At 40.3% G+C, this 72,089-nt stretch overlaps 1 protein-coding gene across 1 annotated transcript; it reads left to right on the forward strand.

Moving 5' to 3' along the window:
- The first annotated feature begins 28,937 nt into the window (after positions 1 to 28,937).
- On the forward strand, positions 28,938 to 41,076 carry LOC122046920 (probable beta-1,4-xylosyltransferase IRX14). The gene is made up of 3 exons (XM_042607878.1): positions 28,938 to 29,794; positions 29,868 to 30,398; positions 40,491 to 41,076. Exons 1-3 carry the CDS (start codon positions 29,022 to 29,024, stop codon positions 40,681 to 40,683), a joined length of 1,497 nt encoding a protein of 498 aa, XP_042463812.1. The 5' UTR covers positions 28,938 to 29,021; the 3' UTR covers positions 40,684 to 41,076.
- The last annotated feature ends 31,013 nt before the right edge of the window (positions 41,077 to 72,089 follow it).

A 72,089-nucleotide genomic window follows, 5' to 3' on the forward strand; every position in this document is an offset into this window, starting at 1 on the left:
GAAACTCTCTTTTTCACAACAAAAAAATACTTAGCTAAGTAAGTGATTTGAAAAATACTTAAGCAAATACTTAATTTTTGTAGATAATTTATTTTCCATTTTCTAAAAATAAATTGAATTTTTGGAAAAAAAATATTTTTTGAAAAATAACTTAGCTCGACTCCCTTCGCTCCCCCTTGATTAATGCTTAAAAAATTTTGAGGATCCTAGAGTCCAAGCATGTATTTAAAAAAAGGTTATTTTATATTTTCCTAATTTTCTATCTCACTTATTCTAGGTTATCAAGCATTTTCAGCTTATGAGTGAATGTGAGATGGAGTTGTCAATATTGAAATTGAGATATAGGTTTGAATTTCAAAATTTAAAATATAAATAAACATTTCATATTTTGAAACTTCAAATATATATTAAAAAGTAATAATCTTCCATATTAAATTAATTTGATATAATTAAGATTTTGAATATCTAAGAATTAATAATTTGAAATTTGATTATGATTTGAGAATAAATTATCATTTAGAAATAATTAAAATTTTGAAAATCTAATAATTAAATGATTAGGATTTTTGAATTCCAATATGATTTTGAAATTAATTAGGATTTAAATTTTGAAAATTGAATATGATTTGAAAATTAATTATTATTTGAAACTTAAGATTAAGATCTTGAAAATAAAATTTTAATAATTAATAATTTGAAATTTAAATTATGAATTGAAATTTCCTATTACGATTTTGAAAATAAAAATTATTTTAAAATTAATTATAAAAATTAAGTAAGGTTTCAAAATTAATTATGATTTGAAACTTAAGATTTTGACAATAATGATTTTGAAATTAATCATAATTTAAAAATAATTTAATTATGATTTAAAATTAATTAGGATTTTAAAAATTAATTATGAAATTAATTATGATTTTTAAAATAATTATAAAATTAATTATAGAATTAAATAGATTTTTTTTAAAAAAAATTAATTATGATTTAGAATTGAATAACTATTTTAACCCTATTTCCATTTCACCTTTTTTCTAAGTTATCAATTAGGGAACCTTGTATGTTGTTGTGAGATGGTTAACTTTAATTTAAATTTTGCCTAAGGATTAATTTACATTTGAGTTAGACTTAGATTTTTCAATTGGTCAATTAAATTAAATACACATTTCAAATATTGGCTCCTAGACTATGGCGAGACACTAGGCCTTCTTAGGTATGAGATCATCCACCACTTCTAAACAGAGTCTTTCAAAGAAATTATATATTTAATTTTCCTTTTGAAAACTCCTAGGACTAACCAGTCAAGTGTAAATTATGCCTGAGTCCTTAATTTAGCCTAATCTAAGCATTTATATAAAAACAAGAAAAAAAAATCATCAAGCAATTCTATTTATTTATAAAGATAGTTTTTCTATTGGCTCCCCCTGGATCATAGCTTCGATATGGTCTATCAAGGAAATGTATCTAATCCTTGATGACCCAATAATAACCTAGTCCAACTTGATTAACCAAGTTAAACTTAGGTACCAATGCTTGGACTATGTTTCTATTTGATCTATTTACAATTGACAGATATGATTTAAATTTATGTTTACGCTTAAATCCAAATCCGAATTTATTGTAAACGACTCTTTGTTTTCCAAGAATCAGATTAAGATTTTTGGAACCCAACATGAATCGTTCCAACGTGCCCTTAAGTTCTTTAACTTGAGTTTTCATATTGGAATTTTCTTCCTCAAGTTGTTGGACTTGAGTTGAACTTCCAATTTGAACAGACTCAGTCAAAGGACTCGAGTTAGTCGCTTCCTTAAGGGTTGTTACCTCCTTTTGAAGTGACTTGACCCAGACGTTAGATTTAGCTAATTTCTTTAACAAATAAGAAACTAAATTTTCTAAATTAGTACCAGAAATAAGAGAGCTTACAGTGGGATTAGGTCCTTCGGAAACGGATACGAATCCGTGGCTTCACTTGGACTCGATTTCTGATTCGCTCTCAGTTTCGGACTCGAACTCGGACTCGGTTTCAACAATATTCGCTTGTACTGGTAGAGCGAGGAAACTTGCTTGTTCTTCTTCATCGGAGTTCAGTTCTTTTTCTGACTCCGGTTCGGTTCTACGTCTTGCTTTTGGTTTGCGCGCTCTGCTTGTACCTACAATCAAAGTTGTACCCTTCTCGGTCGTAGTAGTATTAGTCTGCTCATTTAACTCAAATAATTCGTCTATTAAATCACGCATACTTACTTTCGTATCAGAAGTACCTTCGTGTAGCTTAATTAGCTTCTCCCATAACTCTTTCGCGCTTGAAAATGGGTCGACTCGATTCAGCTCCTCCTTGGTTAGGCCGCATTGAAGAGTATACGTCGCTTTGACATTGACCTCGACCTTCCTTATAAGGTTTGCATCCCAGTTCTCGCACGATATTGGCTTCCCGGTGCCATCAGTTGGGAGTTCCAAGCCGATTTTGACGATCATCCAGACTTCAAAGTGTGTTTGAAGGTACGACTCCATTCGACCCTTCCAGTAGTCGAAGTCCTCTCCGATGAAGAGCTGAGGTCGAGCTGTACTGTAGCCTTCTTAAAGAGCCATAAAAACTTGCACAATGAAAAACAAAAAAACTTATCCCAAGACTTGATCCTGGATTAGTAGTGTGGGAAACAAGAAAACTAATACGCGATCTCGAGTGGTGTTGCACCAACTTCAAGAATAAAAAATTGATTACGAAAAACTGGATCAGAAGACGGCAAGAATATCGATTCTGATTGACTCCGAAAAACTAAAAATTATCACGAAAAATATACTTGATTGGTAGTTTCACCAAATTGAAGCGACCTCGCTCTGATACCAATTGTTGGATCGAGATGCGCTAGAGGGGGGTGAATAGCACTCGCGGCTTTCACTTTTCGTATTCGGAAAACTTAATGAGTAGGTGCAGCGGAAATTAAAACAAACATAGAAAGACTCAAGTATTTTTACTTAGTTCGGAGCCTTGGACGACTCCTACTCCAAGGCCCACGCTCGTTGAGCGTTTACTTTGGGCAACAACTATAATCGCACAAAATTACAAGTATGAAATACAAATAAAATAATAATTATATTATACCGATAACAAAAATAATAAATTTGAAGCTCCTAGTAGTCGAAGTGTTGCTACAGCTGTTCTGGATCGTCTCTTTAGCAGCATACAGAAGAAGGATCGTTTGGAATGTCTTGATACAAGCTACTGGTTGAGACTGCCTTATAAAAGCTGTTGAGGGCGCCTTCAAGCCCCTTGAGGGCGCCTCCAATCTCCGAGTCAGCCGCGCGTGGATAAGACCTAACTTCTTCGCCGCTTATCCTCTTGAAGGCGCCTCCATACTCCTTGAGGGCGCCTTCAAGGCTATCCGAGATGTCTCGAGCCTCCATGAGGGTGCCTCCAGCTCCGCTGCGCAGACTCCTCAGCCTTGTACCCAAGGCACCTCCAAGCTTCATGGAGGGCGCCTTGGGTGCTGTTCATCCGAGGCAAACCTTGTTCTTTTGTCCCTGCAAGATATGTTAGTCCACAACATAACAACATATCTTGCAAAACAAAGTTAGCACATAATGATAACATAAAAATACAAGTCTGACAATCACTGGATTGTCTGGTTGTGACTTCGGATTTCCAACCGGAAACCCTAGGTCGAACCGACGTCTACTGTTCCCTCAGCGGGGAACGCGTCCTCACTTACTCCACTCAGGAGAAGTTATCCTTTGTCAGTTCGATCCTCCAGACTGACTGGACTTTTGCTCGGCGCTCGAGTCTTCCGATCTTCATGTTGGACGCCCGCTCCACGACCCATCCAGATTTCCACCTGGTTCACGACATCGGGATTTCCACCTAGGGTTACTGTCCCTTAGGACTTTTGCCCGAAGCTTCTACCCGTCAAGACTTCTCGCCTAGGATTACCACCCCCTAGGATCTAAGATTACCACCCCCTAGAGTTTTCGCCCTGCCTAACCGCAGCTAGGACTTTTGCTTAAGATACCTTATGACTTTCCTGCAAAGCTTATTCACACATGTTAGATAACAACACGGCTTAATTTTGAACCCTTTGACATAATCAAAACACAGGTTCGATCGTCAGATGCTTCCCGTACCAGCATTAGTAAATTCTATTTGTCGATGACTTGATGGGATCCTAATTATGTGAACACTACACAAATAGTCTTAGTAAAATTCAACAGCCTCTTCAGCAATATAACATTCACCTATACACCCTTCAGATTGATTGTGATTTTGCACACAACATTTCAAAATCTTTATGTATCTTTTAAATGGGTATTGATGGATCAAAAAGAATCGATAGAGAGGGGGGGAGTGAATATCGCTTGTTAAAAAAAATTATATCGTAAAAATAGTAAGAGTACAACGGAAAATAATAAGACTCATTTAGTTACTTGGTTCAGAGTCTATGTCAACTCCTATTCCAAGACCCGCGATCCTTGATCGCACTAAAGGATAATCCATTATAACTTTTCTTTCCGAAACCTTTGAAAAACATAATTCGTACAAATGAGAAGATAGTACCACACTATTATCTTTTAAAAAGCAAAGCAATGCAAGCTTAACTAAAAATTATACCGACAATAGGTAGAAGATGAAGCTGTAACGACCACCCTCTTTACTACTCCTCTAAGGGTGACCGCTACTGAATCTACTATCTACACATAACTGGTACTACCTACTTTAACACTAGAAATGCTTTAATCTATTTGTTTAAAACATATCACATATCAACTAAAACTTTAAACTACTCTGATGTATTTTTTTTTTTTCTTTCTTACTTATTTAAACATGCAAATAAGTGTAACACAAGCAAGTGTAACATATAGGCAATGAAGCTTAAGTATCTCTACTGTTTGCTACTTCCTTTATTAACTTGCATTCATGAAATCCTACCTAACATCCCTTATTACAGAATGTAGTTATTCATTCTACAACCAAACCGTAATTAAGAGAAAGTGAAATAAACTACTACTCATTCATTTCCTAACAAGCCGAATCACATGCTTTTCTTTCATACACCAAAACTCCTACTGCCCATGCATTTCTAACAAACCGATCAGTATATATTTCCCCTACCATTAAACAGTTACTTCTACAAAATATAAAACACTAGCATGCAAAATAGTTTCCAAGTGAATAACTCCAAGCTAGCAGTAACAAAAAATTAGCATGTACATAGGGATACTGAGTATCTAGCAAACCGAACTTCCCATGCCAATTTTCCCCATAGAGTAAAGCTCATATAACATACCAGCAAACATATAAAATTTCTGAGTATTAACAATCCGAATTTAACCCAGCAGATTTAACATTCCAGCAGTGATAAGAAAAATACTGAGTATATAAATTTACCATCTTATTGATTCTAACACATAAATGAAGCAATTTAAACACATCTTAGCATTTCAAAACAATTTCCTTTTTGCAGAAATTAAAGAAACCAGCAGGTATAACATTCAGCAAGAATCCCAAACTTCCATAATAGCCACCACACACACACCATCAACGTCTCCTTGTCGCCTTCTTCTATACCACTTTAGCCTTTCCTTTATTTTTATCTATATCTGCAGTAGGAGAAAAGTAGTATCTATAAGCTAAAAGCTTAGTAAGTGCTTTCTACTCACAAAACTCGATAAGGAATGCATAAGCATAAAAGAAAGCAGAGAATACATGCTCCACATGAAAAATAGCAAATAAAACTACATCATGCATCTCTAAAGGAAACAACAATTTAACTTGCTAGAATTTGCAACTTAGATAAAGGAACTTGTTCTATTTGTTTCCAAATTAATACTTTTATACTTTAAAATAATATTCAACTTTACTTGGGCCCGGCATTGTACCACTTTGCGCGCCTTTCTTAATGAGAATTGAGGTAGCTAATCCCAAAACCATTAAGACACTTCTAGACCTTATGTCTAGGGGCAACTTGGAGCCCATCCCTTGGACCTTGTGTCCGGTACATGCCCTTTAAAAGTAAAATACTTTTCTTTATATCCTTCTTTAAATACTTCTTCTAATAAAATGTCTTGGCATTTATTTAAGCACTTAGTGTGCTTTGATTCTAAATTCTGAAATTTAGGATCAGATTGTGACTTAGTATGGCTTTACTTGTACTTCTCTCGTTTATTCAGCATACAAGAGATTCTAAACTATATGGCACTGATATAAAAATATTAACCAGTACATATTCAAACAAAACTCCACAATAATTTAAAAAAAAAGAACAACTATATCACTGAAATGTAACAGGATATGTTCAAACCGAATTCAACAGAATTCCACAGCCACTAAAAGAAGAATACATGGTCATAAGGAACAACTTTTAATCAGCTCACGGCAGTAACAGTTTTCCCCACAACAAGTTGTAAAAACTACCCCATTTTGAATCTTCACAGACCCTTAATCATACTGTAACTTGAAGGAAAAATCTAACTACTTAATCATGCTTGAAATGTAAGGTAATCCATCTAATTAGCATGCTGTGGTAATCAAGGAAAACCCCAAAAAACTTCTGCCCGTGCACTAAAAAACATCAACAGATTTAAACCAAAAACCTAAACCAATTTGCTAGATCAAGGTCAAAATCCGAAACCACATACTATGATAAAAGGCTACTGTTGTTCATCTTACAACAAAACACAAAAATAAAACCCGAGAGCTACTCCTACCACAGGTGAGAAGCACTTACATCGGGTTCTTGGACTTACAACCGAAGAGAAGTGCCCTAGGGTTTCGGTAGAGCTTCGTTTTCTCCCGTTTCCTTGTGTTCCCCGAGCTCCCCTTGCCGGAATAGTCACCCACGGGTGGAAACCGGCCGGAAAACACCTCGCCGGCGTCGAGAGGAGGAAACCCTAGCCTTGGCTACGGTTTCGCCCGAGAGGAGAAGACGGCGTCGCGTGCGTGAGGAGAAAAGGAGAGATTAGGTTTTAGGTTTCGGGAAGGAAATTAATCTCCTTAAATAACCTGGGTTATTTCGGTTCCATCTATTACTTAAATATATTTGTTCCCACACTTAGTTAACAAAACGAGCTCAGCTCGGTTGGTTGGGTCGAATACTGCTTGGGCCGAGAGACTGGGTTCGAACCCTAGCTCTTGAATTTTTTTTTTTATTATTTTAAACTTTCTCCACTCGGTAAAAATACCAAACGGGCTCCAAAAATTGCATAAAAATACTCTAAAAATTCCTAAAAATCTCTAGAATATTTCAAAAGCATTTTTAAATATTTTTAAAGATATTCAGAACTCAAAATAGGGAAAATTGGGTCGTTACAGAAGCTCTATTGACATTTCTTGATGGAGCAACTTGCTTGTGATGATAAAGCGTAGAACAGTAGAAGCATGAGCAGAGGATTGTACAGAAGAAGTTATTATCAACATTGATCTTAAGGTCCAATTATAAGACATCTTCAGTCGATCGAAAAATGGTTCGGTCTACTGATACTTTCGGTCGACTAATCACCCTATCGATCTACTGATCATTCAACTTTCCTTTTTCGTCGAGATCCGATCGTTACGTAATTAAGAACATTAATTGATCAGTCGACCTATCCCTACAGTGTCCAACTTTTGTCGAGATCAAATCTATCACTGTGCTTTCCATATCTGGTTTAGTCGACAGATCCATAGGTTTGGTTGATCGATCCACCTTCCTGCTAAATCTATTCTGCTCGATCTAAACTCTGTGTTATGTCATCCTGGTTCGGTCGACCAATCCCTAGGTTCAGTCGACCAATCCTTCTGGTTTCTACAAAATAGAGTTAGTTTGACAGTATAAAAATAATATCCCTACAACACAAAGTTAGCACAGTAGTATAGTGATGCATGAGCAAGAAAAGATGGTAAGACTTGTTTTAATCTCAACCTGGAAACCTCCTGGTTTCTTCAATTGGATCAACGACCTAGGGTTTATCCCTTCTTGGGACACGACCTCCCCATCGCTCCACTCCAATTTCTTACCTTAACTTATCTACCAAATATTTGGTCCTCCAGACTTATTTGGACTTTCTCTGCTCAGAGTCTAATCATCTGATCCACTAAGACTTTTCCTGTAATACTAAATTAGCCAACAGTAATAATAGTAATGTAAAATACTATGGTAAAACTAAACTTAGATTTATCCAAATCCGTTTGTTCGGACGACTGCACGCAGCCGACCGAAAACTATCCAATCAACTTTGCTTAGAGTTCACTCCTCCAAGACTTCCCATTACCTAAGATTACCTTCCTCTAGAAATTTCTCCATCTGGTTTCACTCACTAGAACCTAGAGTTATCTCCCTTTAAGGTTTTACCTGGCTTCACTCACCAGGACTCAGCATCGGATCAGCCCATCAGGGGTTCAATATTGAGTCTACCAGACTTACAGAATTTTTCTACCTGACTTCCACAATATGCCAAGATTTTCCTTTCCTAGCTGCAATTAGGATTAATCACTCTGTAGAATTCTCCTTGTTTAGCTGTGACTAGGACTTCCCTTGATCAAACTCCATTAAATATATTTGTCGGATATTAAAACCTTGAAGGTCGATTGCACCAACAGGTACATGTATGATGTATCTATACCAAACCAGTCCACACAATTTCACCTCTCACATAAGATGAATAGTTATATGAATCATTATATCAAAAAATGAAGAGGAAAATACTTTTCAAGTAAACACAATATCATTACAATCTCTCTTTGCATATCATATAATGTTGAAACATCTATCACTTTATATCATAACACATTGAAGAAGAAACGCAAACGAATGATAGTGTATCTGACATGTTTGGGTAAGACACCATAGATGACTACTGGAAGTAATTGTTGCATTAAAGTTTGGTAATCGTGTGACTTAATGCCAACAAGTTTCAAGTCCTTCAGCAACATAAAGTTTTTAACATTGGATGAGTAACATGATGGAAGTTGTATTCTAAATAAAGAATTCAAAATCTTTCTTTTCTCATCCTAACTAAGTGTATAAAGGCTGCTGGTAAAAATATTCTCTTCTCCCACATCCTTAGTGTCAAATCTACCCTCACATTCATTTCCAAAAAGTCTAATCTCGCTGTTACTCCATCCTTTATTTTTCCTAGAAAGTCAAGTAACGTACCGATGAGACTTTCACAAACATTCTTTTCAATGTGCATCACACCAAGAATATGTCGAATGTATAGATGTTTCCAATACGGAGCATAAAGAATATTGATTTCTTTTTCCAGCATGATTTTACATCATCCTTCTTCGATTGAATCTTCCCATTCATTTTTCCTCAATGACAATTAATTCTTTCAACTCTTTCTAAAACTTCATCGCCACTTAATGATTTTGGTGCAAGGTTAAACTCTTGGTTCCCATTAAATGTCTTCCTTTGCCTTCGATAAGGATGAGTTATAGGTAGAAACCTTTTATGACATGTATATGATATTTTCTTACTATTCTTCAACCTTGTTCAATAGGTTTCTTCACCACAAATAGGACATGCATGATATCCTTTCACAATATATCCTTACATATTCTCATATACATGAAACTCATTGATCGTCCATAAAAAGATAGCTCTAAGCAAGAAAGCTTCTTGTCGATATGCATCATATTAAGTCATCAATTAGAGGTGCTAAGTAAATATCAATATCATTTCCTGATTGTTTAGGATCAGAAATCAACAATATAAGTATCATAAACTTTCACTTCATGCATAATCATGGAGGAATAGTATAAGTGATCATTAAAACTGACCAACAATTATATGCAGAACTTATCAAACCATGGGGATTCATCCCGTCAGTTGATATAGTCAATCTAAGATTTCTTGTCTCAGTAGCAAAATCTAACCACTTGCGATCAACTAATTTCCAAGATGATGCATCAACTGGATGATGTAAGTATTCATAACAAAGTCTTTTATCAGTATGTCAAAGTCAACTCTTTAGATATCTCTTTATTCTGAAACATTTTGTGAAATCTCATAATAGGGGGGAAGTATCACAAAACAGAAATTCCTTCATTTATAGTATTTTTTTGGCCCAACTTCCACCTTGACATCCTGCAAATAGGGAAATTGGTAAAATCCTCATAATCCTTCCGGTATAAGATTCAATCATTAGGACAATCATGAATTTTTACATAATCCATCCCTAATGCACATAATATTTTCTTTGCATCATGCAAAGATAAAGATAATTCATTATCATCTGGTAGCATTTCTCCTAACAAACTGAGTATGTTAATGAAATTTTTATCACTACAATTATATTTAACCTTCAAGTTGAATAATTTCACAACTACATATAACCTTGTAATTTAGTGCATCAGGGATATAAAGGTTTCTCGGCATCTTTAAGTAGCTTATTGAATTAGGTTAGATTCTCACCATAACTATCATATGCAACATGTACCATATTTATTGGTTCCTCACCAACATATTTTTATTCATTTGACCCTACTTGATCACTATCATTCTTTGAATTCTCTATCGTAGATCTTTTACTGTATTATATTCATGTATGATATGTTAAATCTATACCATTGTAATACATATATGACCTTATAATTTGTACATTTATCTTCTTTAGATTCCCATATTTTTTACATGGGTAAGTTATTGCGTTCAGATCATTAACGTTTTTCATTGCAAATTGCAAGATAAACTTTACTCTAAATTCATATTCACATGATAACTTATCCTTTGACATTAATTCTTTGTCCATTCTTGTTACAACTAATCAACTACCAATAAACTAACACTTTCACAATAGTTGTAAATAATATAACAAAATATTAACACAAATATGAAATAATAACAAAAAAGTCAAATAATTTATCAAAACTATATGTAGCAATATGATTAATTGTATGTAGCCATATGATCAAAGCAATTAATCAAGATAATTACAAGATTCTACAATCAAAAAATTGTAACAATTGATATTACAAAACAAAATACATATCAACTAACTGAATTTCATAAAAATCAAGCCAACCAATATCATTAGAAGCAGGAAAGATTTAACAATAATTATAATAGCAATAATTGGATAAAAGGACTTATTTATAGTCGGTGCTTGATGGGAAAAATGTGACTGGAGCTGTTTCCAACAGCGCCGACTGTCCTGAACACTTCAAGTCGCGGAAGAGTGGCGAAGGCTAGGTCGCAAGCGATGTGGAGGTGTGGCGGAGGAAGCTGGGTCCGGGCCACATGGGTTTTTGGTGGAGTTTTTCCGGAGGGGAGGTTTTGATGGGAGATAGGTTTTTCGTCGAGGGGAGGTTTTTCGCAGAGATGGAGGTTTTGATGGAGGGGAGATTTTAGCAGTGAGGAGGTTTTTGTGGAGGCTAGGTTCTGGCGGAGATGGAGGTTTTCGTCGAGGCTAGGTTTTGGGCGGAGATGGAGGTTTTCGTCGAGGCTAGGTTTTGGGCGGAGATGGAGGTTTTCGTCGAGGCTAGGTTTTGGGCGGAGATGGAGGTTTTCGCTCCGGTTGGAGGTTTGTGGAGGCGAGGTTTTGGCGGAGCAGATGCAAGTTTTTGCTCTCGGGGAGATTTTTGCCAAACAGAGGTAGGTTTTAGCAGAAGCTAGGTTTTTACAGATAGATGCTTTTCGGTGGGGGAGGTTTTCGCGAAGGCCTGGTTTTGGAGACAGATGGAGGTTTTCCCGGGTGAGGTTTTCATGGAGGCTAGTGAAGAGGGAGGTTTTCGTAGATAATACTTGTTAAAAATTTATTATTTAAAATATTAAAAAAATGCTCATAGATAAAAAAAAAATGTTATCTTACAAAAAAAAAAAAAAAATCAATAGTCAACGTTTATTTAAAAAATATTACCTTTAATAAAAATAAAATATAGATAATATTTTTCACTAAGAGTGTGTTTGGTTCAAGTTATTATATATAATCTTAGTTATGTGATTATCAGATAATCATATAGCGAAGGTTATTGGGAATAAAACTAATCAAATATTGTTTTGTTCAACCTAAATAATGTAACTGATCCGGCGGTAAGAATGGGGGATCCACTTCCTGAAGGGTCTCAGCTCGAGGACAGATGGAGGGCTGACTAAGCGGTTAATGGCCGCGCCGAGCGACTGAGTAGGTCCGAGCGGAACCAAAGATAACCCAGTCATGGGCTGGGGTGTCCGACGCCAAGGCAGGAGGATAGGAGGGCCGAGCGGGGGCACGCTCGGCTGGGACCATAGGGCCGAGCAGGTGGTCCGTTCGGCCAGGACAAGGGCGAGGGTACGAAGGTTAGCCAAGCGGCCTATTCGTTTGGCTCAGGATATGGGATGTCAATAACAGCATATCTGATGATTACGCCGTACACAAAAGTGCACGATGGAGGATCTTGCAGTCACATCATGGAAAGGTTGATACAGTAGCAGTATGGCCTCATGGACGTCTTTCTGACGGATCCATATCTGGGCATGGTTCTTCTGATAGACTCATACCTGAGCATGATCAAAAGCAGGTGGTTGCTTTGATTGGCGCGCCCAGGCTTCTTCGAGAGGTCTATATAAGGTCTCCATTTCTTCACTGGAGGTACACAAGTCTTCTGCTTCTACGACACCTCTTCATCTCTTTCCTCGCCTGATTTGAGCGTCGGAGGGCCGTCGCCGGGACACCCCTCCCGGCTCGGTTTTGTTGCAGGTTCGCGGGAGGACTCGAGGATCTAGCAGGGAGCGCCACATCCCCAGCGTTCGTTGACCCCTGGTTCGGACAGGATCAATTTGGCGCCGTCTGTGGGAACGCACCTGCATCCGAACAGAGACAATGGACGAGGCTGGAAGAATACACAATGTGGCACTCTCACAAGAAGAGTTGGACGCTCTGGTCGAGATGAGGGCCGCCAAACTTGTGGAGCAAAAACAGAAAGAGGCAGCCGAGCGGCCGGAGCAACAAGCAACATCTGCGTCGGGTGGCCGAGCGGAAGCACCTCAAGCCACCGTTGCGTTCCATCGGGCCTTATTCCGCACCCCTGAAACCGTACCAGCTCGGAAAGATAGAGGATCTTCTTCCGACGAAATGCCCAGGCGAGACGCCAGAAAGGGGAAAGCTCCCCGAGCAGATTCATCTCCCGAGCGGATCAATCGCCAATTCTCGGAGGCTATTCTACGAGACCCTTTGCCCAAGCATTACGTGCCTCCGACGATCGGCGAGTACAATGGAACAACAGACCCGGATGATCATCTGGGTAAGTTCGATAACACAGCTACGCTCCATCAGTATACAGATGGAGTAAAGTGCCGAGTCTTTCTTACCACTTTATCGGGATCGGCTCAACGGTGGTTTCGGAGGATGCCGGACGGATCTATCACTAGTTTCAAGGACTTCCGAACGGCCTTCCTCCACCACTTCGCCAGCAGTCGGCGTTATCAGAAGACAAGTGTCAGCTTGTTCGCAATCAAGCAAGAGCCGAGAGAATCGCTTCGAGCTTACATCCAGCGATTCAACCAAGTGGCGATGGATATTCCCACAGCCACATCGGAGACAATGATGAATGCCTTCACGCAAGGCCTTGTGGATGGGGACTTTTTCCGGTCGCTCATCCGAAAGCCGCCCCAAGATTATGATCATATGCTGCACCGGGCCAATGAATATATCAACGTGGAGGAAGCGCAGGCAGCCAGGAAAAAAGAAACACCAACCGAACGGGTTCCTCCTGTCGAGCGGAGACCCTTAGCCGCTCATCAACCGCCGAGGGGACCAAGGGCCGAAGCAACCCGCTCCCCTCGTGTGAGGTCCCATGTACAAGAGGTAGCTGCCACTCGGCCTAAGCCAAAGAAGAGATGGACCCCTATGTTCTGCTCCTTCCACCAGACAGATACGCACAACACAAGGGATTGTCGAAGTCTTCCCTTCGTGGCCAATCCCGTTCCCAAGAAAGCCGAACGACGGTCTCCTCCCATCGGCAGGAGAAAAAGGACCCATGAAGCCGACCGGACCCGCACCGAGAGGCAACATCGGCATACGCCCGATCGGCACCGGTCTCCAAGACAGGAGAATCGACAGGCGTCCAGAGAACGGTCCCGACCATCCGCTCGGGAAGAGGAGAATAGAAGCAATATTGCCAGAGGCGAAATCAACGTTATTGCTGGTGGGCCGACCGGAGGAGATTCCAATCGAGCCAGAAAGGCAGACGTCCGGCAGCTCCAGATCCACGCAGTCGGTTGCAGCCAAGAGCGGGCAAGTGGGCCGGAAATCACTTTCGGGCCCGGGGACTTAGAAGGAGTCGAAGTGCCCCACGACGATGCCCTGCTCATTAAAGCGGTAATAGCAAATTACACTATTCACCGCATATTTGTTGACACAGGGAGTTTGGTCAACATCATATTCAAGAAGGCGTTTGACCAGCTGCAAATTGATCGAGCCGAGCTGCTTCCCATGACAACCCCGCTCTACGGGTTTACGGGTAACGAAGTTCAGCCGGTCGGACAAATCCGGCTGGCTACCTCGTTGGGAGAGGAGCCGCTCAGGAGGACCAGGACAATAAATTTCGTGGTGGTCGATTCTCCCTCGTCCTACAATGTCATTTTGGGCCGACCGGCACTCGGCAAATTCCGAGCAGTCGTCTCAACCTTCCACCAGAAGATGAAGTTCCCCGTCGAAGACAAGGTGGGAGAGGTACGGGGAGATCAGTTAGCAGCTCGGCGGTGTTACATCGAGATGGTCCGAGCAGAATCCAACTCTGCTCGGAAGGCGCCCCGAATCGAGGTACATGCCATCACCGAGAAACCTCCTGCTTTAATTTATGATGAAAAGGAGGAGGTTCAGATCCATCCGACCCGATCGGAGGCCACGACTTTTATTGCCTCTGATCTGGAGGAGAAGCAGAAGGAGGAGCTGATCCAGTGCCTCCGACGAAATCATGATGTATTCGTCTGGTCGACACATGAATTGCCCGGAATTTCGTCGAGCCTGGCGCAACATGAATTGCATGTCCGACCGGACGCTCGACCAGTGAAGCAGAGAAAAAGAGATTTCAGTGCCGAGCAGAATGTCATCATCCGGGCGGAAGTAGAGAAACTTCTGGAGGCCGGCCACATACGAGAAGTGTAGTTCCCGAGCTGGCTGGCTAACGTAGTATTAGTCTCCAAGCCGGGCGGCAAGTGGAGAGTCTGCATCGACTTTCGGGACTTAAACAAAGCATGCCCCAAGGACTTCTATCCTCTGCCCCGGATAGATCAGCTGGTGGACTCTACGGCCGGCTGCGAATTAATTTGCATGTTTGACGCCTATCAAGGATATCACCAAGTGCCGCTCGCCCGGGAAGATCAAGAAAAAGTAAGCTTCGTAACGGCCGACGGCACATATTGCTATAATGTGATGCCGTTCGGATTGAAGAATGTCGGGGCCACCTATGAACGCTTGATGAACAAAGTGTTCAAGGAGCAGATCGGGCGGAATCTGGAAGTTTATGTGGACGACATCCTTATCAAGTCCATCCGAGCGGCCGACCTATTCAAAGACATGGAAGAAACCTTCCGAACGCTGCGCAAATATGGAGTCAAGCTAAATCCTCAAAAGTGCCTGTTCGGAGCAAAAGGAGGGCGTTTCTTGGGGTACATAGTGACCGAGCGGGGAATTGAAGCCAATCCCAGCAAGGTGAAAGCTCTGCAAGACATGCCGCCTCCAAGGAATACAAGGGAAGTGCAGCGATTGACCGGTCGGATAACTGCTTTATCCAGATTCATCTCTAAAACTGCTGACCGGAGCCTCCCTTTCTTCAAGATTTTGCGTAAGGCAACTAAATTTCACTGGGACGAGGAATGCGACCTAGCATTCGAAGAATTGAAGACATATCTTAATTCTCTGCCTATACTGGCCAAGCCGATCGGGGGTGAGTCACTTTACATTTATCTGTCTTCAACCGAGCATGCTGTAGGCTCGACACTTGTAAGGTCCAGCGGCGAAGAACAGCCGGTGTATTTTCTGAGCCACATCTTAAAAGATGCGGAAGCTCGTTACACTGGGCTCGAGAAGTTGGCCTTTGCTTTGGTTCTAGCCGCTCGGCGTCTTCGACCGTATTTCTTGGCTCACACCATCATTGTCCGGACGAACAGTCCACTCGGAAGAGTACTGTTGAATCCAGAAGCGTCCGGACGGCTCATCAAGTGGACGACAGAATTAAGTGAATTTGACATTCAATAACAGCCCCGCTCGGCGATCAAAGCCCAATCCTTGGCTGATTTTGTGATCGAAGTGCAAAGGCCAGAGCCGGAAGCTATGTGGAGAATATATGTGGATGGGTCCTCCACTCGGCTCGGAAGTGGGATTGGAATATTGCTACGCTCACCTCAAGAAGAGAAGATGCACCTATCCGTTCGGCTGGATTACAAAGCTACCAACAACGAAGCAGAGTATGAGGCCCTCATAGCCGGATTGCAGGCAGCCCGGCATGTGGGTGCCGGTCGGGTGACTCTCTATTCAGATTCACAGCACCTTTGAAATCAACAGTGTTCGGCTTAAACTCTACGTTGAGGCCTTTGAAAAACTCAAAGCTACTTTCCGAGAGGTTCTTATACAGAAGATCCCCCGAACGGAGAACCAGGCAGCAGACGAGTTAGCCAAACTCGCGAGTTCAATAACGCCAGTTGCCATTCAGCAACTAATTGAAAAAGTACTGCTAGTGGCGCACGTCGATCGGATGCAAGGCCTCACGTTTCCAAGCGACTGGAGGACACTTATTATAGAATTTCTCCGTTCGGGCACCACACCCTTCGATGAATATGCAGCCCGGCTCCTCAGAAGAAGAGCCGGTCGGTTTACACTCATCGGAGATCAGCTTTACAAGAAAGCTTTCTCGCGCCCGTTGCTGAAATGTGTAAGTTCGGAGGACTCAGCTTACATCCTCCAGGAAGTACATCAAGGATCATGCGGGGGTCATCCGGGCGGGCGCTCTTTGGCCAAGAAGATCCTCTTGGCCGGATACTTTTGGCCAACTTTACAAACAGATGCCGCTCAGACAGTATCTACCTACCTTTCATGCCAGAAGTATCACAACTTCTCCCATCGACCGGCCGAAGAAATGAAGGCGTCAAGCGTTTCATGCCCGTTCGATCAATGGGGAATGGATATTGTGGGTCCATTTCCGATGGCGACCGGGCAGAGGAAATTTTTGCTGGTGGCGGTCGACTACTTTTCCAAGTGGGTGGAGGCCGAGCCACTAGCCAGGATCACCGAGCAGATGGTCAAAAAATTCATCTGGCAACATATCATCTGTAGGTTCGGTATCCCTCGCCGATTGGTTTCCGACAATGGGCGGCAATTCACAGGGAAGGTGCTAGAAGATTGGTGCAAGAGCTATGGCATCGAGCAACACTTCACGTCCATGGCTTACCCCCAAAGCAACGGTCAAGCCAAAGTAGCCAACCGATTCTCCTCATCCTGCGCGCTCGGCTCGACCACGTGGGAGGAAGTTGGCCGGATGAAGTGCCGGGCGTTTTATGGGCCATCCGAACGACTCCTAAGGAAGGAACGGGTGTTACACCTTTTCATCTGGTGTACGGCGGCGAAGCAGTCATCCCGGTTGAAGTCGGTGTCGAGTCCGTCCGGGTCCAATTGTACGATGAAGGCAACGCCGATCGGAGGAACATGGAGCTGGATCTGATTGACGAGGAACGAGCCAAGGCATCTGTTCGGCTGATGGCATACCGTCAACGAATGAAGCAAAACTACAACCGCGGCGTCATTCCCCGATCATTCCAGGTCGACGACCTTGTCTGGAAGAAAGTCAGACCGGTCGGCGACGTCGGCAAGCTTGAAGCGCCGTGGGCAGGCCCGTTCAAAATCATCGAAAAGCTCCGCTCGGGCGCGTATTATTTGGAGGATGAGGAAGGTCGGCAGCTAGATAGGCCGTGGAGTGCGAACCACCTCCAGCCTTACAGGGCAGGATGAAAGGTCTGCCTATGTAAATCATCCTGTGTACTTTTTTCGACTGAATACTTGAAATGCAGAAACGAAAAATCAAGAGAACAAATAAGGCATCGCCAACAAAGGAACGAAGGCCTCGAGCCGCTCGGCCGAAGGTAAATTATCCGAGCCAAAATGCTCGACGAAGTAGACCCTGAGCTGTTTTGCCAGGGGTACATTCTCCAAGCTAGGTGAAAAGGGCATATGGATTATCCGAACCAAGCACCCGAATAGCAAAGGCCTCCCAGCTGATTGGGCTCGCAAGCAAATGACCCGTGCCGTTCGGCCGGGCCCAAAGACTGTCCAAGCGCGAGATAAGATATGAAGGCCAAGGTCGCTCGACCTGGTAAGGAGTTAGCCTTGAAGGCCGTCTAGCCCAGACGTTAAACCGTAGAGCCGCGCCGACCGGCTATAAAAATCAAGTGTAAAACCGACGAGCTCCGTCGTTAAAAATCGAGAGCCGCATCGACCGGCTATAAAAATCGAGTGTAAAACCGACGAGCTCCGTCGTTAAAAATCGAGAGCCGCATCGACCGGCTATAAAAACCGAGCGGAAAATCGACGAGCACCGTCGTTAAAAATCGAGAGCCGCGCCGACCGGCTATAAAAACCGAGCGGAAAATCGACGAGCACCGTCGTTAAAGATCGAGAGCCGCGCCGACCGGCTATAAAAACCGAGCGGAAAATCGACGAGCACCGTCGTTAAAAATTGAGAGCCGCGTCGACCGGCTATAAAAACCGAGTGGAAAACCGACGAGCTCCGTCGTTAAAAATCGAGAGCCGCGCCGACCGGCTATAAAAACCGAGTGGAAAACCGACGAGCTCCGTCGTTAAAAATCGAGAGCTGCGTCGACCGGCTATAAAAACCGAGCGGAAAATCGACGAGCACCGTCGTTAAAGATCGAGAGCCGCGCCGACCGGCTATAAATATCCGCGCCGACGAGCTCCGTCGTTAAAAATCGAGAGCCGCGTTGATCGGCTATAAAAACCGAGTGGAAAATCGACGAGCACCGTCGTTAAAGATCGAGAGCCGCGCCGACCGGCTATAAATATCCGCACCGACGAGCACCGTCGTTAAAGATCGAGAGCCGCGCCGACCGGCTATAAATATCCGCGCCGACCTACTATAATACCCCGGGCGGATGAACGAATATCAGAATAAGAGACCGCGGAAACTACAAATATTAAAACATTCACTCCCGATCGGGGGTTGGTCCTTCCATACTTGGCGTTAGCTGAATTCACGTAAGCCAGATGTGTGCAGAGCGAGTAGTTTTCCCCGCTCGGAATTTGTTTAATGGATTAAGTCGATCGGCCTCGTAACGGAGAACGCTTAAGAGCTTAACTGACTCTACAAATGAATACCAAACAGACAGAAGAGGGCAATGAAGGGCAAACAAAAATAGAAGCAAAGGATTACAATAATGTCGAACGGCAAGTACAAAAATTTTACATCCGCTGAGCGGATGAAATACAAGAAGTGCTGAGAAGAATTCGCCTCACTCAGGGTCCTCAAAATTGAAAAAGGCGTCAGGGATATCGTCGATCATGGCCGCCAGGTCGGAGGCTGGAATGTGCATTCCCGCGGGAAGGTGGCCACCCTTCTTCAAGTACGCCATGGTGACCTTGACCGCCTCAGCGAAAGTTGATGAGACGTTGCCGCCGAATTTTGCGCCGAACCGCTCCGAGCGGAGGTATTCTTGGCGCGCTGCTGCTAGGCGACTCGGCTCTCCCTCCTTATATTTTTTGAGTGCCGCTCGGGAAGCGGTTAAGGTATCTTGGACTGCCTTCAAGTCCACCTCGGCCTTTGTCCGTTCTGCCGAACGGTCCTCCCACTCGGCGTTCAGTTGAGCCTCCAGATCCTTGGATCGCTGATCTAGCGCACGGACATCTACTTTCATCTTGTCCAGATCAGCTATTGCTTGCTTCTTCCGGGCAGTAGCGCGTTTGGCATCCGCTTCGCGCTTCTTGACTTGGCCCTCTAGCTGAGCCACCTCTGTAGCCAGATCGGCAGCCTTCTTCTGTTCGGCCTCGAAGGCTTGTTTCTCTCGCTCAGCAGACGGACCTCCCGACACTTGGAGTTTTTCCAGGAGCTCCTCCAGCTCGGCTAGCCGATGGCTAGTGGCGATTTGCTCAGCCCAGCGCTGTAAGGGAAATAATGAAATCAGGAACTGAACAGTAGCACGGTGCGGGAAGAAAAATGAATTTACCTGAGTGGCCTGCTGCATGTTATTGTCGCCGAGCTGCTTAGGCGTCATGAGGGCCACTTGAATCTGCGCGTCCTCAAAAAGCTTGGCGAGCGGACCCGTCAAGGTTATTTCGTGAACGGGGCTCGATGGCCGATCAGCAGACAATAAATATTCCTCCGATGGGAATCGAAGGGTAGTCTTGACGGTCGTGTGACCGGACGGCGCTTCCTCAGCCGCAGTCGCCTGGCCTGAAGACTCACCTATGGTAGAGGTTTCGCCCAACCGACGTAAGCGACGACGAGTTCGGGGAGGAGAGCCAGAGGGCTGTGCGGTGGGCGGAGCCACGGGGGTCCCGATCTGCGGCGGTGTGCGGTCTGGCGAATCTACCCCGATCGGCACCTGTGGTTCCCCCTCTTGGGTCGGCGGAAGGCTGGGGTCTCTTCGACGTTTCCGCCGAACTTCCAGTGGAGGATCCCCGACTTGGGGGACTCCAAACTCTGCTGGAGCAGAGGAAACAGGATCCGCCTCGACCTCCGTTGAAGCGGCTGAAGTAACTTCTGTTTCAGGGGCGGACTGCGTCCCCCCCTCTCCTGTAGCTGCCGGGCGGCTGGGGATAAGACCCCGCTCGGCGAGTTCTTTTTTAGTCGCCGCTTCAATTTCCACGGACTTCAACTTCAGATTATCGGTGGCCTTGGAGCGCCACATGACTTCAGCTGCAATAGAAGAAATTAAAATCAGTTAGACAAAAAAAGGCGAGGAGAGTAAAAAGTCCTTACTCATGCGGTAGGGGAGATTTGCCCGAACGGGAGACAATCCGAAAATATACAACACCCCCTTGAGAAGCAACTGGTCGATCTTGTATCGCTGACCGGATAACCAGTTCGCCGCATGAAGATAGGCTGGGTTGCTTCTGAACTTGCCGAGCTCCGGCTGAGTCGGCACAGCGGTCTGCCATTTGGTTCGAAATGCTGGCCGCTCGGGAAGTCGGATATAGAAGAAAAACTCCTTCCAGTGTTTGTTGGAGGTCGGCATATTATCAAAAAATCTAAAGCCTATTCTACTTTGGAAGATAAAAGTGCCCGGCTCGGATTGTTTGGGGTAGAAGAAGAAGTGGAATATTTTGGGGTCAAGAGGGATACTATGCAGCTTAAAGACGACAACCACCCCGCTCAGCAACCTAAAGGAGTTCGGCACAAGTTGGCCGAGCGGGATTCGGAAATAATTACAAACTTCCAAAATAAATCGATGGGTGGGAAACCTAAGGCCGCCCTGGAATTGGTCCAGAAAGAAACAAATGGTGCCGGTCGGCGGGTTATGAGGCCGATCGGCCGGGTCAGCTATAATTATTTCATGGTCATCCGGGATCCCGTACGTCCGAATGAGACGCCGAGCGCCCTCTTCATCAAACCGACTTTCCATGGTCAGATACCAAGGGCCATGAACACCAACAGCGGGTTCGGAGGAGCTTGCCATCTCGAAGAAGCAAAAAGATAGCGAGAAATCGAAGGAACGGGAGCAAAAGAGGCAAAACAAGTTGGGACGACCTTGTAAACGAAGGGAGAAGACTCACTGAGAAGGAAACGGACGGAAAGGATCACCGGTGAGATGGTAGCCGCTGAAAAACAAGAATTGGATCGCCGGAGGCTGCAGCGGCAGAGGAGGCAGAAGGCAACGCGCAAGCGAATATGCGGCGAAGGAAGGAGACGGAGGCTTTATACGGCTGAGGTCGGTCGGCCTCCACCGTCCGATCCAGGTCATGACAGACGAGGACGCCATCAGGCCGTCCATTTTAAACGGGGGCGTCCCATCGTAAGTGACGCCGCCGCCACACAATGGTCGACACGTGGCACTCTGTCACCAAGCGCAATTAATGCGCCCATACCACGCATGATTCGGTTTAATGAAGAGGATTTGCGTGATTCTCGAGAAGATTTAGACAAGCAAACATCCATGTTGAGCGACAAGACCACCATAACGAAGAGCCGAGCGGCTGAATTTGGCAGGAGGGCCGAACGACCCCAGTGATATTACAAGCGACAGAAAGGCGGCGACCGCCCGCTCGGACACATAGTCCAGTCAGTCGGACTCACTGCCTCCTTCGACTAGACTTGGAGGGAAGGCAAGTGATCCGGCGGTAAGAATGGGGGATCCACTTCCTGAAGGGTCTCAGCTCGAGGACAGATGGAGGGCTGACTAAGCGGTTAATGGCCGCGCTGAGCGGCTGAGTAGGTCCGAGCGGAACCAAAGATAACCCAGTCATGGGCTGGGGTGTCCGAGCCCAAGGCAGGAGGATAGGAGGGCCGAGCGGGGGCACGCTCGGCTGGGACCATAGGGCCGAGCAGGTGGTCCGTTCGGCCAGGACAAGGGCGAGGGTACGAAGGTTAGCCAAGCGGCCTATTCGTTTGGCTCAGGATATGGGATGTCAATAACAGTATATCTGATGATTACGCCGTACACAAAAGTGCACGATGGAGGATCTTGCAGTCACATCATGGAAAGGTTGATACAGTAGCAGTATGGCCTCATGGACGTCTTTCTGACGGATCCATATCTGGGCATGGTTCTTCTGATAGACCCATACCTGAGCATGGTCAAAAGCAGGTGGTTGCTTTGATTGGCACGCCCAGGCTTCTTCGAGAGGTCTATATAAGGTCTCCATTTCTTCACCGGAGGTACACAAGTCTTCTGCTTCTACGACACCTCTTCATCTCTTTCCTCGCCTGATTTGAGCGTCGGAGGGCCGTCGCCGGGACACCCCTCCCGGCTCGATTTTGTTGCAGGTTCGCGGGAGGACTCGAGGATCTAGCAGGGAGCGCCACATCCCCAGCGTTCGTTGACCCCTGGTTCGGACAGGATCAGTAACAAAAACTTATTTGTTTGAAGATTTTAATGAATAATCTACTTAAATATTTTACTGTATTACCCTCATTTACAAAACGATTGTACATAATAATAATAATAATAATAACAATATTATTATTATTATTATTATTTAAACTCTACGTTTTTTTACTTTTTCTTTTTCCTCTTTTTCTTTATCATATATAATCTTAGTTATGTGATTACCAGGTAATCACATAGCGAAGGTTATTGGGAATAAAACATAATCAAATGTTGTTTGGTTCAACCTAAATAATGTAACAAAAAACTTATTTATTTAAAGATTTTAATGAATAATCTACTTAAATATTTTACTGTATTACCCTCATTTACAAAATCAATCATACATAATAATAATAATAATAATAACAATAATAATAATAATAATAATAATAATAATAATAATAATATTATTATTATTATTATTTAAACTCTACGTTTTTTTTACTTTTTCTTTTTCCTCTTTTTCTTTATTTTTATGTGTTTTTTTCTTTTTTTTTTTTATATTTTCATTTTTTATTATTTTGTTCATTTTTCATTTTTTATTTTTTCCATTTTTTTTACGTTTTTTAATTTTTTACTTTTTTTTTTACATTTTTCTATTTTTTAATATTTTTTATTTCTTAATGTTTTTTTATTTTTTTCCTATTTTTTTTAAAAAATTAACCTTTTTTATTATTTTTTAAATTTTTTATGTTTATTCTATTTTTATTTATTATTAATTTTTTATGTTTTACATTTTTATTATTTTTAACTTTTTACATTTTTTCTGTTTTTATTATTTTTTTTACATCTTTTTATTATTTCTTTTTTTTTGTTTATTCTATTTTTTTTATTTTTTTTTTATTTTCCATTTTTTTCTTTATGTTTTTCTATTTTTAACATTTTTCTCTTATCTGAGGGTATTTTGGATAAAAAAAAAATCGTTAATCCGAAATCAAGAAAAATTTCAATTTTCCGAGATTTTCTGATTCCGAGTTGCATGCCCACGTGTCAAGTATGGAATATTACTCGAGAATCATCGATTACCTAAATAAACAGTGTTCCTGTCGGAAAGCTGAGAAGACGAACCTGCCGGAATGACGTGTCTAGAATATTGACTGCATCTCCATGACCCGAAGGGTGAGCTATCTTCTATGTTAACTGAGTCGTCGAAAGTCCTCTGGTCAATAATCCTTGCAACCAGCGACCAGGTCGCACCGGTCTCTGGTACCTCGGTGCTCGAGGCGAATCCCACAGATATATAAGCAGCTGAATACTGATAATAGAATAGTGAAATAAATGCAAGAAAGGTACGATAACGTACCCTGGCCCCGGGGGGCGCCCTCGGATGGATCGGTGATCCGGTGGTGCAGCTGATGGTCGTGAAACTGATTGAGTCGTCATGGCTTGGCAGAGTGGATGCATCTGAGCCGACCGAAGAGGAGCTGGGTCCGGAAGTGACAGCATGGAGCCGAATACGGCCTGAATCTGAAAGGTGACAATCGGAATACAATGGCAACACGGCCGACATATGACATTGACACACAGGCCGGAATACAACACACAGTCACGGCTCACGGACCGGTTAGTAACAGCAACTCACAATGCCAATGGTGATACGAAGGACAAAGCACAATGGCTCGATGGCCGAATACATAACAGATAGCTGTCGGAGCCGCAGCGATGGCTCGGGTCTGCGCCAAAAATGATGGAAACAGTGGCTGTAAAGCCACCATGGTCGGCTGTAGATTTGCCGGAGATAACTGTGGGCGATGGAGGCTAAGGTGCCTGCTGAAATTGGTGCCCGCCGGATACGGTATTCGCTGGTGGCGGAGACGGCAGCACGTGGAGGCTATGCAATAGAGGGGAATCGGTGGCCGGAAATCTCTGCCGGCAAGAGGAGAGGAGGGTAGAAGCGGCCAGACCTCCCTCCTGTGCTTGGCCGCCTCCTGCAAAACGCCCCTCTAGTGGCGGCACTGGTGTGGAGAGAACGGAAGGAAAGAAGTATATGGGAGGAGGAAATGAGTGGTCGGCGCCGGCCTTCGCGTTGGCCTGTAGCGTGAGAGGAAGAAATCCTCTTCCTAGCGGCGGGCTCGAGCTTGAAACCAAGAAAAAACCTCCGATCCTTTTGCTGTTAAGAACAGTGTTCTTTATAAGCCATAAAACCCTTAATGTGCTAAATGACAAAAATACCCTCCATCCTCTCCCTAATTCCCTCTCTATCCTCAAGCAATATCCGCATCAAATAGGATTTTTATTGATAACCTTGAATGAATAACAACGATTATCAAAGATAACCTCTAACCAAATGCATCTTAAAAGCATTGTAAACAAAAAATGACAACATCTTGTAAAAACAATATTTTTTAAGTGGTGTGATATCTTAATTTTCTTATAGTGTGATTCCAGAATCCTTCTCAACGTTGATAGATGAGCTGAGACCCCACAATCACTAAGAAGAGTTAGAAAGGAGGCTAAGGCGGACCTTGAAAAAAATCCATCCAACGAGCAAGTCAGACGTAGGGAAAAAGAAAATGAAAATCAAAATGAGGAAGGTAGACAAGTAGGAAAAAGTCTTATCTACTTGCACTCGGCTATGTAGATACTCGTTATACAATCTAGGAGAATGGGAGCTAGAGATCCTCCTTGCCATGCAGTCCTCACACTCTTCGCATATCCACCCGTATCCTTAGAACGTGTCCACCCCACTTCTCCCACTCGCCCGTCTACCTAACCGTGTCCCCCATCAGGCTCAGTTCAAGTTGGATCATGGTTATGTGACTTCGTCTTTAAGTCTACCAGCTTAATATGAACTCGGCCTCGGGGTTGCACGTACATGGCTCTGCGTTGACCGATTCCAGACTTTGCCATGTGGCACCTGCAGTCTCCTCCACATTAGAAGGGATTCATGGTTATGAATTCTTTCTTCCATAGTCAAACAAGCATGCATTAGCTATGGCTTATTGATGAACGGGTGCAAATCAATGGATTGAGTTCCTATCAAGTTTCAATTGACCTTTTGAAGCTCGATTTCCTACTAGACCACTACAATATATTAAATTAAAAGAGCATTCTTTTTATTGAAATAATTAACAGATATTTTTATTTATTATTAAAATAGTATTCCATCAAATATTAGTCTATATTTATTTAAAAAAGACATTGAATTTCAACATTGTTACAATAGCTACAATCACATAGCTATTAGAACTATACAGTTATAATAATTATGATTTTATAATTGTTATAATATAATATTAACACTAGCTATAGATTAGAGATAAAGTGTTTATATTATAGTAATTATGATTTATAATTGTTATAATATATTATTAATCAAATTTAACTAGAGATGAAATAAATATATTATAATGGGCATGAATTGTAGTTGTTAAATATAATATTATTAGTGTGGATCAAAATTGAAATGTCTGGTATTCTAATAGCTTTTATTTATAGCTGGTATAATAAGGCCAAATAAGAATATTTTAAAAAATAAAAATGAACTAGAACAGATGAAATATTATTTTGATGAAAAATTAAAAACACCTTTTTACCTATTCTAATAAAAAATATTTTTAAAAATTTTTATCCTATATTATTTCTATTCATAAGAGAGTTTCTTCCTGTCCAAGAACACACAAATAAAAAAAAGAATCTTTTATTTTCATTCGTTTCATCCTGAAAGAGAGTTTGATGGCAGTTTAGATCTTCTGTCCTTATTTTTCTCTGTCCCCGTATCTTATTATCGATCGGACAGATCAGATTAAATTTCAAGGTATCATGATATCTTTAATATATGTGTAGTATCTTCGTGATGTGCAAAATATCTTTGAAATTTAATCTGATCCGTCCAATCGATAATGGAACACGGAGACAAAGAGATATGTGGACAGAAGATTTGAACTCGTTTGATGGTAGCGAATTTAAGGTATGAAAATAATCTCTTATAATATAAAATAAAATTGTATACCTAAGACCTAATATAATTTCATCCTTCTTCAAAACTCGGCATCTACAGGAATTTTATGCACCGGTTTTCCTTTCCTACCCTCCATCTTATTTTCTCAGGGCATCTCCTAATATTGCAGGAAGGCGAGTAAAGGTTGATCAATTGGTTAGGCCAGGACCATTAAACGAACAAAGACTATTATCAAATGCAGGAGTATTGTGGATAATACGCACGCTTAGGTTCTAGTCAGGCTCGTGACGTCGGACAGATAACGATATTATCATTTTTTTAACCCTGCATAATTAATTTTTTATGTATCATTAATCACTGACGGTCTGACCCCACTTAATTTTGAGATAAAAAATATATTTTAAACTTTACCACTGTTTTTAAATTATAAATCGTGTCATTTATTAATTTTAGACCATATGATAGTAAAAAAATGAAATCATTTTTATATTTTTAATATAATATTAATATGATATTTTGAGAACTATAAATAAAGTTCATTAACATTTACCTTAAATATTTGAGATTTTTTTAACCTTTTAATTTCATAATTTTTTTTTAAAAATCTATGGGAAATGCCAATTGGAGGACTACTAAATTTTGAGTGCCGGTCCGGTTGGGTCGCCGTCGCCAGTTGGGCAAAACGTGCGTTTGCGTCTCGGAGCAAGCAAAGCCTCGAGGGTGGGCCCATCGTGACGCGACTTGTGGGTACCGCAACCCGGAAGTCGATGGCGACCGTCCTCCTACCCGCCAACTTCGTCTATGCCTGCCGTTGGGCGATGACATCCATGCTTTGAAACTGACTTACCATCAAAACGTCTTATTAGATGATGTAAAAGGTGATTTGTTCACCTTTTACACAGAAGATGAATAGCTATTAGTCTTACGCAGTTTATAAACTTTTAATCTAGACAGTTGAATAATATATGAAACGGACAGATATCTAATTATTAATCGGGATTTAACTTTAAATCTCATGATAACAATACTGTTATATATTAATTAACTGTCAGAGTACGAAAGCATCCTATTTGAGATCAGGGTCAAATCATAAGACTGCGAGGGAGTAATTCTGCGTATCATGTAATTTATCTCTCCATCCCCTACTTTATCTTATTTATCTCTTGGTTTGTTGGTCGTCTATACTAACCTCATATATCTTTTTAATGTTAATTGAGTTGGTACTTGATTGTTAGTTTGCCAGGTCTCAGGGTTAAACCTCGGATTGGTAGGGTGTAAATTTCTGTAACCATGGTTGAATTTATATTAGGACCGGAGGGGGGCCTCATTTTTAAATAGCATTGTTTTTATATATATTTTTTTCTTAATATATATGTTATTTGGCCATTTCAAAATAAATATATATAATTGGTCTAATGGTAAGTTAGTTTTTATTTAAAGACACCTCTCAAGATTGAATCCTCCTAGAATTAAATTTCAATTTTTCTCTTTTATTCTTTGCACATTCCAACTAAATATATATTATTCGTGAAAATTTAAAGAGATCATTATAATGTAATATATTTAATAATTATTTTCGTCATTTATTATATGACTCTTCCAAACTTAAAATTTTAGATTTGCTCGACTTATAACTTGTATTTCATCTCTTTCTATTTACAGCTCAATTATCATGATTTATCTTTTTTATTTTAATTTTGAAATAGATTACTAGTGGTACTAAAGAACGTAATAATCTTAAATCATATTTTTCATCTTCACCATCTTACTTTAGCCTCTCCTCCCAAAAATCAATTAGCTACCTACTACCTAAGTGTGACCATGCCCCTATGGGCTATGGGCTATGGACTTAATTGAGTTGGTAAGTAAATTGTTACGTTAAGATCTTGAAGTCAAATTTCGATGTCTACGGAGCGTAAATCTTTGTAATCCATGTAAATTCATCCCATCTATCATTTATCTTTTTAATTATCGTAATTTATCTTCTACTTCGTATTAATCAGGATGAACTGATAGGAGGTGAACATATTCCCCGTTTTTACCACCTAAGCGTGACCATAGATTATATACATACCCCAATATCAGGACCTCCACTCTGGCCTTTTCCATCGACTTTATTTTAAGTAAGCGGAGGAGAGATCAAGATGCAGAGCCAAGCCAATCGCCGCTTCGCCACCTACCGCCCCTCTTCGCCGCCTTCGCCCGACGCCGCCCTCCCCCTCTCCCTCGCCGATGCCGAGCCCCGAGGACCTTCCTCCATGTTCTGGTTCATCCTCCACGGCTTCTGCTGCTTCGTTAGCCTTGTTCTCGGCTTCCGTTTCTCCCGTGTGGCCGTCCTCCTCCTTTTCTCCACCTCCACCCTCAACTCCGCCCCCTTCCTCCTCACCACAACGACGACGACCACGACCACCACTACCACCACTACGACGACCACCACCACCCGAACCGAGACCGTGACCATCTCCCATCTGCCCTCGCTCACTCCGGCTGCTCACCTCCCGCCGCAGAACCGGACGCACGGCCACGTCGTCGCCGGCAAGCATGGCATTCGCATCCGGCCGTGGCCGCACCCAGAACTCGCCGAGGTGCTGCGGGCGCACGAGATCATCCAGAGCGTTCATCGCGAGCAACGGCTCCAGTATGGCGTCAAGAGTCCTCGGCCGCTGCTCGTAGTCACGCCCACCTATGTCCGCACCTTACAGACGCTCCACCTCACCAGTCTTGCCCATTCCCTCATGCTCGTGCCCTATCCGCTCACTTGGATCGTTGTCGAAGCCGGCGAGACCTCGAATGAGACTTCCTTGATCCTCAATAAATCCAAGCTTAACTTCATGCATACCCAATTCCCGGAGAAGATGCCAGATGACGTGTCCTCCCGACGGCTCGTTGAATCCCGGATGCGTTTTCACGCACTGAGGTTTAATTGTAGTTCCTTCAATTTTTTTTTTTTTTTTTTTTGGGCTGGTTCTTAATTGATCACGACAGAACAGATTGGTGAGAGATCGGAAGCTGGATGGAATTGTGGTGTTCGCGGATGAGAGTAATGTCCACAGCATGGAGTTGTTCGATGAGGCTCAGAAGGTGAAGTGGGTGGGTGCTATCACAATTGGATTTCTCACACGCCCTGGGATGACCGAGACATTGAGCAGTGAAGAGGAGGCGAAATTTGTGGTGCCCATTCAAGGCCCAGTTTGCAACTCATCAGGTCACCTAATCGGCTGGAACACGCTACCATATATTTCAAAGGTCGTATCTACGGTAGGCGAGCTGGATAAAACGGTGTTAGTGAAGCTCGAATGGGCTGGTTTAATGTTCAATTCCAGATTATTTTGGGAAGAGGGTGAGGATAAACCCGATTGGTTTTTAGATCTTGATGCTGTGGCTTTGACGAGAGAAAATGATAGCCCGTCGGCTTTGTTGAGGGGCAAATCCTTTGTTGAGCCTTTGGGGAAATGCGGGAAGAAGGTCCTCATATGGTGGCTCCGTGTTGAGGCCCACAAAGAGAGCAAATTCCCACCAGGGTTAGTTTATAAGCACTCTTTTGACCTTTCATAACATAGGCATTTATTTCATGATTCATAGTTTCTCATTAACAAATCATATTTTGGTTTATTAGTTTTATCTGTCACATTTGTTTATTGATATTAACTATTTAGTTTCATGCGTAGCATTGAGGTTCTATGGATTACGATTAAGATTTGTAACTTAGTTTCTCCGAATATGTTTATGCCTTAAGCAGCATATGATATCTGTAGAATTGCAGTTCAGAAGTTGTTTATCAAGTTTAATCTGGTTTCTCCTGGAGGCTGCCTAGTATTGTTTAGTTGTCATCATAAATTATATCATTTCAGAGTTTATTGGTCAAATTTAGCTTACTTTCTCAATCAGGCTACTAATTTTAGCTTATATGCTTGCCACAGTTTACAGAATTATAATCAATAAATCCCCAGGACCTATTGTTAAGAGTGAATTACTATTCTCATTAACTGCATTCAACCAACCCAGCAACCATATGCTTCAGCAAGTGTTGAATGTTGGGCTATTCGTTGAAGATAAAGAGTATATCAAACCCATATGGAGTATTACTATGAACATATTGTATCTGTTGGACAAATATAGGTTTGATCATCATTTATTTTTCATAGTACCAAAAGCAAGCATGATTCTGTTATGAACAACATGGCTCAAGGTATGCAACCCAAGAAAGAGGTTGATTAGCTTAAGCATAGGAGATGTAAACAATGAGTTCATAGTGCCCAAAAGCTATGTTATATAACTTTAGTCCTAATGTTCACTTTTTAGACACTTTTAGTTGTTTGGAATTCCAATACAGTTGCTCAACTCAAATATGAACAATGGATTCCAATTGTTATATTTCTAATTGACTGAAAAACACTTTAGTGATCAATCAACTTTCTAGCTAGAATTCAACCAAAAATATTATGATTGGCTAAACCCTACATTTCGTCGAGTCTCAACCTTTGACTAGTCAAGTAGCTTGCTTTACTGAAAATACTTAACTAATTGACTTATGCTTTTTGTGCACTTTGGTTGCAACTCATTGTAGGCCTCTATAAGGTACTACACTTGAGTAGATCGACAAATATGACTTGGGTACTTCTCCTCGATAACCAAGCCTTAGGTAGCTGAACATTACCTAGACAATCACATATCATTTACATTCTATCCTTGAAAATAAACTAAAGATCATATCTATGTAATTATACATAATACATAATATGTATACGGGCTTCATATATCTCTAATCTTCAATTCCACAATCGGGTAGCTACCCTCAAGTTGTTTGAATGCCGACTCTCTCTAGGCCTCTAAGCTTCTCCTTAATCCGAACTATCTACCCATGAGTTGTTTGAGTGCCTCTTCAATTTAGGCTACCTACCATTGAGTTCTCTAAGCTCCTCAATATATCTTTCTCCTTGTGTCATTTGAGTTCCACTTCATTCTAAGCTTCCTTCCTTTGAATCTGCCAAGCTCTTCCTCAATCCAAACTACATCCCTTGAGTAATTTGAGTGCCTCCATAATCTTAGGCTACTAGCACCACATCTGCTTGATCTGGGCTATGTTTCCTTAAGTCTAAGTGCACTTGATTTGAGCTAGCAACTATCATGGCCAACCTTCAAGTTGGCATACTAAGCCTATCACATTAATGCACCAACAACAAATACAAATCTAACTTAAATTGTATTGCTAAATTATCAAAACACCATATTATAACCTAACCACAAGCGATTTAAATTGTTGTTTATAACTATCCAATATGGTGCCTACAAGGCTTAACACAGTCCCAAGAAGGCTTGATAATTTGTGAATTTAATAATAACAATTTATTTAAAAATTTAAAATACTTGAAAATTTGCAATATTAAATAACAATTTGTTAAATGCTTCTTTAAATGTTTTGTCTTTCTTTAGATTTTATTTTTTAAAAACCATTTTAGGGATAAAAAGAATAATATAAAAAAATATTTAGAAAATGAGAAAAATAGCATATGACACGATAGGCTTGTCATGATCTGCAAGCTAGGAAAGTTGTGCCCAACAAGAGCTTGTGACCTTTGCTAGTTTAGGAATGACCTGACCCTTTAGGCTGTCACATCCTAGATAATTCCAATCCTTGGTTTTTATTTGTAATATTTCTATTCCTTGGCAATTGAAGCTCAAAAATCTATGAACTAGCTCATGTTTTACTAGCCAATCAGACCTATTGCATCTTCTTGATTTCTCCGACATTTGTTTTGCAGTGAGTGTTTCAATTTATACTAATAGTGACTTTTTTTTATTATGCACAAAAGAACCTTACCATTCCTTTCATGATCGGGGGAGATATTAAACTTTTGGATTGAAAAAATGTTTTAGAAGGTATCTCTGAAGTAGATGTGTATTGATTGAGCAATTCTTGATCATAATTTTGAGTAGGAATACTATGCTGAATATAAATTTTATATCTTCAAGGATTTTTCTAGATATCTTCTTATGAACTTTTGTTATAGCATATATAATAGCCTTTGGTTTACGTGGGCAGCGACATCGATGGGAATTAGCTTAACACTTTGTGAAGTTTTGTAATCTTCCTCACCAATGATATGAGGTTGTAACATAGTTGAAAGCTAACGGATTCACTGCAGGATAAATAACTTTGACAGTTAACCCTCTAAATGTGCAAATGTCATGGCAGGAGCAGGGTTGTTCAAATTGTCCCTTTTTGGTAGAAGTAATTCGTTCTTGAAAATAATCTATTTCTGGATAAAGCGTAGGTTGATAACCCACTGCCATTGCAGAACATATTCTCCCCAATAAGGCGAATACTTTTGATCCAGCTTAGATGAAACGAAAGATATTGCCGATGAATAGCAGTCATGCTAAACCCCATGGCCTAGCTTGTTTGATACTCTACATAAATTATCTAACACATGGTTGTCATAAGGAAATTGTTTAATTTGACTTCTGAACTTCTTTTATCCTGCATTCTGAATAAAGTTAATGTTAATGGTTCTTAATTGTAGGAAGTTGCATAGTAACAATATAAGTTTGGGTGAGATACATGAACTGTAGTCTTCTTCAATCCATATGGGCAACCGTTTCATTTCTATTGGAGATTTGGTTAATCAATGACCTATTCATTTTTTTAATCTTTTTTCTCCAGACACTCTACAGTTAGTCCATAAATGGTAATGCTTTGATTTTTAATAAGAAAAGATATAAAAATTCATTCAGTATGAATCTTAAATTTTACACATAAGGTTGGTACCTCTTTTAGTAGACGCCAATCTTGATCTTGTGGCTCTATCATAGTTTCAAAATGCTATCTCAATAGTTTATGAATTCCTGTATATTATTAAGCTGAATCTCTTCCAAAAAATGATAGATAAAAGAGTCTATATTAATACAAAGTCCCATAAGCCTTCTAGATACTTAAATGAATCATTAAGTAGTTCTGATGCCATATTGCTAAGTGGTTGCATATGCAACTTTAGATAGTATGTACTCATAGAAGGTCATATGGTACCTGATAGTGTTGAAAATTGGTTTTGAACCAATAAACTTCAAAAAAATGTTTCAAATGGGTTCCATCTGATAAATATGAAAATTGCTCAGAAAATTAAAATCTACAATTTGAATTCATAATTTTAGATTATTTAATTTCTCAAAATTAATATTGGGTGAATGAGAAATTAATGGTTAAAGTGAGCCCAAATAAAAGGCCACTATGGAAAGGGACATAAATATCCCACATTGAAAAGGAAAGATATTAAACCTTCCTTATATTATGTTGTGTTGTTAGAATTTAGTTAGTTCAACTCGATTTGTGCCTATTCATGTGAGGGTGGTGTGTAGCATCAATTGAGTATGTGCACGCGCATGCACTGTGCCCGCCTTAGGGCACACTTTGCATTTACGCATCGTCTCGAGGAACTAAGGAACCTTTCTTATTGTAAAAATGGACTCAGGTGGGCTTAATGTGGATCGGTGATATGGTACAATCTGGGAATTAGGCGAGCTCTGTAAGTGGATGACTCAATTTATCCAAGTGAGGGACAAAGTGTTCCTTCTGATAGGATATGATCTAGATTGTCAATTTCAAGTTGGATGGATGAGATCTAATTGAACCAAGAGGCTCCTCTAGGCCAAAACAACAAAATCATTTTCTCCTGACCGTATAACTTATGTATTGGAAAATAAACCAAAGACAATAAACAAAGTTTTATTAAATCTTGAGACTCCTTTTTGGAATGAAGTATATTTGGAAATTAGTGGATCTTTCATCTGGAACCAAGCCTTTAGGATGTAAATGGATCTTAAAGAGGAACTATAAGACTGATGGAGCTATTGACAAGTATAAGGCAAAGCTAGTGGCAAAAAGTGCAAACAAAAGGAATGCCTTGCGTTCTTCAACACTAGTAACACATCACATCCATTCAAGTATTCATTGCTATTGCTGCAATATATAACTTTGAGATTCATCAAATGGATGAGAAAATAATCTTTCTAAATGGTGAATCGGAGGAAGAAATATACATGGAGTAATTTTGTGGCTCTCAGATAAGAAAATAAGGTGTGCAAGCTCGTGAAGTCATTGTACAGGCTAAAACAAGCACCCAAAATGGTATGAGAAATTTGACAAAACATTTATGTCAAATGGATTTACAATTAACGAGTGTGATAAAAACAAATATATCAAAGACACACCTAATTCGTTTGTCATCCTTTGCCTATACGTAAATGTTATGCTCATTATGACAAGTAATTATGATTATATCATGACTACTAAGAAGATGTTGACCAAGAACTTTGACATGAAAGATATGAGTATAACAGACATTATACTTGGGATTAAGATTATTAAGCAATCTGGAGGAATTATCCTTCTTGTGGTCTCATGATATTGAGATAGTGTTAAAGAAATTTAATGTATATGATTTTTTCCATATAAAAATATTGATGGGCTTGAGTGTGCATTTGGCTAAGAACCATGTTGAACATGTACCACAATTGCATAAATCCTAAAATTGCCTTCACTGTCAGTAAATTAAATCGATTTATAAGTAATCTAATGATGACCATTGGAAGATATTAATAAGGGTTCTTAAATATTTAAGATACATCTTAGAACATTAATTATCCAACACAAAAACTCTAAATCTACAAGGGGATATGTATTTACCATTGGTGGTAGAGTGATGTGAAAATCCATGAAACAAACATGTAGTTTGATCAAATATGGAATATGAAGGGCTCCGTAGCTTCTTGGAAGATATCCCATCTTCAGCTAAGCTAGTGTCCGTCATGGTGAATTGTGACAATTAATCGATATAATGGTAAGTCACACTATATTCGTCGAAGACATAATACCATTAAGCATATAATCTCAAATGGAGTTATCTTTATCGATTATTTCAAATTGAAAGATAACTTGGCGGATCCGTTGATGAAAAGTTTGAATAGAGATCAAATATATTGCACATCAATAGGAATGAGATTAAAAATCTACAAACAAAAACTAAGTAACCCAACGTTGTTGATTGGAGATCATCATGGTTCAATGGGACAATAAAATTATAAAAGTTTGTACGAGCACTTGGACTAGTTCTCTCATTCCTAGGATTGGAAAGTGCTAGGATTGGAAAGTGCTCTGCTTACCACATGTGGTGAGGTTAAATTATAAATTTTTATATTTGAAATAAGTGGAGAATGGTAGAATCCTCTTGATAGGAAGTAACCTATATAAGTGTGAAGGCAGGCCTCTTTAACGAAACACTTATGAATCCAAAGTATTGTCAGTGGCCAAAATGGATATAATCGTGAGAACTATAAAGATGTGAGAAAGGTTAGGGTGTACGTGTCCTTGTCTTGGTTTATAAAAATGACTGAGTAGTTCAAGATATCACGTTTATTAAGCATCAGATGGCATTCTACTTCATAAGGTTGAAAGCCATAAGCTATCTCTCTTGATGTAATAATTTTTTATTGAACTCTCCTTTAGTGGTAGCATACATGTATGCATAAATTTTGATTTATGTGGGGGATTGTTAGAAAATTAATTTTGAACCAATAAATGTCAAAAAATGATTTACGTGGGTTATATCTGATAAATTTGAAAATTGATTGAAAAATTAAGAACTACATCTCATTTAGAGTAGATAATTTTAGAATATTTAATTTCTCAAAATCAACAGGTGAATGAGAAATTATTATTAAAGTGAATCCAAATAAAAGCCTATTATGGTAAGGGACAAAATTGAAAGGAAAGGATATTAAAGCTTTCTTATATTATCTTTTATGTTGTTGGAATTTAGTTGGCTCAATTCAACATAGGGGTGTAAACGAATCGAATTCAGCCGAATATGCAGACAAATTTAAGGCTCGAATTCGGCTTGAAATATGTATATTTGAGTTCGAGCTCGATTCGAAGCTCGAAAAATTCAGAATGTTTGGTTCGAGTTCGGTTCAAATTAGGGCTCGGGTCCGAGTTCACCTCGAAATATTCGAACATGTTCGCAAATTATTCGAATTAATGCTCGAAAATAGGTTCGAAAGACTCGAAATTTATTTATTTAATATATATTTAACTTATATTAATAAATATTAAGGCTCGCGAGCGGCTTGAACAATATAATTTGGGCTCGAGTTCGGCTCGAAAAAAAGTCCGAACATGTTCGAGTTCGGCTCGAATTCGTTTGCAACCCTAAATTCAAATACGAATCGAATATTTTTCGAGCCGGCTCGATTCGTTTGCAACCCTAATTCAACACATGCTTGGATCCTGCAAGGGTGGTGTGTAGTGCCGACTGAGTACGCGCACGCACATGCATGTGCGCATTGGGTTCTTTAGGTCACACTATGCATGTACGTGTTGCCAAGAAGCTGAGTAGGCTTAGTGTGGATCAGTGGCATGGAACAATGTGGGAATCAGGTGGGCTCATTAAGGATCACTGACATGGCTTAATATAACTCATCAAATTAAGTTGAATGGATCAGGCTCATCTAGATGAAAGGTCATAAGAGAGTCAAATGCATCCAGGTGAGGGAACAAAGTGTTCCTTCAAATATGATGCGATCTGATTGAACCAAGAGGCTCCTCCAACCCTTCACATAGTATAAATAGAGCCCCTGCTTTGTATGTTGATTTATTCAATTCAAAATACAAGTATAAGCAAGCATTCCTTACTTGTATTTTGGAGAGTTTGAAAAGCATCTTCGTTTAAAGATCTTGTGATTTTAGTACTGCTATCATAAGATAAAAGTGGTTGCATCTGAGGAGACGATTGTTGTATTCCATGAGTACTATGTGCTGGGCAAATTCATTTTAAAGAGATAGAGTCCAAGTTTAGTCTCGACTTTGCCTAAATGGTGCTATAAAATAACAACATTTTGATGTAGTCCAACATTGTGATGGTTAGGTGCTTGTACATGAGCAATTGTATTTCTCTTCAATTTCATTTCTAAACATTCTTGGAAATGTTATTAAATGATGTTTAACTGTCTATAAGATTTAGACAATAACTAGATTTTGTTTGATTGAGCTAATCTGCCTGACACTAGCCATCTTGAGATCTTCAAATATTGACAATTATCCCATGTCATTTGGAGATTGTTCCACACCTGGAATTTGTCTCAAGTCTGCTCTTCGCAAAACTTCCTTCTTTATATAGCTTTGTAAGTTTCAGTTAGAATAGAAGTTTTATCTTGCTTGTCCCAATTGACCCTTTACTATTTTCCTTTAGTTGAGGTGTAGGATGCCTGTGTGTCTAGGATGGAGTCTAAAGCATTGATACTAGGATGGAGGAAAAAAAATTTTAGGAGGTATTGCCTATGAACTCATGTTGACCCGAGTATGGTACCAGCTGAACTAGTAGGACTAATGCACGTTTCTCACTGGATCTATTCATATTCATTATCTTCTTTGCTAGGTTTTTTTTTTCTTGTTCACAGTTTGAAAAATTGTTTGATCCTGATTTGGATTGGCAAAAGGCTCAGTGATTTTTGTCTGGGAAATGAGATTTGCAGCAACTTGTTGGAGAGGGTTGAAACTGACATTGTTTGAAAGAAAAAGTGACAAAAAAATGGCTCGAATCAACCAATAATCTTAGATGGATGTGAGAGATTGATAAAAGGGTAAAAAGAAAAGCAATTGTGGTGGGAACTAGCATAGGACTGTAGAGAAGCAATCAAAAGAGGAGGATGCATGCTGCATAATCAGGCAGAGTAGGCATACTGTGACTAGGGCTGATGCAGGAAGGCAACACCCACGGATGAGGAATAATTTAATACTAAAAAGTAACTTTAGAGGTACATTTATAAGAAATCTTGTTTATTGTAGCAATAAGGTGATTACCCTCACCCCAGGCTTAGGTTATGCGAAGGGAGGCAAATCACGGGGTCCGCTTATAGCCAACCGCCAAAGAAATCTTATTTATAAAACACTAGAATGTGGATGGGTTAATATTATTTACTGATTGTAAATAGGATAGTATCAAATAATCTGAAATACTTATTAACTATTTATATACTTAATATCATGCTGTTTAATATCTATTAATAATCTAACACGATATTTTTAATAATCCGGTCTACTTGCTAATAAACTTATGTTGATAATTGAATATGTTTTTTGTAAAATAACCTTATACTACCAACAAAATGATCATTAGAGTGATGGGGAAAAATTAGGGTTTCTCACCTATCGTAGTTCCCTTTATCTATATTTATTGTTTATCATTGTAGAAAGGAACATTGGAAACCTTGTAATACATGGTATTTGCAATTAGACTCTTCATATTTACAATTAGGTTCCTAACACCTCAAGGTCTCTCAAAGCTACACAAATCCAGCTTGTAGCGGATGTAGTTAATTCTAGGACCTTTTAAAAATTTAGTTAACATATCTACTAACTGACCATCAAATCTTACAAATGATGTGCGCTTTTATTAAATTGCAAAGTGGCAATCAGTTTTATTTGTCTTATCTTCTCATGATGCACTGGATTAGAAGTGGAGATGATTATATAGTCCTTTTCTTCTATTTCCCAACCACTATATCCCTAGATAGTGTACTATGTAGTTTAACGCATTCACTTTCTTCCTTTTACCTTATTCCACCATGCCTTGCCCCGTTACTCCAGATTGTGTTCTTGAAGTCTTGCTTAAGCCTTATGCTATCCCCTGTTGTCCAATAAATAGGAACCATCTTTGCATTTGGAATAGTAGTGTTTAATATGAACCAATGTATGGTCCTCTTTCATACCTTACACGAGCTAGTCATCACTAATTTAGTAATCCAAGGATTCCAAGGGTTTGTGGTTGCTACACATGTTTTGCATTGTGGAGCTTGTCACATGGGCACAACACAAAACCGTCAGCATAGCATATGAATGCCAGGTGAGACTTTTATGCTACCATTTTGTAATGCCAAGGCTCACTATTTCAAGCAATGCGTAACAACCTTTATTGAGTTGTTTCCAGATGCAATTAACAATAGATTCTGGCACAAGAAAACATCTTCAGGGTCCCATCATGTATCAACACCCTATGTTTGGGTGTTTATAAATAAATTGTATATCAACATATAAATAGCTGATGACACCACCCTTCATGAGATTAGATTATTCAGATAGTGGAAGAGACCCCAATTAAACCCTTATCCAAGTTGATTGAAGTTACACCCCTTACATTTTTCTACCTTTTGACTTTAGGATTTGTACATAGAACTTCGTCATTTTATTCCATGTTGAATTTGACGAGTGCACACTCTAAACCAAAAGGATAGTGTTAGACAAAGACCTCATTGCTAGGTTGATGGAATGAATGTACTTTGTTCTTTTGACACTATCATGCTCGTTGCTAGGGTGATAGAGTAAATCTACTACTGTATTTTCAATACTAAATTTTTTATTGTTAGGGTGGTAGAATAAATATCCGTATTTCTATTTTGCTATATGTTACTTTGTTGACTATGGAGTGAGGGAGTCTCATTCGGGTGGTCTAACTTGGCAATGCCACTTTTTTTCGACATACATTAGTGCTCTATTTCAAGGATTATCTTTCATAAGAAGTCCATTGAATGTGGCAGTAACAAGCTTCATTTTCTCATTGCAGATGGACAATTGAACATGGTATTGGAATCAATATGAATGATACACTTACTTCTGAAGTCATGCTTGGTAATAAAGATATGTTTCAAATGAAAATTTCAAGTACCTTGAGACCAACCTGGCCAAAGCATATCAAGGATGAAGAGAAAGGTATTCATCACACAGATACGGCACACTATGGTAGGCTTGAAAATTAAGAAACTGATGCCTCAGAATCAGAGGGTCATGCGAGTGTGAGCCCATAATGGTTTAGATTTCTGTAGCACTCCAAGCTAAAGCTAATCTAACTATGAGACGGTCTGCACAAAGTGGATATAGTTGGTTTAAAGCATGTTTACTTGTAAAGGCTAACTCTACTATTCTTCAACACCATAAAGCCTGGCTGAGTTGATTGAACGGGTTAAGAATTGATATGGCCAACATGTAACTGTCAGTTTTGGATTTTAGATTGTTCATGTTCTCCTTGTAAAAAGTTTGTCATTCAAAGCTCTTGTTCAAGTTTATCGCCTGTTGGTGCTTGAATACTGATGTATACAATTGCTTCATATAATTTTATAGTAGATAGATTAATAGAACTCCTTTGAATTCAATTAGTTCTCCATGCCCACCGTGTTGTGCCAAATGGCGTAGAAAACTCAGAATCTATAAGATGATATGCTTGCACAATCGTATGGTCCAGAATTGGATGTTCTACAATGTCACTAAAGGCAGGAGGAAGAGGAAGAAGGCGGATGAACAAATTGGATTAGCAATTGTCTTTTTACCTGACCTCCTCTTCCATCTGTATCTTCCCATTCCCCTCCTGTCTGTTTATTGTCCTCCTGTGTTTATTTGGTTCCGCAAGTTGCGGGGAGGATAGTTGAGTAAACAGATAACAAAAAATGTGCTTATGTTTAATTGTCAGGTTGAAGAATGGATAAATAAGAAGGAATAAGTGGAAAGATAAAAGATAAAGACCCTAATATGAAAATTTTTGACTTACCCCGACTTGCAAACAGGTCTAGTAAACTGTTCCCTAGTTAGTTATTGTGTCTCAAGAGTGTCAGACCTATATATATATATATATATATATATATATATATATATATATATATATATATATATATATATATACACGAATTTGATATCCTACGCGCCTGCACAGTGTACGACTGTGCGCGCACAGGATATCACTGGTTTTAGTTTGTTTTTTTTTTAATTTTTGAATTAAAAAAATAATTAAAATATTTTTTTAAAAATTTTATTTCTAGGGTTCAGGTTTTGGGTTATAGTATCAAAGCTATTTTTTTTTAGATTTTACCTCTAGGGTTCAGGCTTTGGGTTATAGTATCAAAGCTATTTAGGGTTCAGGCTTTGGGTTATAGTATTAAAGCTATTTTTTTTTTAGATTTTACCTCTAGGATTCAGACTTTGGGTTATAGTATCAACCCTAGAGGCTTTGGATTATAGTATCAAAGCTATTTTTCTTTTTTAGATTTTACCTCTAGGGTTCAGGCTTCCCAATTAGGTTATAGTGTTTGGTTTTAAAAAAAATTAAAATAAAATTAATTTAAGTATTTATTGAGTATTGTAATATGTTGAGGAGATATATTAACGTATTAGAAATTTATATAAGGAAATATTAATTTTTTTAATTTAAAAAATTAAAAAAATTAAAAAAATTAAAAAAATTAAAAAAAACAAAGCTATTAATAATTTATCCAAAAAGTGTATTTAGATTTATTAAAAGACGTATGTTACTTTGTTATTTACTAGAGGATGTATCATTTTACATAGCTTTCCTCATTCTACCCTCTTGATTAATTTTATTTTTTATTTTCTCTATCATTTATCTCTATGCTCTTTCCTTCTATGTATACAACATTTCTTCTCTTTCCTCTCCTCTTTTTTTCTCTTTTTTGTACGTCGATTCTTCTAAAAATATTTTAACACCTTTGAGAAGTCGAAATAACAATGGATAGCATATTTGAACTCCTTGCAACTCTAGAAATCCACAGAAATTGAAATGGGTGCAATCCATTGTTTATTTTGACTTCTCAAAGATGTTAACATGTAATAAGAAAAAATCGTCAAAATTCTTCATGTTGGGCTTGATATGGAATCATATCAGGCCCACATTAGGCCTGATATGATTTCATATCAAGCCCAACGTGGAGAATTTTTGTGATTCTTATTACATTTTAACACCTCTGAGAAGTTGAAATGAACATTGGATAGCATATTTGAACTCCTTGCAACTCTAGAAATTCACAAGAACTGAAATGAGTGCAATTGGAACTCTCTAGATCCATCAGTGAATTTCGACCAAAATCCACTAATGGACCTAGAGAGCTCTGATTACACCTATTTTGGTTCCTGTGGATTTCTGAGGTTGCAAGGAGTTCAAATATGCTATCCATTGTTTATTTCAGCTTCTTAGAGGTGTTAAAATATTTTTTGAAGAATCGACGTGCAAAAGAGAGGAAAAAAGAGGAGAAGAAAGAGAAAAACGTTACATACATAGGAGGAAAGAGAAAAGAAATAGAAATGACAAAGAAAATAAAGAAAAGTAATCAGGAGGGTAGAATAGGAAAAACATGTAAAAAGATGCATTCTTGGTAAATAACAAAGTAGCTTGCGCCTTTTGATAAATTCGAAAACCTGAATACACCTTTTGATAAATTGTCAAACATTAAATTGTCAACTAGACATCTACAGTGCAAACTATTTATAGAGATTTTTCCTTTAAATGGAAAATGTAACCATGAGATGTTGGACTTATGGGCCACCGATCGTAAGTACTTCTCGATTTATCTTGACGGTCGATAATTTTTTTTTATAAAATCATATTCATCATCTCAGATTTAATGTTACCTCAATAATTTTTTAAAAATCATCTCTATATCAAAACTCACTCCCTTGAACACCTCTTTTGCTTCCAACCAACAGAAACGGCTAGCCTTCGTCGCATTGACTATTGTAATCTCACAAATTCTATCTAATGCCTCCACAACCTATAGTTATTGCGGTGATGTTACTCGCCGAGCTAAGATTTCAAGTTTTGAATTAGTTCAATCTTGTGCTATCGTTGTTATGCTTTTGTATTAATTATTGTGCTCAATAATTAATAAGCTAAAAAAGTAGCTTTATTAGGGAAAAAAAGCTCCGTCCTATATTTTTATACCTAAAATATATGGTTTTTCTCGAACCGTCTAGCTGTTGTAGCCTTTACCAGTTTTTTTGCAAACTTTTTCAAATGTATAGTTAATAGCTTGTTTAAAATTTTATATTGTTCCAAGGAGCAAGTGAAATCAATGTAACAATATGATAGGAATCAATGTTCTATCTCGTGGGGAATTAATCGGAGCAAAAGTGAGAATAAGAAAATATGATGATTTCTTAATCAGCCTCCAATAATCAAATGGAATTGATTAATCAAAAATATAATTTATTTTCAAAGCTTACATAAAGCCCCGTTAAATAGGCACATTTTCAAGTGAAAAAAATAAATCTAACTATAAAAAAAAATAAATCTAATAACTTATCTAAAAGTAAAATTAAATATAAACTTATCAAAAAAAAAAATACAAATAAAGTTTTGAAAGATTTATTTGAATAGATTCATCTAAGGATCGTACCATTCCATCGTTCTTTAAAATAACCTTATCCTCGAGGTTGTAGCAATAAATTTTGGAAACTCCCATGTTGCATAGGTAAGTTGTTCCACTGAATTAATAGTTCGACCGCTACTTGATTGTTCTTCACAAGTCTTTTTTCTAAAATAGTATAAGGTTGAAACTTAACTTCACCATTAGAATTCACTTCAGGAAGATGTTGTTGAGAAGTAAATTTGTTATTTTATTTCTTTTTTAAACAAGACACATAAAATATCGAGTGTTCTTTAGAATCTTGAGGAAGCTCTAGGTGATAAGCAATAGGTCCAATACACTCTAGCACCTTATAAGGGCCGTAAAATGTTGATGACAACTTCATTGAGGTTAAAGTACAGATTGAAGTCTGCTTGTATGGTTGAAGTATTAGAAAAACTCAATCTTCTATTGCAAATTCTTTCTAAGTGATGCTTGTCTGCCAATTGCTTCATTCTTGCTTGTGCATTGTATAAATTATTTTTCAAACTATTTGGTCACTTGCACGTAGTTTTGGTCGATTTGATCCATGTTTGTTGATCGATGTGCGTATGAGTTTATTAAGGGTGGTACACACCCATAAATTGCCTCAAATGGTATAATCTTAGTAGTTGAGTAGTAGGTTATACCACCATTATGCCCACAAAAGCCAACGAACTCATTTCTTTGGTATATCACTAGTTAAATAACGTAAATAATTCTCTAAATAATGATTAACCACCTCTATTTGCCTATCTGACTGTGAACGGTATAATATATTAAAATTAAGTTTAGTGTCCTATAGTTAATATATTTCTTTCTAACAAGAATCTTAGAGAGCTTATGTTCGACGAGGTTGAATGATGATATGGATCACGACTTGGTGTGGCCAAGGTTACAAGCTTAATGGTTTGGAGGTATGAAAATCAAAGAAATTTACATGAGTCGGCTAAGGGATTGGCTAAGTGATGGGAGAACCAGAAATACTTAGGTGGTGTTGGAGCAACCATAGATAATGATTTTGCATAAGCATATCTCGATAGCTTCAGGTATGAAGAGATTGAAAAAGGTTGCACGGGACGATTGAGGAATACTAATTTAAAAATCATTCTCAATTAAATCGTACTATGAATAGGTTTATTCCAAATGGTTGCTAATTGAATTGATCATATGAATTCTTTTCTTTAATATGAGTGATAAAATCTATGTTGGCTTGTTTCTCATCTCCATAAGATTTACACCATACTTGATACGATGCATAGGGTAGGGTTTGGTCAAGGGGACATGACAGTCATAAGTCAAAAAGACGTGATAGACAGAAGTCAAAGGGATGTGGTAGTCAGAAGTCAAGAAAACGTGACAGTCAGAACTCAAAGGGACGTGGCGGCCAAAAGTCGAGGAGACGTATCACCCCAAAAAGGGGCTGTAAAGGTAAAGGTCGTTACCCAGCTAATCCCTGGACGGGATGCCCAGGTCGGGAATTCAGATGGGTTACTCGGGCGTGGGGCTCAGGTCAGGAATTCAAATGAGTTACTCGGGCGTGGGGCCTAGGTCAGGAATTCAAACAAATTACTCGGGTGAGAGGTCCAGGTCAGGAATTCGGATGGGTGAACAGGTCGGGGATGCTTAGGACAAGGAGTTCGATTAATAATACCAGGAATAAGGAAGAAGGAGAAGGAACCATCTCTACTGGCCATGTTTTCTCACAGTAGACTCATGTACACTAACTAGATGCGCCTGGTTGGGATACGACATATTACTCGGATGCACCCCGGTCAGGTCGGGCGATCACCGATTGTCAGAAGTTCTCTTGTCCACACTCGATCAACAGAAACGACAAAAGAGTCAGAGAATCATAACCACCTGTCAGAGAATATCTGCTGTGTGTCAGGATATACTCTAACGGCCTGTGACCAGCTAATAGTAGAACCTTCCTCCGATCTATAGGAGGATGTCAAGTGTCATCCACCGCCAGACAAAGTCTGACACCAGACATTCCCTGACACTTGCCGGAAGCCCTAAGTACACAAGGTCATATAAAAAGGGGTGTCCTCTCCCTAGCATAAGTACGCTCACTTACCTTTTCGCATCTGTCTTTTACTTTCTACTTTTTTTACTATTCTTCTGAGAAAAAAGTACCTGACTTGAGCGTCGGAGGGTCTGCTCCGGGGACTTTTTCCCTGGTTCTTGGTCCCTAACGTGGAGGGTGTTCGTCTGAGTGTGTGCAGGAAACTCTCACTTCATTATCCCCGTCATCACTCCCTGTCAGCAGCTCGTGGAACTTAGCAGTGCAGCACTGTACTCGTGGGAAGTCTCCACCGCCTTCCGTCAGCCCTAGCGACAGCATAACCGGCTTCCATCTGACTCAGATTCCGGGCGGGATCAATTTGGTGTCGTCTGTGGGAACACATTTACCTGTTCTTGAGCATGAAGATGGAAGAGACCAAGAAGCCAAAAGGCAGGCAGCTTCAGCAAAACAAACCACAGTTTCCCAACCGCACAAGATGTCGGAAGTTTCTAAAGATCCAACAAATATTTCTGATTGGGGATCTAAAAGAAAGCAACCTGAGGAGTTCCCCCCAGCCTTCTACAGGGAGCTCGATTTGGGTTTCTATCAACGGGACCCTGGGTGCTACAAGCAAAAGAAAGAGCAACCGCAAGCTTCTATGGCGGAGAGTTCCCTGCCCAGGAACTCTAAGAATGGAAAAGCTATTGAGCCCTGGGTAGAACCTGAAGAACAAGTGCCTTTCTCCCTAAGGGTACTAGAGGAAAAGTTGCCCAAAGGGTACAAGTCCCCTGCTATCGAGGAATATGACGGTAGCAGAGATCCTGAAGATCATCTTTGCAAATTTAGAAACACGGCGCTATTGCATCAATATAGCTATGCTGTCAAGTGCTGGGTATTCCTGAACACCTTGTTTGGCTCAGCGCAAAAATGGTTTGATGGACTAGCACACAGGTCCATCATTTGTTTTCAGGACTTCAAAACTGCTTTCCTGCGTCACTTTGCTAGTATCAAGAAATATCAAAAAAATGGACCACTGCCTCTTTGCCCTCAAGCAGGGATCTGCTGAACCTCTAAGGAGTTATATTAAGCGGTTTAATCAAGTGGCTCAGGATGTCCCCTCTGCCACTTCAAAGATACTGATGAGTGTCTTCTCTCATGGATTGGTAGAAGGGGAATTCTTCAGAGACCTTATTAGAAGTCCTATGAAGAATTTTGACGAAATGTTGGAGAAGACTGCCAGTTATATCAATGTGGAGGAAGTACAGGCGGAACGAAGGAAGGCTGATAGAACGCCTTCTTCCATCAACAAGCCGAAAAAAAGAACACCCCAGCCACCGGCTCAACCTCTTTCGTGCGCTCAGGAAACTCGACCTCCCTTTCCCTCTGGTCAGGATTCCCGGCTAGTCCCACGGGTGGCCACAGTCCATGCTCCCGGACTTGGTTCATAGGGTCCTCGTTACTGTACCTACCATCGGTCACATACGCACGCCACCAATGATTGTTTCCAATTCACCTGTGACTTTCGACGCGCTGCTGAGTTAGGTCTACCGACGCCCGAGCTTGCTCCCTAAGTGCAGAAAATGATAGACGACCAACGTATCGCAGTGGGTCGAGCCAGCAGGTCTTGATCAGATCAGGCAGGGCCAAACGATCAGCAGCATGGAGGTGCCCGGGAGCAAGGAGAAGTTCGAGAAGAGGAGAATAGAGGCAATGCAACCATTCGTGAGATAGGCATGATTTCTGGAAGGCCTACGGACGATGATTCGGGCAGGGCAAGGAAGTCTCATGAACGACGTTTGGAAATTTATGCTGTGAGATGTAGCCAAGAGCAAGCCGACCCTGTCATCAGCTTCGGACCACAAGATTTAGAGGGATTGGAGCTACCCCATGTTGATGCCCTCATTATCAAAGATGTCATAACCAATAGTCGCGTGTCTCGGGTTTTTGTTGACATCGGGATCTCTGTCAATGTGCTATTTAGAACCGCGTTTGAAGAAATGCAAATAGACGCCCGCGAGCTTCAACCAGTGACTACCTTTCTATACGGCTTTACAGGCAATGAAGTAAAGGCCATGAGCCAAATCAAGTTGGCCATATCCCTGGGCAGCGAGCCGCTGGTCCGAACAAGGAGGAGCACCTTCATTGTGGTGGATTCACCCTCGTCTCATAATGTCATACTGGGCAGGCCGACATTACATGAATTCCGAGCGGCGGTCTCCACCTTTCACCAAAAAATCAAGTTCCCTGTGGGAGACCAGGTTGGGGAAGTTAAAGGAGAGCAGCGGGTCTCCCGTCGGTGCTATATCGATATGGTTACAGTGGAGGCTTGTAAAACACAGAGAACTCAATATGGTGGCATCCACGTCATTCAGGAAGAGCCTCTCCCTGTAGCAGAGGAGCCCATTCCTTGGGAGGAGGTCCAGCTTCATCCCGAGCATCCGGAAAGCCTCACCTGCATAGCGAGTAACCTACCCGCCGAGCTCAAGATAGATCTGATCCAATGTTTGACGCGCAATAAAGATGTCTTTGCTTGGTCCCCAGAGGAGCTACCAGGTGTCAAACCTGAAGTAGTAGAATATAAGCTACATCTCTTACCTGATTCCCGACCGGTCAAACAGAAGAAGTGGAACTTTTCGGCTGAGCAGAATAAAATCATCTGAGCTGAAGTAAATCATCTCAGGAAAGCTAGGCATATTAGAGAAGTACAATTCCCATCTTGGCTTTCCAACGTAGTTCTTGTGGCCAAGCCCAACAATAAGTGGAGAGTCTGCATTGACTTCCGGGATCTCAATCAGGCCAGCCCAAAAGACTGTTATCCACTACCAAGGATCGACCAGATGGTGGATTCAAGGGTCGGATGTGAAAGGATCTTCATGCTAGATGCTTATCAAGGATGTCATCAGATTCCTTTGGCCCAAGGATCAAGAAAAGGTTAGCTTCATCACAGTGGATGGTACATTTTGCTATATGGTCATGCCTTTTGGGTTGAGGAATGCAGGAGCTACATACCAAAGAATGATGGACAAGATCTTTCGGAAGCAGATCGGGAGGAATGTGAAAGTATACGTGGATGATATTCTCATCAAGTCCCATTTGGCCATAAACCTGATTACGGATGTGGAAGAGACATGCCGCACCCTTAGAGAATATGGGTTGAAGTTAAATCCATTAAAGTACTTGTTTGGAGTTAGGGGAGGAAAATTTCTAGGGTATCTGGTGACCGAGCGAGGAATTGAAGTTAATTCTGAGAAAGTTCAGGCAATTCGAGACATGAGGGTTCCTCAAAATCTGAAGAAGGCTCAGAATTTAGTAGGCAGAATAACAACTCTGTCCAGGTTTATTTCCCGGTCGGCAGATCGTGCAGTGTCTTTCTTTAAAGTGCTTAGGAAAGTTGACAAATTCCAATGGGATGAGGAGTGCACTCAAGCCTTCGAAGAGCTAAAGAAGTATCTGGAGACCCTGCCTTCTTTGTTCAAGCCTGTGACCAGAGAAACGCTTTGGGTATACCTCTCAGCCACCGTGGGGGTGGTATTGGTGAAGGAACATGACAATATACAACGACCAGTGTACTTTTTTAATCACTTACTGAAGGGAGCTGAGACCAGGTACACAACCCTGGAAAAATTAGTTTATGGATTGGTACTCATGGCTCGTCGCTTGAGACCTTATTTTTTGGCACATCCAATTATCGTATTAACTAACAGCACCATGGGGAAAGCTCTCACTAATGTGGAAGTTGTTGGATGCCTCATAAAATAGGCAACTGAATTGGGGGAATATGACATACAATACCAGCCTCGCACTGCTATTAAAGCACAAGCTTTGGCAGACTTCTTGACAGAAGTTCATCAGGATGATTCTGAGGAGACTTGGAAAGTCTACGTGGATGGGTCGGCTACTTAGCAAGGCAGTGGTGTAGGACTCCTTCTGGTATCTCCTCAAGAGGACATATTACAACTAGCCATCCGATTAAACTTCAGAGCCACCAATAACGAAGCGGAATATGAGGCCTTGTTGGCTAGGTTGCAGACAACGCGACATGTGGGAGCCGCCCGGGTACTTGTTTATTCAGATTCTCAATTGGTGGCTCAGCAAGTAACAGACAATTTCGAGGTTAACAGTGATAAGTTGCAAGTATACCGAGAAGCATACGAGAAAATGAATGAGGGATTCAAGGAGGTTACGGTGACTAAGATCACCAGAGCTGAAAATAGTCGGGCTGATGAATTAGCCAAAATGGCCAGTTCTCTAACCACCTGGGTGCTGGAGAGGTCAATAGCGCAAACCTTCCTGATAGCCCGTATAGATCTGCAAAATAACATGGAGGAGTTAATTGATTAGAGGGCACTAATGATTAGCTATCTTCAACAAAACATCTTGCCAGCAAATCCAGAGGAAGCATGGTTGGTCCGGAAAAGAGCTCATGCTTATACTATGATTGGAGACCAATTGTACAAGCGAGCCTTCTCCAGGCCACTCCTCAAATGCTTAGGAATGGAAGAGGCCAAGCATGTTCTACAAGAAATACATCTGGGTTGCTGTGGAAATCATGCCGGGGGGTAGGGTGCTGACTCAGAAGGTATTACTGGCCGGATATTTCTGGCCCTCCCTATAGAAAGATGCTCAGTGGTTGGTAAGCACTTGCCTATCTTGCCAGAAGTATCAAAATTTGACGTACAGGCCCACCGAAATGCTGAAGACATCCATAGTCTCTTGTCCCTTCAACCAATGAGGAATAGATATAGTTGGATCATTCCCCATGGCACCTGGTCAAAAGTGATTCTTATTAGTAGCTGTGGATTATATTGGATCGAGAAGCGCTAGAGACAAAGGAATAACGCTCGTGGCTATTTCGATTTTCGAATTCGTAAATCGTACGAGAAACTAACAGAGTAATAAGCAACGGAATAAAGAGAACAATCAAACACAGAGACAAAGGAATTTACTTCGTTCGGAGCCTGTGACGACTCCTACTCGAAAGTCCGCGATCCTTGATCGCTTTCCGTGGGCAACAACTATAAGCTCGAATAGAGTACAAGTATTACACTTAAGTACAAATAAAAAATAGTTATACCGACAACAGTATAGTTATCTGAAGATTTGGAGCTCCGGGTTGTTGGTGTCAAGTCGCAGCACTTTCGGGTCGTCTGGTTAGCAGCTAGTTACAAAGGGATCGCTTGGAATTCGTTGTATAGAGCTGTTGGTCGAGACCCTCTTATAAAGGGTGTTCAAGGCGCCTCCATCAGGCTCCAAGGCGCCTTGAATCCCTAAGTTTTATCCCGGAAATGACTCTGCGATGAAGCTTTGACTGCTGCCTTTTATCCATCTCAAGGCGCCTTCATCACTGTCCAAGGCACCTTAAACCAACTGTTCAAGGCGCCTTGAGCTTCCTTCAAGGCACCTCCAGCCCTTCTAGACAGCTGGCTTCGGCTCGCACCCGAGGCGCCTTCAAGCTCCATGGAGGCGCCTCGGTACTATTCATCCGAGGCTATTCTTTGCACTTTGGTCTCTGCAAGATACATTAATCCCAAATATACCATGCAGCACAAAGTTAGCACATAAAACATAATAATATAAGTGAACGACAGTCATCGGACTGTCCGAGTCTTACTTCGGGTTTCCGACCAGAAACCCTAGGTCGACTCGATGCCTACTGTTCCCTCTACGGGGAACGCATCCTCACCTACTCCACTAAGAAGATTTACCTGATGTCAGTGCGATCCTCTAGATCGACTGGACTTTTGCTCGGTGCTCGATGCTTCCGGACTTTCTGCTGGACTTCCGCTTCCCGGCTGGTCTAGTCTTTCACCTGGTTTGCGACACCAGGACTTTCCACCTAGGGTTACCCCCCCAGGACTTTTACCTGAAGCACTCGACCCACCAAGACTTTCCGCATAGGGTTACCACCCCCTATGACCTAGGGTTACCACCCCCTAGGGTTTTCACCTTGCCTAATCATAGTTAGGGTTTTTGCCTAAGTACACTTAGGATTTTCCTGCAATCTCATTCAGATTGTTAGATCACCAACCACCTTAACTTTGAATCTTTTGCCATTATCAAAACTCAGATTCGATCGTCGGATGCTTCCCGCACCAACAATCTCCCCCTTTTTTATTATGGCAATCGAAATTCAAAGTTAAGTAAAATGCATAAGATACTTAAAAAAGTGTAAGTGAGCAAAGGGGGAGAGTAGAGAATTCAAAAAGTAAAAGAGAAAGCCCTGTATTAAGGGGGAGCTTTACAAAGTGTAAGTGAGCAAGCTTAAGTACATAAGTTCAAATACAAGTATAACTTAAGCTAACACTTAAACTTTATGAAGCTCCCCCTTAATACAGGGCTTTTTCTTTTACTTTTTGAATTCCCTACTCTCCCCCTTTGCCATTATAAAAAATAAGCCAGTTTTAAATAATTTTTAATTTTTCTTTTTGAAAAATAGATTAGACTTTGAAAAACGAGATAAGTGCTAAGTTGACTCCTAAAATTTTGAAAGAAATGAATTAAAATTTTGCAAAACTATAATTTTTCATACTTTTAGCGAAGTAAAGAATGAATCTGAAAGGTAACTTAGGAAAATATCTTAGCAAGAATTTATAAAGTTAGGTTTCAAGGTTGGCTAAGTTTGAAAAAGTTTGAAAGTTGCAATATGAATCACTTAGCTAAGTCTTTTGCAAACATTGAATTTTGAAAATATAGCTTAAGTGAAAAGATACTTAGCTTAATTTGAATAAAATAATACTTATTTTTGAAAAATTAAGAGTAAGAACTTGTTAATTTTTAGGATGAAGAGAGAGAGTAGCTAAAAATTTAATTTAGGTTATTTTTTCAGTTGGTCCTTAAGTTCAAGCATGAGTCAAGTTAAATAGCAATCAAATTATCTAATTGGTTTTGATCAAGTATCAGAGCCCTAAAGTACAAGCATGCTTAATCTTAATATCCCTCTCCCACTTAGTTATTTAAAGTGAGGAATTTTGACTATGCTAGCCTACTTAACATGCATACTAACAAGCACACACAGCACAGCATAAACACAATAAATAGAAAAACTAATTTTCAACTATTATGGCTTTTATCTATTGTTGTCCTCCGTGTGTTGCCATCCCTAGCTGCTGCCATTTTTGGCCACCGCCACCGGGTCTAGTCGTCGCATCCATCTTGCTCCTTGTTCTGCTGCGCCTCTGGTCCTCAAAAGGTTCCATGCCTTTTAAGATTCGATTCGCGACATAAATAGAATTTTACATTTTTCGATCCTATATTCCTCGAAAGAATGTACATGTATCTAGATCAAAAAATAAAATCCTAATAAAACTAAATACAACTCTTGCTGTATTTTATAATACAATCATGCACACACAATAAAATGCCCTTGACATGTCCAAGGGTCCAATCACACACACAATAACTATAAGCCATAATAGTTGGATCCTGCATCCACAAAGTTAGCACATCCTACTATTATCCTGCCTAAATTATGTATGACATGTGCATAATTAAACTAATACCAAATACACAAAGGCAAAACCCTAGCTCTGATACCAATTGTTGGTTGCTACTCGAAAAACCTATCGGTTCCACTGTACAAAAATTTTGTACAAATGTCTGAACCTTTTCCTAGCTACCATGTGTTCTTTTAAATTAAACTTGGATCGCTTACGGAACGTAACACGTTTGATCCTAAGTTTAATTTATTTGTTCTTTTAGGTTTAGATTTGGATCTCCTGCGAAACTTAACACGTTCGATCCAAATCACCTAGGTCACAAAGACAATTAAATATCTATTTCCAAAATCGGCTTCCAGTACTACATGGCGAGGCACTTGACCTTCTTGGATATGGGAGCAACCACCACCGACTAGACAAAGCCTTTTAAGGAAATTAAATATTTAACCTTCCCATAGTAACCCTAAGTTAACTGATAAGAACAATCAAATCACATGGAAAAGAAAAAAACAAAAGAACACAATTTCGAAAACTAATTCGAAAAACTAAAATCGCATGCCTCTTGTATTTGGTATTTTTACAAAGAAACAAAACTAACATGATGCGGAAAACAATTATTAGTTATACATTTCTTTGTGAATAATGACCTCTTGATCTTCTACCGTATTTCTCTTCTAATCTCGGACGTTGTGTGGGCAACGATCTTCCGAGACGAGAACCACCTAGCACCTTCTTCTCCTTCCTTCAAGTTTCGGCCAAGCACAAAACTTCTAAAGGATGAAGAACTTTTTCCACCAACCAAGCTTCAAGGGATGCAAGCTTTCTCTCCTTCTTCTCCAAGCTAAGATCCGGCCACCACTTGATCTCCAAGAAAGATGAGAGGTTCGACCACACCAAGGAAAGGAGAGACTTTGAAGAAGTCGACCACACCAAGGAAGAAAAGAGGGAGAAAATAGAATATAGGTTGTGTCACATGAAGGCACCCAAACCCCCTCTTTTATAATCCTTAGCCTTGGCAAATAAGGAAAATTTAATAAAACCTTCCTTAATTCTTTTGCCATTGAAAAGGAAAATTTTAATTAATTAAAATTAAAATCCTTTTCTTAATGCATATGGCCGGCCACATCAAACAAGCAAACTAGGAAATTTTTCGCTACAAAAATTAAAGCTTCCTAATTTACTTCCTGAAAAATTTTAAAATAAAATTTCTCTTTAATAATCCCTTCATGGTTGATGCTATAAAAAGAAATTTCTATAATTATAAAATTTATCTTTTCAACATGTGGATGATTTATAAATAAGGAAAGTTTTTACCAAAATTAAAATCAACCTTTTAATCTACAAATAAGGAAAGAGATTTAAAAATTCTCTTAATCTTTTGTAGAATCTTATAAAAGGAAATATTTTAATTTTTAAACTCTCTTTTAAATCATGTATTCCACATAAGAAAAAATTTAAATTTAAAATTCCTTTTCTATTTTTAATGGCCGGCCACACATAGGTTGAACCCATGCTTGGGACGACCACAATCAATCCCATCTAAACATGGTTTGGCCGGCCCTTGCTTGGGCTCCAAGCAAAGCTTGGCCGACCCCCTTTAGATGGGTGTGAAAGTGGGTATAGTACTCTATAATTAAGAGGCTACGATAGAGACCGAGAGGAGGAATTTGTTTTGGTCTCCCGATAAAATTAAGCATCCCGTGTTCGCCCCGAACACACAACTTAATTTTATCAATAATAATTCATTCAACTAGAGAACTATTATTGAACTACCGCACCAATCCCAAATTACATTTTTGGGCTCCTTATTATGAGTATGTTAGTCTCCCTGTGTTTAAGATAATGAACGTCCACTAATTAAATGAGTTACTGACAACTCACTTAATTAATATCTTAGTCCAAGAGTAGTACCACTCAACCTTATTGTCATGTCGGACTAAGTCCACATGCAGGGTTTAACATGACAATCCTTATGAGCTCCTCTTGGGGACATTCTTAACCTAGATTTCTAGGACACAGTTTCCTTTTATAATCAACAACACACACTATAAGTGATATCATTTCCCAACTTATCGGGCTTATTGATTTATCAAACTAAATCTCACCCATTGATAAATTAAAGAAATAAATATCAAATATATGTGCTTGTTATTATATTAGGATTAAGAGCACACACTTCCATAATAACTGAGGTCTTTGTTCCTTTATAAAGTCAGTATAAAAGAAACGACCTCTAATGGTCCTACTCAATATACTCTAAGTGTACTAGTGTAATTATATAGTTAAGATAAACTAATACCTAATTACACTATGACCTTCCAATGATTTGTTCCTTTCCATTTTGGTTGTGAGCTACTGTTTATAATTTATAAGGTACTGATAACATTATCTTCTGTATGTGACACCACATACTATGTTATCTACAATATAAATTAATTGAACAACTACAAATAAATGTAGATAATTTGACCAAATGTGATTCTTTATTCAAAATAAATGTCTACAAAAGCTTAGGCTTTCAGTATACACTCTAACAGGGTTACCCCCCTAGGACTTTTGCCTGAAGCACTCCACCCACCAAGACTTTCCGCATTTCCGCATAGTGTTACCACCCCCTATGACCTATGGTTACCACCCCCTAGGGTTTTCACCTTGCCTAACCACAGTTAGGGCTTTTGCCTAAGTACACTTAGGGCTTTCCTGCAATCTCATTCAGACCGTTAGATCACCAACCACCTTAACTTTGAATCTTTTGCCATTATCAAAACTCAGGTTCGATCGTTGGATGCTTCCGGCACCAACAGATTATTTCTCCAAATGGGTAGAGGCAGAAGCTCTGGCTAGGATCACCGAGGGAGTTGTCATCCAGTTCTTATGGAAAAATATCCTTTGCAGATTCGGTATACCACACAAATTTGTTTCTGACAATAGGAGGTAATTTCAGGGTCGTAGGATCTGGGATTGATGTCAGGGATTTGGTATCAGTCAGTCCTTTACATCTGTGGCATACCCCCAAAGCAATGGGCAAATAGAAGTCATCAACAGAAAGATAGTGTCAGGATTGAAGGTTAAACTGGAAAATGTGAGAGGTAATTGGGTGGAAGAATTGCCTAGTATCCTATGGCCATATCGTACACCCCGAGAAAGTACGCGAGCGGGCAGCGACCAGATTACTCGGGGGTGCCTATCGAGATCGGAGTACCTTCCCTCAGACATTAGGAAATACCGAGCGACGGCTGACAGAGCTGGATCTCATTAGTGAAATCCGCGAGCGGGTAGCGGCCAGATTGGAAGCTTATCGACAAAGGATGCGACAAAATTATAATAGAAGAGTAATGCCTCGATTCTTTGGGGAGGAGACCTGGTATGGAAGCAAACCAAGCTAGTAGGTGAAGTAACCAAGCTAGCACCTCAGTGGGATGAACCTTATAAAGTTATTAAAAAGTTAGCGTCAGGGGCCTATTACTTACAAGATGCTCATGGTCGGACGTTAGACAGGCCTTGGAGCACCAATTACTTACAACCCTACCGCACTTAGCTAACTCGTCTTTTTGTAAAGATGATTAGTATACAAATAGGGTTGGTTGGGTGTGGTAAATTATATCTAGGATAACTTCTCGGTCAGAAAAATTTACCTGATCAAGAAGGTTTGGTCCCTATTACTTGTTAATTCCAGGGCTTATTGGAGCCTCAAACTAGGAATAGCATATGCAGTTTGTTATAGTGAAATACAAAATAAGAGTGATAATAATCACCATCCAAACTAACATACTACAAACAGGGAAGGTTTAACACAGAGGCAGGATTATTTAAATTCGCCAAAGACGTCGTCTGGAATTTCTCGCAGAATCTAGTGATGGTCTAGGAAATCCGCAGGTGGAGCAGATGATAAATACCTTTTCTCATATAACTGTCTGAGCGCCCCCACTGCCCCATAAGCTATCGCAGTAATAAAACGATCACCCACTTGAGTGCCAAACTCAGAGGAATGCAAGTAGACCTCCCTACTTAACCGGCAGCGCTCATTTTCTCCTGCCTTATACATTTCCAGAGCCGAGGCAATTTTCGAAGAGACAGAACAGGATTGTGCTAATTCAACCCGTAGCGTTTGTAATTCTTTGGCTTGAGTTTCCAAGTCCCTACTCTGGTTCATTAGGAGTACTTCTTTAGCATGCAACTCCTGAGTTCGTTGATCTAGTTCTTGTTTATAGGAAGCCTCAAGTTTGCTCTTTTCCTCGCGAAGTTGCTTGATTTCCTGATCAACCTCTCTTAAGGATTGCCTGTGGAGAGCATTTGTCCTCTGCAAAGCTACTATTTCGCCCCTTAGCTGATAGCCAGCGACAGCTGGGTCATTTAGTTGGGTTTCCAAGTCAGTCACCTTATCCTTTAAAGATTTGTTTTCTTGATACAGAAAGGAGAGAGCCTGACTCATCACCAAGGACTCAGCAAATCCCTAGGTAGAAAACAGATATCCATAAGCTAGAAATTGAAATAAGGGGGGAAAGTATAAGAGGAGACTTACAGAAACAATCCCTTCGGAAAAAAGGTCTAGTTGGACAGGAACAGGAAGGGTGTGCATCTGCTGTAAACTTTCTGTTGGTTGCTACTTGGAATACCATTCTAGTTCCCCTGTATAAAAATTTGTACAAGCATAGAACTATCTGTTGGTGCGGGAAGCATCCGACGATCGAACCTAAGTTTTGATAATGGAAAAGGATTCAAAGTTAAGATGCTTTGTTATCTGACAGCTTTTGCTGAGTGTTTCAGGAAAGTCCTAACTGCGGTTAGGCAAGGTAAAACCCTAGGGGGTGGTAACCCTAGGTCATAGGGGGTGGTAACCCTATGCGGAAAGTCTTGCCAGGTCGATGGCTTCAGGCAAAAGTCCTAGGGGGTGGTAACCCTAGGTGGAAAGTCCTGGTGTCGCGAACCAGGTGAAAGTCTGAACTGGCCGGTGAAGCGGATGTTCAGCAGAAAGTCCGGAAGCATCGAGTGCTGAGCAAAAGTCCAGTCGATCTGGAGGATCGTCTGGCAACAAGTAAATCTCCGAGTGGAGTAGGTGAGGATGCGTTCCCGTAGAGGGAACAGAGGCGTCGACCTAGGGTTTCGGTAGGAAACCTGTCAGACGACACCCGAGATCACAAATATTTCTATACTTCATTCATTATGTTTCTGTGCTAACTTTGTTTTGCAGGTATGTGTTTGGGACTAACACATTTTGCAGAACAAAGGAGCAAGTTACAACTTGGATGAACTCCGAGGCGCCCCATGGAGCTTGGAGGCGCCTGCGGGTGGAAAAGCGGCGAAGGCCGAGGCGCCTTGAATGGAGTTCAAGGCGCCTGGACCAGGTTGAAGGCGCCTTGATAGGTCAAGGCGCCTTGAACCAGATAGAGTTCGACCAGGTCCGTGCTGATCCACGCGGGTGACTCGGCTCGTTCAAGGCGCCTTGGTGAATAGTATAAGGCGCCTTGAACCCCCTTTATAAGGGGTCTCGACCAGCAGCTTCAAAAATAACTTCCAAGCTTCCATTCTGCTGTGTTCTGCTCAAGTGCTGCTACGAGACACCGACGACCCGGAGCTCCGAAATCTTCAGATTACGATATTGTCGTCGGTATAACTGTACTTTTTCATTATACTTAACTGTAATACTTGTACTCTTGTCGAGCTTATAGTTGTTGCCCACGGAAAGCGATCAAGGATCGCGGGCCTTCGAGTAGGAGTCGTCACAGGCTCCAAACGAAGTAAATTCTCTTGTCTTTCTGTGTGTTTGTTTACTTTTCGCTGCGTTACTTCTCCGATAGTTTTTACGATTCCGATAATAGAACGATTTTAGCCATGAGCGCTATTCACCCCCCTCTAGCACGTCTCGATCCAACAATTGGTATCAGAGCGGGGTCGTTTTGAATTGGTGCAACCACCTTTCAAAACAAATTTTTCGCAGTTTTTTTCGTTTTCGGAGTCGAATTAGAATTTAGCCTTATAGCTATATTCTAATTTTTGTTTCCCTCGAATCGACTTTTGCTCGAAGTAGGTGCAACACCACTCGAGTTCGTTTTTATTATTCTTTATTCCAGCACTACTAATCCAAGACTTAGTTTTGGAACATATTCTGTTGTTTTCTTTTGTTACATATTATAAATGGCCCAACAAGAGGGTTTCAGCACTGTACGACCCCCGCTATTCTCCGGAGAGGATTTTGGCTACTGGAAGGGAAGAATGGAAACGCATCTAAAGATACAATTCGAAACGTGGATGATCATAAAGACGGGACTGAAATTGCCAGTCGATGACGACGGCAAAACTACACCCTGCGAGAAGTGGGACGCTTCTCTAATAAAAAAGGTGGAAGCCGACGCCAAAGCTACCTGCACCCTCCAGTGTGGTCTTACCAAGGAAGAACTCAACAGAGTTGGCCCGTTCTCCTCTGCAAAGGAGCTCTGGGAAAAGCTAATCGAACTCCATGAAGGCACTGACGACACCAAGGTAAGTAAAAGAGATCTTTTACTTAATAAATTATATAATCTAAAAATGCAGGAAGGCGAAACGGCGAGTTCTCTTCACGCGAGAATACAAGACATCCTTAACTCTCTTCACGGAATTGGCCAGAAGATAGAAAATCGGGACGTAATAAGGTATGCGCTAAACTCGTTTCCAAGGAATACATTGTGGGCATCAATGGTAGATGCCTACAAAGTTTCCAAGGATTTATCTTCTTTAAAACTAGATGAACTTTTTAGTGAATTTGAACTTCATGAGCAGACTAATGCACAGCCAACCAAGAAAGGTATTGCGTTGGTTGCAGGTACAAGCCGAACCCGGGAACCGAGACCACGACAGAGAACCGAACCAGCATCGGAAGCTGAACCAGACTCTGACGATGAAGAAGGTGACATTACATCTGAGCTGGTAAACCTCGTGAAGAAAATCTACAAGACGAAAGGATTCGACAAAAGGGATCTAAAGAAGGTAGTAAAATCAAAGGAAGGCCCACAAAATACAAAGATGAAGTTTGAAGTTACATGCTACGGGTGTAACCAAAGAGGGCACATCAAATCCAACTGCCCTAACCTGAAGGAGGTCAAAAAGCAAAGAAGGAAAAAGGTCCTTAAGGCAACATGGGACGAATCTTCATCGGAGGACGACGACGACGAGCTCGAACAAACGAGTCTACTCGCATTAGTGGCCCAGGACCAAGTCGTCGAATATGGATGCGAGAGCGAGTCTGAGGCAGAGTCCGAGCAAAGCCACGGATCCATATCCGTTTCCGAAGGACCAGACCCCGCTGTAAGTATCTCCCGGTTGAACATTTTAGTTAGCTATTTATTGCGCAAATTAGCTAAGTCAAACCTGAAAGTTAAGTCACTTCTAAAGGAAGTAAGTGTCCTTAAAGAAGTGGCTAACACCAAACCCTTACCTGACCAGAGTCAGACTGAATTTCCAACTCAAGTTCAAAAACTTGAGGAAGAAAATTCAAGTTTAACAAATAAGGTTAAAGATTTAGAAAATACCTTAGAACGGTTTACTTTGGGCTCCAAGAATTTGGACTTGATTCTTGGGACACAAAGAGCCGTCTACAACAGAACTGGGTTGGGATACAAAAGTAAATATAGATCTTATTTATCACTAATAAACAAACAAAGTATTAAATCAGTCCAAGCATGGGTCTCCAAGTCTAACTTGGTCAATCAAGTTGGACTTGGCCAATACTGGGTTCCGAAGGATCAAATATACTACCTCGACAGACCATATCGAGGCCATGATCCAGGGGGAGCAAAAAGAAAAACAATCCTAAAAATTTAAAATTCTAAATTAAAATTAAAATTAAAATTAAATTCAAAATTTAAAATTAAGTTATAAATTCAAAATTCGAAATTAAAATTAAAAATTAAATTAAAAATTGAAATTAAAAATTAAAGTATAAATTCAAAACTCAAGATTAAAATCAACTTCAAAATTAAGTTATAAATTCAAGATTCGAAATTAAATTAAAATAAAGATGGAGGATCCAGACTCGCTGGCACCCCCAACTAAACTACCCGGCAGGGTAACTGAACCTAATCTACCCGAAATGGGTAAAACAAGAGTAGATTACCCGGCAGGGTAATTAAGGTTAGATTAAAACGGACTAAGGTTAACTTGAACCATAGTACTGGTGAAGTTTTTGGATGATAGTACGTTAGGGAAGCTTGGACATCGCATGTCTAGGAAGATATGGCTTCGACCTGGTGCATTTGGCCAAGTGAAACTGACCGAAGCTACCCTTAAATGGATCCTGACTAGTTAGACCAAGGATTGGTATTAAGTTCAATGGGTAGGACTATTTGGAAAACCTCGAAGGCATGGTTATTTTAATGAGCTCCTTGTGACTCACCATAGCCCAGAAGTTTATCCAAAGAATGCTTACTTGTTGAACCCAAAGCCAAATCTGAATCTAACACAAAGTTAAACCAAACTCCTGAATTCAACAATAAATCATCTCACATCAATCATAGGATTCCCTGATTGAAAATTTAGATCGGGTGAGATGACTAAGTAACATAACTCAATTTCAAAATTATTTTTAAAACTCAATTTCAAAATTATTTTTAAAACACAATTTCAAAATTATTTTTAAAACTCAATTTCAAAATTATTTTTAAAAACTCAATTTCAAAATTATTTTTAAAACTCAATTTCAAAATATTTTTAAAAACTCAATTTCAAAATTATTTTAAAAACTCAATTTCAAAATTATTTTTAAAAACTCAATTTCAAAATTATTTTTAAAAACTCAATTTCAAAATTATTTTAAAAACTCAATTTCAAAATTATTTTTAAAAACTCAATTTCTTTTAAAACTCAATTTCAAAATTATTTTTAAAAGTCAATTTCAAAATTATTTTTAAAAAACTCAATTTCAAAATTATTTTTAAAACTCAATTTCAAAATTATTTTTAAAACTCAATTTCAAAATTATTTTTAAAACTCAATTTCAAAATTATTTTAAAACTCAATTTCAAAATTATTTTTAAAACTCAATTTCAAAATTATTTTAAAACTCAATTTCAAAATTATTTTTAAAACTCAATTTCAAAATTATTTTTAAACTCAATTTCAAAATTATTTTAAAACTCAATTTCAAAATTATTTCATAACTCAATTTCAAAACTCAAAATTATTTTAAAACTCAATTTCAAAACTCAATTTCAAAATTATTTTAAAACTCAATTTCAAAATTATTTTTACAACTCAATTTCAAAATTATTTTTAAAACTCAATTTCAAAATTCCTTAAAAATTTTTCAATTTTAAAATTATTTTTAAAACCTCTTCAAAATTTATTTAAAAAAAAAAATCGCGTGGAACTTATCGGAGGCGCCTCCCATCAAAAGGAGGCGCCCTAGCAAGCGGCGGGAAAATTCCCGCCGCTTCGTCTTAAGGCGCCTCGGATCAATCCAAGGTGCCTCCAACGTATATAAGGCGCCTTAAACCTTGTTTTAAGGCGCCTTCAACACTTTATATCAAAACGAACAGAAGCCTTTCTGTTCGTTTTCTGCCGACGCCGAGCACGCGATACTCGTGCTGTTTCTTTCCAACTAAGGCGCCCTCAACCGTTTTTTTTCCCTTTCTACGTGACAATGCCTCCTAGGTATAATCCTAATCCCTCCCGATCAAGTTTTATTTAGAATTTTTGCTTATTTCTGTCAATTTTTGGCAAAATCGTTAAAAATAGGAAACGTCGACATGTTGACCTTAATCCAGCTAGAATTCCATCAGCAGATATCAGATTCCCGACTATACATCTTAGGGATACCTTTGCTAATTTCATCTTTGAACCTATCAAACCTAGATATGTAAATAAGACTTTTTATACCCAGTATTGTCAACCAAGTATTCAAATGATAGAGCACTATCAACTGGATCAATTGGTTTACTGCACCGATACGGTAAACCAGGAGTTATGTGCACAGTTTTATCACAACCTTGAGAGGGTTGATGATAATAGGTACAGCACTAGAGTTTCTGGCGTGGACATTGAGCTTACTCCCACTCTGCTACGCACCACCCTAGGACTTAGGGCTTCTGAGTCTACCTTTCTATGCTACCCCGGTAGGGATCTGCCATTTGGCGATCCTTACTCCCACATTACGTTAGATACTATCTATACGTATTTCCTCGGGGAAGCGAGACCTGCTGACTTGTCTGAGGTCAGGTCAGTTACTCTTCGGGTTCAGGACTACGTGATGTATAGGGTCCTGACAGCATGCATTCTGCCGATCTCATCTCGGGATGTCCCGAAGATGAGACCTTCACACTCATTCTTCTTGTACGCCCTGTGTCATCGATTTGATATCGATATTGCCCTGCATATGTTCCAGAACATTATCTGTGCATCTGGGACAGTCACCTCCAAGATAGTCCACATGCCCTATTGTCATATTCTGACACGCTTCTTTTCGACCATAGAGGGTATAGATGTGACCAGAGGAACAGTCATTCCTCTTACTATATATGATGAGCTAGGATCCCGTAGTTGTAGACTAGCCAGTGCCGATATCACAGCTGATGGAGTTCTAGCGTGGATAGGCCGACCACGGCAGGCAGCTGCCCCTATCGCTCCAGCAGCCGAGGATTTACCAGGTGAGGGAGAGGAGTGGGCTGATTTCTTAGCTGAGGATCTTTTCGCAGATCCCTCCCCGTCTGCCAGACCATCCACCTCAGCTGGACCTTCGACCTCTTCCTCACTCTCCGTCGAGGACAGACTTGCTCGACTCGAGGTCGAGTCCATCCAGACACGACGGATAGTTCTATCTATTCGATCCGAGATGGCTGCCGGATTTACGTCCCTTCGTGACGAGATACGACGGCTAGGTCAGCCAGCACCGGAGCAGCCCCATGATCCTCCAGCTATTTCTCCTCGAGCAGATGACCCTGCTATTTGATATGACTCTGTTATGCATTTTTCTGTGGATTGTTGTCTCCCTTGTTTAGACTTCCTTAAAGTAATATATACTTATTTGCATGCTTATTCAGTTTCACAAAATCTGAGTTTACTTATCACTCATTCAAATTCTAGGAAAAACAGTTTTCAAAACTCCAATTTTGTTAGATTTTTTAAAATTTGGATTTAGCTTAGGTTTTCTCCTAGATATCATGTACCCCTAGATTAAAGCCAGAGCATCTCACAATCACCTAGGTATACCTTGCTTGTGTTTGACAAACTTAGAATGGCGTGAGATGCATAGGGTACAGCCTGGACTCAGGAATGCTTATATTTATGCATCGATATGAGTCTGGGCGTTAAACACATCATAAATAATAATCAAGTCAAGTCTTCCAGCTCTAGCCAACTCTAACTGGACCAAATGGACTTAATTTGACTAACCATGTGAAAGCTACTGCCCTCTAGGCAATCAGCAAGTAGCTAAAGGTTAGACAATTGGGAAAAGTGTGTTTTAATTTTTTTTAAGCATGATTGTACTTTAAGGTTCTAATCAAATTACCTTACCTGATTATTTTAAAGCTCTGATACTTAATCAAATTAAACTCAATAATTTAATTTGACTCATGCTTGGACTAGAAAACAAACTACTGCTACTCCCTCTGTCCTAAAACTAAATATTTTTCTTTAATATCAAAGTTTCTTCAAAATGAGTATTCAAAACTTAATTACAGTTTTTCAAAAAACTTGTCCATGTAATTGAGTATTCAAATCTAGTCATCTTTTTATAACGTTTTAAAGTTATTTTTTAAGTGACCTCATATTTTATAACTTCTAAAGAAAATCCTTTTATTGAAAATTCAAATACTCATATTTTCAAACTTAGTTAATTTTAAGACTATTTTAACTAGACTTAGTTAGATTGTACTCTAAACTTAGCTATTTGGCAAAATATTTTCTCAATACAAATCATTTCGAAGCTGAATATATAGCTAAGTATTTTCGAATTTGGCAAATTCCAAAATTCAAAAAGCTAAGTCGTTTTTGCTAAGAAGAAAATTTATCTTTTTCCCTCTTTGAAAATTTTCCTTCAGAAAAATACAAATCTACTTTCAAACTGGTTTATTTTTGATATATGGCAAAGGGGGAGAGTAGGTAAATTAAAGTTAAAGGAAAATTCAAAGCAGAAAGTAGGTAAATTAAAGTTAAATTCAAGTATTTAATAAAAGGAGGGCTTTTATTGTTAGAGTTTATTACTACAGGACTTCTCGTTACCTAAGGTTATTACCATATGTGGTTTTCTTAACTTGATTGTTGGTGCGGGAAGCATCCGACGATCGAACCTAAGTTTTGATAATGGCAAAGGATTCAAAGTTAAGGTGTTGTTATCTAATATTTTGTTAGTGTTTGAAAGTCCTAACTGCGGTTAGGCAGGTAAAACCCTAGGGGTGGTAACCCTAGGTCATAGGGGTGGTAACCCTATGCGGAAAGTCTTGGCGGTCGATGGCTTCGAGCAAAAGTCCTAGGGGGTGGTAACCCTAGGTGGAAAGTCCTGGTGTCGTGAAAGTCTGAACTGGCCGGTGAAGCGGATGTTCAGCAGAAAGTCCGGAAGCATCGAGTGCTGAGCAAAAGTCCAGTCGATCTGGAGGATCGTACTGGCAACAGGTAAATCTCCTGAGTGGAGTAGGTGAGGACGCGTTCCCCGTAGAGGGAACAGTAGGCGTCGGGTCGACCTAGGGTTTCCGGTAGGAAACCTGAAGTCAGACTCGGACAGTCCAGAGACTGTCAAATATTTCTATACTTCATTCATTATGTTTCTGTGCTAACTTTGTTTTGCAGGGTATGTGTTTGGGACTAACACATTTTGCAGGAACAAAGGAGCAAGTTACAACTCGGATGAACAGTGTCCGAGGCGCCTCCATGGAGCTTGGAGGCGCCTCGGGTGCGAGCCAGGAAAAGGCCAGCGCAGCAGACTGGAGGCGCCTTGAATGGAGTTCAAGGCGCCTTGGACCGGAGGTTGAAGGCGCCTTGGATAGGCTGAAGGCGCCTTGAACCAGATAGAGTTCGACCAGGTCCGTGCTGATCCACGCGGGTGACTCGGCTCGTTCAAGGCGCCTTGGTGAATAGTATAAGGCGCCTTGAACCCTCTTTATAAGGGGTCTCGACCAGCAGCTCTCAACAACAACTTCCAAGCGATCTTTCTGCTACAAGCTGCTCACGAGACGATCCCGAAGTGCTGCTACGAGACACCGACGACCCGGAGCTCCGAAATCTTCAGATTACGATATTGTCGTCGGTATAACTGTACTTTTTCATTATACTTAACTGTAATACTTGTACTCTTGTCGAGCTTATAGTTGTTGCCCACGGAAAGCGATCAAGGATCGCGGGCCTTCGAGTAGGAGTCGTCACAGGCTCCGAACGAAGTAAATTCTCTTGTCTTTCTGTGTGTTTGTTTACTTTCCGCTGCGTTACTTCTCCGATAGTTTTTACGATTCCGATAATAGAACGATTTTAGCCACGAGCGCTATTCACCCCCCCTCTAGCGCATCTCGATCCAACACTATCCTACCTACCCATGTGCTCTACTGAAGTTAAATTTGGATTGCAAACGATGTTTAACATTATTAATCCAAATTGTCCTTCAGAAGTTAAACATGGATTGGAAACGATACTTAACATTTTTACTCCAAGTTTAACCGATGTGATCTTCCTAAGTTAAACCATATTACAAAAGTTAATCAAATATCTATTTCAAAATCGGCTTCTAGGTTAAACATGGTGAGGCACTATGCCTTCTTGGGTATGAGATCATCCACTACTTCCTAGACAAAGCCTTACAAAGAAATTGGATATTTAACTTCTTGCAGTAAACTAGGTTTAACTATAGAGACCTCAATAGAAGCACATTATCGAAACATGAAATCCAAAAATAAAATCGATAACAAAAACGATAACTTAAAACTGATAACCTCTTGTGTTTAGTTTTTCAAGATCTATACAAAAAATGAAATAGTTATGATGCGGAAACAAATAACTAGTTATACCTTTCTTTGTAGCTTATAGACCTCTTGATCTTCTGTTGTATTCCTCTCCTCCTCTTGGACATCGTGTGGGCGACGATCTACCAAGATGAAATCCACCCAAGCTCCTTCTTTTCCTCCAAGACTCTTGAGCCACCAAGGGATGCCAAAATAGGAAACTTTTTCTCTTCTTCTTCCTTTGCTTCCAAGATTCGACCACCAACTAACCTCCAAGGGATGCTAGACAAGAGAGCTTCCTTCTTTTCTTCTTCTTCTTCTTCAAGCAACCGGCCACCAAGAGATCACCAAACTTGATGCCGCCGACCTCCAAGAAAGAAAACAAAAGGAAAAGAGAAAAGGAAGAGGGTCGACCACCAAAGGATTGGAAGAGAGGAATAGAAGATGTGTTATCTCATGAGGCACTCCCTCCATCTCTTTTATAATCTTTGGTCTTGGTAAAAAAGAAAAGTTTTAAACATAATTAAAACTTCCTTATATTCCTTGCCAATGACTAAAAAGGAAATTTTTAAAACAAAAAATTAAAACTTCTTTTAATGCTTGTCATGGTCGGCCCTACTCATGTGCTTCAAACAAGGAAAGTTTTTTTTAAAAAAATTAAAACTTCCTTATTTGTTTCCGGTAAGAAATTTTTAATAAAAATTTCTCTTTTAAATCCCTTGTTGGTTATAAAAGGAAAATTTTATAAATTAAAATCTCTCTTTTAAAACATGTCGATGGTTACAAAAAAGGAAAATTTTATCAAAAATTAAAAGCTTTCTTTTAACTACAAATAAGGAAAGATATCAAATCTTTCTTTTAATATTTTGTAGAAAGCTATAAAAGGAAAGATTTTAAAATTTAAAAACTCTCTTTTAAAATCATGGCTTCCATAAAAGGAAAGATTTTAAAATTTAAAAAACCCTTTTATTTTTATATGGTCGGCCACCTAGCTTAGGCTCCAAGCTTGGCCGACCACAACTTGGCTCCACTCTTTGGCTTGACTGGCCCTAGCTTGGGCTCCAAGCTTGGCTTGGCCGACCACAACAAGATGAGTAAGAAGCTTGGCTTAAAGTGGATATAAGACTTTATAAATAAGAGGCTACAACAGGGACCGAGAGGAGGAATTAATTTTGGTCTCCCGATGAGCTTGAGCTTCTCGTGTTCGCCCTAAACACCCAACTCAAGTTCATTAATAATAACTCATACCGCTAAAGAGTTATTATTGCACTACCGCATCAATCCCATATTATAATATGGACTCCTTCTTATCATGAGTGTGTTAGTCTCCCTGTGTTTAAGATATCGAATGTCGACTAATTAAATGAGTTACTGACAACTCACTTAATTAATATCTAGCTCCAAGAATAGTACCACTCAACCTTATTGTCATGTCGGACTAAGTCCACCTGCAGGGTTTACATGACAATTCTTATGAGTTCTTCAAGGGGGCATCATCAACCTAGATTATTAGGACACAGTTTCATTCTATAATCAACAACACACTATATAAATAATATCATTTCCCAACTTATCGGGCCTATTAATTTAACAAACTAAATCTCACCCTTTGATAAATTTAAAAAATAAATATTAAGTATACGTGCTTGTTATTATATCATGATTAAGAGTACGTACTTCCATAATAATAGAGGTCTTGTTCTTTTTTTATAGTCAGTATAAAAAGAACAACTTCAAATGATCCTGCTCAATACACTCAGAGTATACTAGTGTAATTTAATAGTCAAGATAAATTAATACCAAATTACACTACAACTGTTCCAATGGTTTGCCCCATTCCATCTTGGTTGTGAGCTACTATTTATAATTTATAAGGAACTGATAACATGATCTTTTGTGTGACACCACACACCATGTTATCTACAATATAAATTAAATGGACAACTACATTTAACATAAATACAGACATTTGACCAATGTGATTCTTGTTTTAAAATAAATATTTATACAAAAGCTAGACTTTTAGTATACATCCTAACACTTTCTTCCCAGCGAGTCGACAATTGTCCTCTTAAAGTAAGGCGACTGGTGGGAGTATCTGATTGACCCCGTAGGTGCCATTCAAAGGGCATGGCGGCTTTGAAATAAGAATAGGTAGAGCGCCGCGAATGGGAGGGCCCAGCTTGGGTCTCGTCATGAGTAGGTTGAGTCGAGGGTCCTGCAGCTGTGTCTTGAGATTTAGAAGGAATAGAGGCAGAGGGTGGCGAGGATACAGGTTGGGGATGAGCTGTATGGGGTATGTGTGAGGAAAAAGGGATCGCAGGAATGGGAGAAGGCCTAGTGAGGACTTCTTCTTTAACAACCGGAGCCTTTCCTCGAGAACTTCCCTCTCGAACCTCTGGTGGGGCAACAAAAGTGCTCGGGAATTGGGAACCCGAAGCAGTGGTAGAAGGAGGCAGAGGAGTCTGAGTAGCAGATGGATCTGTCGAAGTCAGGTCTAGTCCTGTGGACCTGCGCCGAGGCCTGTGACGGAGTGGCTGGTTGTCCGAACCTGAATCCTCTGAAGGCGATCTAGACCGATGAGCAGAAAATTCAGGCATAGTGTGTAAGGCAGGGTCAGGGGCAAAGTGCACACGAGAGGTGGCCCAGGAAGCCGATCGAGGGGCTGACCTTGGATCTGAACGAGGAGCTGATTGGAGGGATGATTGGGGGTTGATTGGGGCGGTAAGGCCTCGGATGTCCCAGGGCGAGAGGGGACAGAGTGTGGAAGATTCCTTCTAGCCAAGATAAGACAACCCCGACAGTTTATTTCCTGGTCGCTTAAGGGCAGAGGATGGGCCTCAGAAGCACGATTCAAGGTGTTGGATAGGAAAGGAACATCAGAATTAGAGTCGTGCAACAAGAAGTAGAGAAAAATAAGTTAAGGCCAGGTGGGACTCAACTAGGGAGTGGGGCAGTTCAGAGGGGATGTGACTTATCCTAAATAGGAATAGCACATCCTCAGCCAGCAGCGTGAGCAGATTCAGTCACCAACACGATAGCTGGGAAAAGGCCTCCATAAAAAGGGGGTCAGTCTGAAAATCCCCCAAGAGAGGCGCTGCGTGAAGGGATGGCTGCCATCGAGTAGGTCATTCCATAGCAGAAGGGAAGTGGATGAAAAAATATTTATCCTTCCAGTCAGCGTCGGAGGAAGGAATGGAACAAAAGAAAGTGGTGCGAATACGGGCTTGAAGACGAAACAAACCCTCGCTCTGTTGGCGAGGGGTGAAGAAGTAGTGAAACAAGCGAGGAGACCAGGAGATATCACACACTTCACAGAGGACAACAAATCCACACATAATCCTCAAGGAGTTGGGAGATAGCTGACCTAGAGGAATTCTAAAGTAGCAGCTCACTACAGAAAAAAGGGGATGGACAGGGAAGTGGAGACAGGCAGCAAATTGCTCCTTAAAGAAAGTAACATACCCCTCTGGAGGGGCAGAGGCTCGGTGGATCGCGGAATGAATGATGATGTGCATCTCCTTAAAAACCTCATAATTATAATGAAGGTCATCCAGATCTACTCTAGAGAAAATAGAAACTCCAGGAGTATAGACGGGTGTAGGGGAAGCTATGTGGAAGACCAAGGCAGGAAACGAGCAGATAATCACAGCAGGTGGCGGGAGCAAAGAGAAAGAGGAGGTGAGAAAAGTTCAGAAGAAGGGAGAGGGAGATATATTTATAGACGCCACCCCAGGGGCATTATGGTCATCCCACATTTGATGGTCCGTACCACAGATAACTCAAGCCATCTAAACAAAGGGGCCATTGGATCAGCATAGAAAGAGGCGCCAAGGAAAGTTGTCAGAAAAAGTAGCGACATGGAATACGAGGATAATAAAGAGGTATGGTAACCTCGGGAAGGGGCACATCCACAGTTATTGCCCCCTCGAGCCTTATAACAACAGAGGCTGAAAGATATACTCGGGAGAGTAAGCCCTCAAAGATACGGATCGGTAATACTGGTCAAGATATAAGAGAGGTTCAAGCAAGATCCCAACCTAGGGACAGGCAGATCTTGATGTGTCTTTTAAGCGAACCAAAGCAAACACCAGCGCAAAATACCCATTAACAAGAAAATGTTCAGAGCAAATAGCTTACACCCAGACCTAGTTTGTTATAAAGTTATAGAAGGGAATACAAAGTTATCATCATCATCAAAGGAAGGAAAAGCCTCAGCGGGGAGCTCTTCCACGAGGCGGGTCCTATTCAGAAAGTTATCTGGGGGAGCAGATCGGAGGAGGTCCTGTTCGAACAGTTGGCATACAACCCCTACATCGTCATAGCACAACATCATGTTAATCAGATTGCCTATCTTTTTTCCAAAGAGGGTGACTTGACATAGGTGACTCGGTACGCCTTCAGGCGGCCCATCTCTCCCGCCCTGTAATCAGCTAGCTCTCCCTTAACCTTATCCCCATCAGCCCACGCCAGGGTCAGTTCTTGTGTAGTGTGGGAAGCCTTTTCCTTAGCCTTAAAGAGATATGCTTGCAGGGACTTGATGGTGTCCTTCCCGGCCTCCCATTGGCTTTTAAGAGCTGCTTCTCGGTCGCTGCTGGCAGCCAGATTCACTCGGGTGGTCGGCAGGTCTTTTTCCAGGGCGGCATAAGACTCTTG

The sequence above is a fragment of the Zingiber officinale genome, chromosome 2B, assembly GCF_018446385.1.
Source record: "Zingiber officinale cultivar Zhangliang chromosome 2B, Zo_v1.1, whole genome shotgun sequence".
NCBI classification, from domain to species: Eukaryota; Viridiplantae; Streptophyta; class Magnoliopsida; order Zingiberales; family Zingiberaceae; genus Zingiber; species Zingiber officinale.

What these genes read in the sequence shown, in the direction of transcription:
- LOC122046920 (XM_042607878.1), top strand. Translation starts at nt 29,022, where the DNA reads ATGCAGAGCCAAGCCAATCGCCGCTTCGCCACCTACCGCCCCTCTTCG. An exon ending in ATGCGTTTTCACGCACTGAG is followed by an intron (nt 29,795 to 29,867) that starts GTTTAATTGTAG and finishes ACGACAGAACAG; the next exon opens with ATTGGTGAGAGATCGGAAGC. An exon ending in GAGAGCAAATTCCCACCAGG is followed by an intron (nt 30,399 to 40,490) that starts GTTAGTTTATAA and finishes TTCTCATTGCAG; the next exon opens with ATGGACAATTGAACATGGTA.